The sequence below is a fragment of the Phodopus roborovskii genome, unplaced genomic scaffold, assembly GCF_943737965.1.
Source record: "Phodopus roborovskii unplaced genomic scaffold, PHOROB, whole genome shotgun sequence".
Lineage (NCBI taxonomy): Eukaryota > Metazoa > Chordata > Mammalia > Rodentia > Cricetidae > Phodopus > Phodopus roborovskii.
This window is the reverse complement of record NW_026126459.1, coordinates 20,429,583-20,501,671: the sequence shown is the minus strand read 5'-3', so window position 1 is coordinate 20,501,671 and position 72,089 is coordinate 20,429,583. Positions and strand designations below refer to the sequence as shown.

The window sequence follows — 72,089 nt, the reverse complement described above, 5'->3', positions numbered from 1 at the left end:
CTTAAAATTGTAACTGTACAGTTACAATGAATATAATTGTATTCTCCTATGATTTGGGAGAAAAAAAACATAGGTTAAAGGTTTTTTTGACCTTGGTCCTGGCAATGGCATCAGAAGCACAGGGAGGAAAAAAACCAAACCGGGACTACATTAGCCTAAGAAGCACCTCTGCACAGCAAAGGCAATGAGAGGATAGGGCAATGTAGAATGGGAGAAAATGTTTGCAAACTATGTGTCTCATACGTGTCAGTTTCCAGACTGCATAAAAGAAGTAATCCATCTGAAGATGGGCCAATGACTTGAGCAGACTATTCTGGAAGGGTGGCACACATCAGGCTAGCATCTCCATGAAGATGCTGACTTACCTACTCATCAAAAAAAAAAAAAAAAAAAAAAAAAAACGCACAGAAACACGGTGAAGTCTGCATCACACCTCTTAGACCAGCTAATTCAGAAGAAAAACCCAGAAGATGACAAGTACTGGCAAGGATATGAAGAAAGGGAGGCTTGATCATTGCTCTTACTGATGTGAAAGTTATGAAGGGCTTCCCCCATGTTTAAAATCAGCCTACTATTTTACTTACAAGCCCTACTTCTTGGTATTTATTCCAAAGAATTGAAATCATGACCTCAGACAGGTAGCTATATGCTCATTTTCACAGCAGCCATGTTCACACTAACCAAATTATGAGACAACCTGTTTGTCCATGGAAAGATGAATGGTGGGAGAAAATGTGTCTTTGTGTAAGATTAAATCTTACTCAGGGTGCCACTTTTGTCAGTGTAGAGAGTACTGTGCTAAATTAAACACTTCCAGGTGTTCAAGGCAAATCCTGCAGATTCCACTTGTATGAGGTACCAAAAATAATTCAAGACTTTAGCTGTAGAACATACCAGAGGGTTCCCAGGAGATACGGGGAGGAGAAGACGTGGGGGGGGGGGGGCTGATCCACAGATTGGAAGTTACAGCTCTGCAAGACTAAAGTTCAGCTGTTCTGCCTTGCACCTGTAGAACCCTGTAAGAATAATTAAGACGTTGTCAACCCTTGCTTAATAATAGCAAACATTCAGAGTGTTCAGATATCCCTGATAATCATTCTCCTCCATACCACTCTCCCCCTCCCCCACCCCACCCCATCCTACCCTGTTCAACCCTTAGTTCCTTTGAGTGAGAATCCAAGCAGTGCTCTTGATGGCGGTTGATGTACCTCTCAGGCTCTTTGAATGCACGGGATCAGCTACCTCAACCCCCACCCCCAGCAAGCAGTTTATTTGATAATGGACCTTAGTGATTTATCATATAACATTATCCACATTTTAAAGAAAAGGTAGAATCTGCTTTTCTTTAGACCTCTTACCCAGAGGACTGTTCAGCCTATAATTCTGTTTTACTCAACGTCTTTCCTACGTGATTCTTTTGACACTTCTTCCTCCAGAATGCAGCTGACCGGGAGTACACTTTGAATCAGGTTTCAAAATGTTCATCAGAGGTGTTTGTTCAACTTTCCCCAAATATTGCAAAACATAACCAGTAAATGCAAAGTGTTGTTTGGGCTTAAGACTTGTGCTATGTGGCCATGTTTTAAAAGCATTTTTTAAATAGTGATATGAACTGAAACATTTATCCTCAAAATAGAGAATGTATAATAACATGAGGGGGAATGGTGCTTTAAATGGAGTAAGAATGGCCATGGTTAATTGTACCATGGTAGGCCCTACATAAAAGCACAATATTTTATACTATCTATTTTTATATAAGTTTGAAAATGCTCACACTAAAAAAGTAAAGTGAAAAGCTGAGTCACACCACATAATCCAAATTAATGAGGCATTTTGGGAACCTATAGTCTTGCCAAGGATTATTTAAAAAAAAAAATCATGCCTTAGGAGCAATGTTCTTGATTTCTCACAATGCAAGCATGTTTTGCCTAAAAGCAAGTCAAATTTCAACGTTGAAATAGCATATAAATATATTGAGATGGAGAAATGGCCTGGAATGGGTGAGATTATGACTCACACATAGGTGACTCAGAGGTTTGGTTGAGGATCATCCTTCAGTTTGGGTGCTTTTGGATGAAGGTTTTGGAGGTGTATCAGTTGCCCAGGGGTAAGGCTTCAGGTTGGTGAGGAGGGAGCAGTCTGCATTGAGGTAGGGTTGGCCATCTGTGTCCTGGGATGACATTTTTTTACATTCAAAATAAAAGATCTGCCTGGAGAGGCAAAGGAACAAAATTCTACTTATCCAGGCCTAGTAAGTTAATTAAAAGTTTCCAGACATTTCTTCATATTAAGGACCAACTAAGTCCTGCTCCTGGGCTCATATCTGGAGGGAGGACAAGCAAGAGACAACAGCTTTAATCTATAAGATCAGTGTAGCACCAGGTGCCAAGGATGAAAGCTCAGCCACAGAGGGCTTGCCTAGGCTAGCAAGCCCTGGGCTCAACCTTATCATTAAAAGCAGACGGACAATGGATAACAAGTCCACAACCTAAAAGTGTCTCCCAGTGTAAGCTTGCCATTGTTAGAGCTCTTGGTGAGAGAAACTAGAAACTTTTTATCGAGCAAGAGATGGGAAAATAAATTACTTGTATTTATTATTGCCATATTGAAGTTGGTTACAAAAATAAACAAAACTAATTCTATAATTCTGTCTCTAATCTTTCAGGAATTTGAGGCTCAAATTCCTCTGCACTGTGACTTCTTACAAAGTCACTCAAAAAAAAAAAAAAAAAATCTCAAAATCAAAAAGAAACAACTCACCTGGTAACACATACACACAATTTCAGAGTTTTAATTTCCATCTTTGTGAAATTTTTTTTATTTGTAAACCATTAGAATAATAGTGAATGAGAATACATATAGTTTTTATTATTCCTGTATTCTTCACCAAAATAGACTTGCGGGGGTGGGGGGGGGGAGCCTGTAACAATAATATGCGAAACGGTCAGCTGTGGGAGGTGGTGGGCAGGCGGGGTGGGGGAGATGGGGGGTGCTGAGCTGCCTGACTTGACAATAATGTGGAAATGATTTTCCAATGGTAAACTAGAAGAAATGACCTGTATCTGTACTTGGAAATAAAATGAGGTTTTTGTTTGCTTGTTTTAAAAATCTCTTCAAGTTTTACCTTTGGCAAATAACAGAAAACATTAGGCAAAACAAGACATTCTGGGTGTGTACTCTTTAACAACATTCAGATATACGTAGCATTAAGATTCCATTTGCTTAATAAAAATGATAAATAGAATAAAGATTTAAAAATCATAGGAGCTGATAGTAAAATATTACTATACTATATACACGTTTCTATTTTGCAGAATACACCAGTTTATGCATATAAACTAAATCATATTTGTATGTTTAAAAATATAATTCTTAGAAATGCAGAGGTTTGAGTTGCTGATATTGCTATGACAAGTTCATATATATATTTTTAAATACCAGGCCAGAGTAAATAGATATAACAGCAACTAAAGCCATTAGATGGTTGTGCACGTAGCACTCCACTTACAAATATATATTTTTTCAAGCTCTAAAAGGTTAACTGTTCAAGATGTTAATCTAGCCAATGGCTGGGTGTTTTAAAGAGCTTATCGGGAAAGCCATTTGTCCCAAGGATCTGTTAACATTCTAAGTGTCAGAAGTTGGGGAATGATTCATGAAATGTTGGCCTGAAGGCCTGGGAGTTAAACTTGCCATCTGGATTTTAGCCAAGGATGTGGAATGAAATGTTTGAATTGGAATCCAGTCATTTCATGTTTAGTCAGTAATCTGAATCAAGAATCGCCACTATTTAGGAGTAGCTTGATTCTCTTTTAAAATATTCGGTTCAATGCCTGTTACTTTACATGGCTCATACAGAGTTAAGCTAAAGGGTCAACAATAACTGATAGGTATTTAGTTTTTACTATATCTGCCTCAGATGTCTTTCAATATTTTTACAGTACTTATCCCTAGTATACAAATGAACTTTGGGAGCCCATCCCACAGAGAGGGATACTCTCTCAGCCTAGACACATGGGGGAGGGTCTGGGCCATGCCCCAAATGATATGACAGACTTTGAAGACTCCACATGGAAGGCCTCACCCTCCCTGGGGAGCAGAAAGGGGGTGGGCTGGGGTTTGGTGGGGGTGATAGGGAGGATGAGAGGGTAAGGAACTGGGATTGACATGTAAAACAACTTAGTTTCAAATTTAAATTAAAAAAAGGGAAAAAAAAGTGTATGCTGAAAGGAGATTCCTCCACCCCTTAGCAAAAACCAGTACTTTTTGATGTGTGGGGAGAAAATAGCCCTACTTAAAGTATTCCAATTTAACCAGTAATAATATGGAGTTATTACTGGAGCTTGAAAGAGATAAACAGCACCTCTATTTTAATCAGTGCATCAGGAAGTCAAGGAACCTGACTTAAGGAGGTTACCCAGAAAGAGTCACTCCCCTTTCAACACACATTTCTCCAGAGCTTGCCAGGCAAGACCAGCCATAGGTCATCAGTCTTAGCTGAAATATAGATAGTGCTTTAGAAGTGATGAGCAGGACCTGGCCTTATGGCCTGACTTTCTGTATTGCTCAAGATTTTTAAGAATAATAAAATCTCACATCAAACCACCACCAAAAAAAAAAAAAATCATTTCATTACTGTAGACACACACAGCGTGGAAAGAGGGGAATATTTTCAGTGGCCACTTAGAATCCTTTACTAAGTCATTTTTTTGCTCTCCAATCTACTTAATTCACAATAGATGATTATTGTCAATAACATTAGCTCATGTAACATACTTGTTCATTAATGGATCTTGCACTGGGCTTGTCCCACTGGGACCACACCAAAAGTGGGGGGTTGGGAGGGATGGAGAAAGATGGCTTGCCATCCTTAAAGCTCAGCATGCAAGTGACATGCGTGTACTTTGGCATTTAGAAAATGTGTTTTCATTCATCTTTGGATCTTGAAGTTTTTGTCAGACGCAGTGAAAAGAATGTTAACCCAAGTTAGGCCAAACACACCCTCATCCCCAAATTTGCCAGGACACATGTGTGTTTAAACACTACTAAGGACAGGTTCCAGGGAGAGTTTGCACCATGGCACTGTTCTGTCTCACATGGTGGTTAATATTAAACAAACACACATTGCAGCCCATGTCTTATTACAAGGTTGTTTTCAGGGTTTCCATGGGTCAGGGCCAAAACCTGCCCTTCTCCAGCTTTTCAACAGTGCTGATCAATAGCTTAGCAAGTGACACAGAGTCCACTGAGCAGCAGCAGAACTTCCAAAGCAAAAGGTGCTACAGCCAATTTAATCCTACAATAAAATTTAAAAACATCTCTTAACTCGTATTAACACTAAAATGCCTGTTATCTCCTTTATTTAGCTCTCAAAATAAACTGGCATAAGCTTGTCAAATCCCATTATAAAGAGAAAACTGGGGTTTCAGAATATTTACAGCATTTTCTTTACTTCAGAAATGCCTTTTGTTATTTGTTTGTATTTTGATTTTTCTTTTTCTTTTCTTTTTTTAATGCAGTCTTGCTATGTAGCCAAGGCTGGCCTCAAATTTATGATATTCCTGCCTCCATCTAACCTTGGGATTACAGGTGTGTACCACCATGCCCAGATTATGGAAGCCCCATTAAGCATGTGTATAGGGCATCAGCAATGTGGACAGTTCTTTAAATGCACATACAAATATACAGTCTTACTCCCTTAACAGATGCCCATCTGAACACTGTACAGATGTTAGCTTGGGTAATACTTACAACAGAAGTGTGAGGTAGGCATCATCATTTCCTTTTAGAGGTGAGAGAACTCAGGCAAGGGAAAAGGCAAAGAGAAGTGACAAACACCTTGCCCAAAGCCAGATAGATCTCTAATACTCAATAGAGATTGGAGTTAAGTCTAGGCAGGAGTCTCTGGAAAACCCTGTGTGATCCATCCTCTTGTAGAAGGCAGACATGTACATGTGTGTAGCTCACTATGTGAGTCTGTCTCCATGTCTGCACAAGGCAGATAGATAGGTTTTAGACCCTATCTAAGTTCTTGGAGCCAGGAGGAGTTGAGCAGGGCACCCATTGGAGTCCTTCAATGGGGACTCCAGAGGCAAGGGCTCATTTCCTTTGGCAATCCATATTTGAGGCTTCTGGAAATACAATGAGACAATAGTACCTGCCCCACATACTCACGTGAGAGGCACAGGAGAGCCGAGCTTCTGTAGACAGGAAGTCCTACACTGCCTAATAGACAAATGCAAATACATGTCTAGATAGTTATATAGAGTCATACATATAATGCACACTTTCATAATTCATACATATGTCAGTATCGTGTACATCAGCTCAACTCTAAAACTCCCCCAGAATCCCAAGGCCTATGACCCATCGCTAAAACACAGCCACTCATTAGGCGTTAGAAAGAAAGCTAGCCAGGGCTGTGGAGAAAGGGTCACTGCTCAATACATGCTTATTGATGGAATGGTGGGTGGACTGACAGAAAGCAGGCAAAGTACTAAAGACAACTCTCCTTTTTCTCTTTGGTGAAAAGTTTGAGGAGAACTAAGTTGAAATATTTAAATATTTTTTGCCAACATATTTTGAACATGCTTGTATTCAAATTGTATTTTGAACATGTTTCTCATAAACAAACATTTTTGGCGATTCTGTTTTCTATGTAAGAACCGTTACCACTTATGTCACAGAGTTTTTAGTCTGAATGCGGGCAAAGGAGCTTTGTTGGAAGAAGGACATCAGTCAGGCTGAGCTGTAATTGTGTGTGCTGTATATTTTAGAACTATAAATTTTGATTTTTTTTTTTTTTTAGTTCTTCACATAATGAGCCCCACTCTGTACAAGAGTGTGTGGAATGCAGTTTCTACTCCCAGGGGTTATGTCTTGCCCTAGCGCTTACACACAATTTAAAAAATATTTCTTTGGGGATTTAATATAATTACATAATTTTTCCCTTTCCTCCCTCCAAATCCTCCTATACACCTCTCCTTGCTCTTTCCAATTCATGGCCTTTTTTTCATTAATTGTTTTATGCATGTATGTATATATCTGTATATATTCCTAAATATGTGAGTACAACCTTCTCAGTTTGTGTGTTACCTGTATGTATTGATGGTTTGATATTGGATAAACAGTTGATGTACTTTCCCTGAGGAGAGCTGTTTCTTTCTCCTGACCTCAGCATCCTTAGTTCTTTGTGGTTCTTTGTGTAGGGTCGAGGCATCACGGACTTTCCCCATCCACATTAGCATGTTTATTGTTGTCCTTGTTCAGCTCGTGTTTATAGGCAGTCATGCTGGCAACACTTTATGGGTGTGCAGCCTCTGATGTTCCTAGGAGAGATAGTCTCACAGCCAACTCCCAGGTCCTCTGGGTCTTACAATTTTTCTACCCTACTTCTTTCCAAAGTGATCCCTGGGCCTTAGGTGCAAGAATTGCATTGCAGATGTATCAGCTGGGATTGGGTGCCTTGACTCTGCAATTTCATGGGCTGTGGTTTCCTGTAATTGTCTCTGTCTGTTGCGAAGAGGCGTTTCCTTGATGAGCAGTGAAGACTACACTAATCTGTGGGCATAAGGACACAGATTTAGAATGTAGTTAGTGATTATACTGATTTGGTAAAGTAGCAGTTATAGGCTTTCCTACAAAATCCAAGATTTCACTGGATCTAGGTAGTTAGCTAGGTTTCCGTTATGGTTTCCCTTTTATTGAGTGGGTCTTAAGTCTAATTAGAGAACTGTTGGTTACAACCAAGATATGTGTGTCACTATTATACCTTCAAGGTTATTGTGCCATGTGTCTTGTTGTGGTTCGTAGGCATCATAGCTGGGTAGGACTGTTGGGGGCTTATCTCCTTTGGAAGCTTGTATACTATGAGAGCTAGTCCTCAGAGAGGGACATTTGGCTCAGTTCCAGCTCAGGGCCTCTGGGTCCTGTGTCTTTAGCAATAAGGACTTACCTTTCACCTCTGGAGGGCAACCAAAGGCAATAGCAACTGTCTGTAATGTTTTGGGGTTTCATGGATGACACTGACCAACAACTCAGAGGAGGGCTTCTCATGCCTGGTGTTTGGGTTTTTGTTAGATAGTTTATGAATCTAGACTAGTCAGCCCAGATAAGAAAATTTCATTTAAATTGTGTATGTATATTTATACACAGAGTTATGTATACTATAAGTACTTTAGGTCAATAGTTAATAGCATGATTCCTTATGACTGTTTCATACATCTTTACTGATATTTTACTTTCCTTCTGTATTTATCTACCTGCCTCTTCCTAATCAGAGCCTCAAGTTTTCCCCCATATACCCCTTTGGATCACGTGTAACCTCTGATGCTCTCCATCCCATCCCACCCTTACACATCATTTTATAAGCAAGGAAATGAAGGCACTGAGTGACTCTCTACAAGCTGATAACACAGCTAGTAATAGATGGAGACTTAGAACAAATTTCTTCTGAATCCATATCTGATACTTGAGATAGCTTAAGTTAGCACTAGAACTGAAGAACAATGCTTGGCCATTCTGCTCCTGGGCATGTCAGACACCATCTCCACTGCATTAAAAGTTTTAAACAGAAGTTCAAACAAAATCAGGGAACTTCCTGGGGGAAAAAGGTACATGGTGAAAAATAAAATGCTGTTAGCTTTTGAAGAAAAGTACATATGCTAGGCTATGTGGGTCTAGATGAGCATCTTCTGTACAGATAAAAATTAAATGACCCATCAGACAAAAGCGCAAGTCAGCATCCCATTTGTTACCAGTCTCCCTAGATGGCATCCTGTAAAAAAGAATCAAAGAGAAACCTACCAGTAGGTAGGTGTGCTTGCTAAGTAAGATATAACAGCTACTGAACACTTTATTTGTATGATTTACTCAAGCATCACCTTTTAGGTGAATTTTAAAATGATTAAGATAAATTAAAGTAAATGGAGAGATGGCTCAGGGGTTAAGAGCACTGGCTGCTCTTCCAGAAGACCTGAGTTCAATTCCCAGCAACTACATGGTGGCTTACAACTATCTACAGTGAGATCTGGTGTCATTTTCTGGACAGAACACTGTATACATAATAAATAATCTTTAAAAATTATTTCTATTTTAAAAACAAAACAAAGTAGAAAATAACATAAAAAAGCCTGATTCCTGAACACTTGTTATTAGCTCCTTATACACAGAGGGTTTATGGTAATATCAAAGTAGTAGGTGGTCAGCAGAAACCAGATATGAATGGAGTTTCTTTCCAGCCAGGTCCCACAGCTATTTAGTTCCAAATAAACACACCAAGGCTAATATTAATTATAAACTGGCCAATGGCTCAGGCTTCTTATTGACTAGCTCTCTCTTAATTATTAACCCATTTCTATTAATCTATGTATCATTACATGGTCTTGGCTTATTGGAGAATGCCCAGGCATCCTACCTTCTTGGTGGCTACATGGTGTCTCCCCAGGCAGCTCCTGTCTCCCTCTTCCCAGCATTCTCCTAATCTGGTAGCCCTGCCTATACCAGCTGCCTGGCTACTGGCCAATCAGCATTTATTCATCAACCAATAAGAAAAACAAATATTCACAGCATACAGGAGGACATCCCCCATCATCTCTTCTTTTCTGTCTAAATAAAAAGGAAGGTTTTAACTTTAACATAATAAAACCATATATAACAAAACAGTTATCAAGCAAGAACCATCGTTAACAATATTTAGTCCATTAACATATGGCAAAACTTAAAGAAAACATTCTATCATCTATCCTATTTTTGTGACCCTAAAGTTTTATGTGTAACTTATTATAACTAAGGAGAACCATAGTCATAACTGTCTTTAGCTCCATCAAAGACCTCAGAAGGATAATATATAAACTCTAGAATTAACAGAGACATTGTCTCATCTCTTGTCTTTGCCACCATCAAGCAGCTTGTAGTGCACTGCCCATAGAACATTTTTGTCTGTCTGAGTAAAAGCTAAATCTGTCATTGCAGTATGTTGTGCCACTTAGAGACTCAGCCTCTGTGTGCGGCGGGAATCCTCTATGCTGTGTTCAAGCCCTACTACCACAGCATCTCAGACTGCCAGACTAGGAAGCCCAGTGCAGCTCCGTTTCTGTGCATTCAGAACCCTTTTTAAGCTTTTGTCAGTTTTATGTGAAAAATCTTGTCCCACATTTGGAAGCCATTTGTGGATGGAATTTCTTTCCAGCTGTTTAGTCCCAAATAAACACTCAGAGGCTTATTATATTAGTTAGAGGCTTATTATATTATATTATATTATATTGAGCCAATGGCTCAAGCTTCTTTTTGGCTAATTCTCTCTGGCAGGTAAGACAGACTCATGTTGTGTCAGTGGTGTTTATAATCCAAGATCACTTGTATAAGCACAGCTTCTAACTGTACATTCTCTTGTCATATCTGAATTATTGGGCTCTGTGTGGTGTAGGTGGTTTAGATTTTTATATGTACTGATTCTAGTCGAATAACAACAATAAGACCTGGTATTCAAAGCCCTGTGTGATTTCCTCCAGTGACCTCCCATCTGTGTTTTAACACTGCAGATGCTTCTTGCAGCCAGTTGCATCTCTTGCCTCCTTAGAAGATGAATGCTGTGTGATTCCTTATGAGTGTTTCAGGCATCTTTACTGTTATTTTACTCTCCTTCTGTCTTTATCTACCTCCCTCTTTCCCAATCAGAGCCTGCTTGCAGCCTGCTGTCCATACAATTTCTCCTGCCAACTCTTGTTTATTTCCTCAGTTTTAGCTGATCTGTCATATCTTTTTAGAATGTTCATCCTGTCCCTTTCAAGTCAAACTAGGTACCTACTTCTTCTGCTCCAATGGGTATTTCTATACCATGTTATGTCATCATCTCCTACTTCAGCAACAGATTCTCTTAAGAGAACAGATCTCGAGGACAGACACTGGATGTTTTATAACTCCTTATCATCACATACCACAGAAACTGATTATCTTGAGCTATCACAAAAGTTATCTCCATTTTTGGACAGAATTTTGAGGCTTTCTGGAGTGCCACTTACAGATAGGAAGTCTAGCCTTTCAGAAAGAAGTTGAAGGAGTATAATTTTATCTAGCCTTGAATTTTCTTAGAGATGCTGTGTTGGTTGGTCTTTTTTTTTCTTTGTTACAGTAGCTATTTAAAAATTCATATATATATATAAATATATAAATATATAAAATTTATATAAATATATAAAAATATATAAATATATAAATATATATATATAATTTCTTTTTCTTATTTTTCCCTCTCCCTCCCATGCCCCCCAACTCCCATCCCATCCCATCCCCACCCCCACTCCATAGGGAGGGTGAGCCTGTAAAACACACCGACAGAGACACTAGGATACAAGAAAGAACCTAAGAGATTCACACAAGGTCCCTCGCAGAAGGGGAAAGGAACAAGAGCTCCTGATCATATAGGGAGGGGAGGCAGTGAGTGGAGAGCAAGTTAGGAGAAAGAGAAGGCGAGGAGAGGAGAACATGTGGGACCAGGAAGATTGAGTCAGGGAACAGATTGGTTGGTCTTTTGTCAACTAGAGTCATCTAGATAGAACGAATCTCAATTGAGAAATTACCTCATAAGACTGGCTGATAGACAAGTCTGTGAGGCATTTTCTTACTGGGTGATTAATATGGAATGGTCCAGTCCAGTGACTGTCATGCTACCTCTGGGCAGATGGTCCTGGGTTTTATAAAAATGTAGACTCAACAAGCCATGGGGAGCAGGCCAGTGAACAGCACTTTTCCATGGCTTCTGCTTCGGTTCCTGCCTGCAGGTTCTTGCTTTGAGTTTCTGACCTAGGTTCCTACCTTGCTTTCCTTAGTGATGGGCTGCAAGCTCTAAGTTGAAACCCATCCGTCTTCCAAGTTGGTTTTGATCACTTGTTTATCACAGCCACCGAAGTTTCAGCAGGACAGATGTTCATTCAGAAGTAAATATTTTCTTAAAGTCTGATAGCTAAGTACCTAAAATATTCTCATTACAAACAGAGTAAAATAGAGGGTTTCTGTTTGTTTGTTTGCTTTGTTTTGTTTTTGTGGTTGATGCCAGGTTGTGATGAGCAGGTTTTGAAAAATCTAAGAGATGGACTCTTTGATTTTGGTTATTTTCATTTATAATTATCTTTATTATTTTTCTAAAAACAAAAGTAGCCCATATTTTCTAAAGGTCGATCGAAGGTATAGATGAGACAAAAATGAATATTAACCGCCTTTACACATACTAGAAATAGCTACTAGATATGCATCATTTCTGACATGTTCTTCTTTGCATATATTTTATGTTACATTTATAAGGTTTTTGAAGAATTGTTATCATTGTGTGTGTATGTTCACACAGATGTGTTTGGGTGCCTGAAGACCCAGAAGAGGGCGTTGGATCCCTCATACCTGGACTTAAAGTTAAGGTATGAGCCACTCAATGTGGGTGCTGGGAACCAAACTCAAGTCCTCTGGGGGAGTAGCTAGTGCTCTTAACCACTGAGCCATCTCTCCAGCCCCTGCATTGATAAATTTTAAAATAATGTTAGGGACATAACATGGTATTTATTTACTAGGTTTTTATTCTTGCCTTCTATAAGTTATAATTTCCCCTTTTCCTGAACATGCAATTTGAATGGTGGCTTACATGCATTCTCCTGTGGAGCTCATCTGTCCTGTAGGCTGAACATTTACTTTAGCCTTCATGTGGGGGTTGGGGGGGTGTCTGATCTTAGGGAGTTGCTACATTTTAATGTATGGCAGGACCCATCAGTTAGAATTGTCATTGAATGTCTTATTGCAACCTTATAAATAAGTTCTAAAAGCAGTGGATGGACAGCGTGAATTGATACCTTTAATAACAACTTTTATTCATTCAACATTTATACAGTGCCACCTATAGCCAGGAATAATCTATTATTAATCAAAGTAAACAAGGCAGGTTGTTTATAGCTAATTTAAATTGGCTGTCTAGACAGACTGAAACCCATCCTCACATCTAAAGAATCTGTCTGGGTGACTCCCATCTGCCACTATCCCACTGAATAGGTCAAGACATTTACTTAAAGGAAGCTTCATTCTATTGATTTTACACCCAACCCTCCAAGATTATAATTCTTAGCTAAAGTAACCCATAAAACACAAAAAGCTGAGTTTATGTCACCAGCCTGGACACTGCCCGACTCGATGAGAAGAGAGCAGTGTGTCAGGTTGGCCCAGTGCAGGGCTCTGAGTGCTGTGTGACCACACCCTGGAGTTGCTTGGAACCCAGCAGGAGAAATGATCTTTGTACCAGAAACCTGTGCTCCCTCCCTTGAAGACGCTCACTTCAAGAAAACCCTTTGCAGTTTGCTAGTATGCACTTGCAGAGCTATCTAGGGCCTGCCCCTGTCCCCATTCACATTCCTTTGCACAGTGCTATCTGATAAGCATGCCTGTTAGTTTTCTGCTGCTATGAGTAAGTACCTGAGAAAATCAAGTTAAAGGACCAAAGGTCCCTTCTGACTCATGGTTTGAGATGTTTCTGTCTGTGGTTACTTGACTCAGTGGCTTCTGGGCCTGTGCATGGTGAGGTAGAGCATCATTAGGGGACCCTGTGGCAGAGTGAAGTGATTCACCTCACGGTGAGAGTCAGGGAGAAGAGGAGGCTGTAGGCAAGTGTGCTTTCATAGTTACGTCCCGTCACCCACTTCCTCCACTGAGGCCCCAGCTTCAACAGTTCCTACCATCTCCAGATAATTCATCCAACTACGATTTATTGTATCCAGAGGTTACAACACATGAGCCTCCAGTGGTTTGTGTCTGAACTACATCAAGGATTCCTTCCTTCCTTCAGCATTCTGGCTGGGATGCTAAAAAGGTCAGCCTGTGTACAGGTCTGACCAGCAGGGACAATGATTCTGCTACAGCTCAGATCCTCACGATCACCGAGTGTCATGGGCCATTCCCAGACTGGAGGTCCTGGTCCGCTCACTCAACAGCCTATTGTGCCACAGTTTGGAGAAATGCTGAGAGCCCAAGTTCAAGCTAAATAGCAGGTTTACTAAGTCCAGTAGGTAACAGAATCACAAAATTAAATTGTCCTTTTAGAAAATTTGTATTTATGAAGAAACACAAATAGGAATGTGAAATGAGGCAGTAAGAACCGATGTACTGCAACCTGGAAGAAATGAACTTTTCTTTAAGCACTAGTTATTACTAATTAGAAAGATAACCAACTCGATTCAGTTCTATCAGCATGAATAACAGAAATGGACAGGGAGATTAGTTGTTTAGGAGATATTCCTATAATTATGCATATTTTAGCCATGCCGTTTTATATAGTAGGGATTTTTGTGTATATCATATATGTATGAAGCGTGTGTGTGCGCGCTTGAGTGCACAGGTAGCGGTCAGAGGATACCCTTGGGTGTCAGTTCTCTCCTACCTTTCTTGAGACCATTTATTTGTTGCTGCAATTGCCAGGCCAGCTGGCCTGTGAACTCCTGAGCATTCTCCTTCTTCCACATCCCATCTGGTCAGAGGAAGACCAGAACTGCAGGAACGCAGGGCTTGCCGCAGGAACGCAGGGCGTGCCCATCTTCCTGAGATGTGAAGTGAGGTCCTCACACTTGTGTGGCACATGCTTTGCCCACTGAGCATCCCCAAAGCCCTCTAGTAGGAATTTTAAAGACTGAGACTCACCATTTAAGCAAGTTTTTAAGATGCACAATTTAGCTGGGCATTGGTGGTACACATTTTTAGTCCCAGAACTTGGTAGACAGAGGCAGGCAAATCTCTGTGAGTTCGGGGCCAGCCTGGTCTACAGAGTAAGTTTCAGAACAGTGAAATACCCCGTTTCAAAAAACTAAAATAAATAAATGAATAAATAAATAAATATACAATTTAATATTAATATTTAGAATTCCCATAGTTTGTCTAAACTCTCAAAGACCAGGTTGCTTTTATTCACCATATCTATTTGAGTAGAAGGCTAAAATGAATTTTTAACACTTTTTCCTGTGTCATTTCAATGTGAGATCAAGAAATGAGATGGACAAGAAAGATCCATTTTAAAGGGGAAAGCAGAAAATATCAAGGTCATATCCTGCCTTCTAATGAGTAGTTCTGCCAGCTGAGGCTAAATACAGTTTTCTACTTAGGTCGGTGGCAAAGTCAATAAATTTGTCAACCTTTACCAATCCTGTTTGCTAATTTTGCAATGTAGCTGTTGGTTATTCAAACATTTCCAGAATGGCCCATTGTATAACTATAGAGGTGGTGTAGGCCGGGTTGAAGAGAGGCGAATGCCATCAAGTTCACAGTTTCCACAGAAGTCTCATCAGGTTGGAGCAGTGCCCTTGGAGCATTTAGACTGGGAAATCAGCCCTCTCCCATCCTGGAACCTAGGCTGAGAAGACCTTTGTGTGTTTGTGTGTGTGTGTGTGGGGGGGGGTCTTATATTTAGGAAGATCAAAAATTTGAGCTTTTGAAGACTTTATCAAATGAAGCTATCCAGGCAGTAATTTACAACATTTGTGTGCTAAGGCATAAAAGGGGGGGGGGGGAGGGCAGGGCCCCAAGTTCTTTGCAGTCTTCCACTGGGCAGATACACGAGGAATCTGAAAGAACTGTAACAAAGCTGTAAAACATACGGGTGGTTACAGTTAAAAACAAAACAAAACAAAACAAAAACAAAAAACTGAAATTCTAAAACTTAAAATAGAAACATCTGCAATGTACTACAGTTTAGAAATCCTGTTTCAGATTTTGTTAGATTAAATGTATTTCCTTCTTTAAAACAAAACAAAACAAAACAAAACAAAAAAAAAAAAAAAAAAAAAACTAGGAGGCCGAGGCCAACATTCCATGGAGGATTTTGACATGTTTATGGAGGAGGGCTGGGGACAGAGTTGGAAGAGGGGTTCCATGGCAAGCAAAAAGCCCTGAGTTCCTCCCCTGTACTTAATAAACTGGGTATGGTGGCGCACTCTTGGAATGCCAGCATTCAGGAAGTAGATGCAGAAGAGTTAGAGGTTCTAGATCATCTTCAGCTGTACAGCAAGTTGGAGACTAGGATGCATGAGACCTTACTTGCCTCAAAAAGCAGAGAGGGAGAGGGAGAGGGAGAGGGAGAGACTGAAGAAAGTCAGAGTCAGGCAGACAAAGCAAAACCTTTTCTGCTTACAGTTGTGTGATGCATGTGGCTCTTTAAGGTAATATTCAATGTTGTGTTCTGTTACTTTTTTTTTTTTTAATATGTAAGTTGAGGCAAAGGATACAGAGCATGGGAAGATATCCACACGGCACACGTGCACTTTCACTACTGGCAAGTGGTGAGAAGAATGCGGGGCACGTGGGAATGCTTGGTTCACTCTTTTGATGACATGGAAAACAGGGGTCTGCGATTTGGATTTTGTAGGAACATTTTTATAGTATTTCTTTGTGGATTTTCCCCCCGCTTTTTTTGTAAGAGGCAGTACTTTACAAAGTAATAAAATGATGACTTTGGAATGCCATAGTTGTGGCATCAAAAAAAGATGAGTATTCTCTTCGGTTCTCTGAGTCTGGAAACCAAAAGGCACAGGGCAGATCCTAGGTCACAAGGAAGCCACAGAATGTATGTTGTGAGCTTCCACATCTGGGGCCAGGCTTGCCACTTACCTGCACCACTAAGAAAACACTTGGACAAAAGCAGTCACTGTGAAAACATACCACAAAACTTGGCATCTATGTCATTAGATTTTGAGTTTATGACCCTAAGGGCTAGCAACGACAGTGGCTCTTCCTGGAGACTTTTGCATCACGAATATACCATATGCTATAGAGAAGTTACATAAGTCAGGTATGCTGTCACAGACCCATAATGCCAGCACTTAAGAAGTAGGGACAGGAGGGTCCCAAGTTCAAGGTTACCCTAGACAATATTCCTAGGCTCTATAAATAAATAAGCAAATGCATCACATATAACATAAATGTTGGGGATGGGACAAAGAAAGGTCAGATAACAAAGAGAAGTTAAAATGGGAGCAAGGAAAACTAGAGTGTACTTGCAAGTAAAAGAATGCATTCGAATATTACAAAATTGTTAAAAGGTAAACTACTTAGCTTCTTAGTCACCGCTGGGGTTGTGTGTCTTCCTTGAACTTGGCTGTAACCAGACTCCATTTCCAAGTATTATTTTGATCCATGACTAAAATTAGAAATCAGATACAGTCAAGAAAAGAACAGAAGTTATCTTCTGTGTTGTTGCAAAAATGCTGAGGTGATCTAGCTAAGGTGGCTCTGGGTCTTTGTTTTTCATTGTTGATTGATTTTCTGAAGTCCCTTTGAGGACACTGTTGAAGCTGAAATTTCAAACAGGGTATGTTAGCTGTTTTAAATATGGGTGAGAAAAGTTCTGATTCAACATATTGATGTGTTCTAAGTCTCTTTTGACTCAATAGTTTGATGCTTACAAATTAATGACATCCGCTTGGGATGTACAACCTAGTATCTTCTCTGTTTGAGGCTAACAGCCAAATGTGAATGGAAACCCTTCACTATGTGAGGAAAAGATCTGAAGTTCCTGGTTTCCCCTAATGCAGTCATTCAAAATCCACAGCCTACATTGTGATCTAGAAAAAGTGGTACAAAAGTTTCTTTTTTTTTTTTTTTTTTTTTTTTTTTTTTTTTTGCTTTTTGTTGTTATTTTACAAGACAAGGGTTCTCTGTGAAACAGTTCTAGCTGTCCTGGAACTCACTCTGTAGACCAGGCTAACCTTGAACTCACAGAGATCTGCCTCCCTCTGGCTCCCAAGTGCTGGGATTAAAGGCATGTGCCACCACCATCTGGCTACAAAAGTTTTAAGGATGGAAGGAAGGAAGGAAGGAAGGAAGGAAGGAAGGAAGCCAAATTCCCATTGACTTCAATTTGAATTGTTTGTCTTCCTTCTGTCATTATTCTCAGACAGGCAGATTACATGAATCCCAAACCATTATGTCAGTCATCCTTGTCCCCACCTCCAGCTCCACCCATCCCTTCTGTGGCACTACCCTGTCAACTTTATTGTCTTCTTCTTGGGATGGTTGCATGGCCCTAGTCATCAGCATCTGAGTTCCCAGACTCAGTGTCCCTCCATCTGGATTACTTCAGCTCATTCTCCTATCCGGTCAGAAGGCTCCACTCTGGGCAGAAGGGTTCTCACGCTGTCAGAACATGGCCCATTTCACTCAGGATGCCTTTTGCCTTCTCTCTGCCCATTGGGATCTCAGATGGCCTTTCCTCTTAGCCAGAGGCCCCAAAGCTCCCAGAGAACTTCTGGGATGACCTTAGCCCCTAACAACTCTTCATTTGACAAGTCCCAGAGGACACTGTGCAGTTAATCTGCTATTAACTGTGACAGAACCCTGGGAAGCCAAGGATATCTTTATGGGAATGTGTGTCCTCAGTCCCAACCCTGTGCCCATGTAGACCAAAGCAACTGTCCCCATTTGTGAAATCATTTACTTATGAGTTCCTTTTAAAGGGGATCAGTTAAAGTCTGTCACCTCCTTATCCAGATATTTTCCATTTGTAGCCACCCTTATAACCTACATCACTTTCCTTCTTTATTTTTAATTTTCAAGAAAATGTCTCTCTCTATGCAGCCCCGGCTATCCTCTAACCTGGAACTTAATATGTAGATCAGGCTGGCCTTGAACTCAGAGATCTGCTTGCCTCTGCCTTTCAGATACTGGGATTAAAGGTGTGTGCCATCACGCCTACCCATCATTTTTTCACCATTAAAAGACCAAGTTTGTGATGTTTTACCTCCTTCTATAATGATAGGTCAACCATATTAGAACCTGACTGGGCATATTGTATTTACTGTGTTTTAAAAGTCAAAACAGCATAAATCTACCACCAGATGTATGTGAAATTACACTATGACATAACTGTAAGAAATGACCAGGATGTTCAGTTATCACAGATATGACTGGTTAAGTTATCACAGATATGACTCCACTTACAGAAGTGGAGTTTTTCTCCATTTTGTCAAGACCAGACCAATGTCTTTATAATATGGTCACATTTGAATGTGTGAAAATAGTCTATAAAAAAACCAAATGGTCTAACCACAGACCAGGGCCTTGGCCATTTGAGCTAGTTTCCATGTGTGTGGATTTGATTTGAAGTCAGTGGTAGGAATTTTGGGATTAGAACTTTGTTGCATAGAATGGGTTGGACATGGATGTATGTTTGTAATTTTAACCTAGCATATTAATTGCTATCATTCCTCATTACATCTAAAAGTAAGAATTATGAGGAAGCCGAAACATAAAATAGTAAGGAAAGTGAAATGTTTGAAGTATATATGTGTTTGTCAGCTCCCTGTTTATTGCAAGAACCCTGTGTAGTAAAGTCTCTCTCTTGGGAATATATCTATGCTGGCTCAATTGACCCACTAGGAAATGGAATTTTGCTAGAAGCATTTAATTTTCTAAAAATTACTGCAAATCTTTGCTCACTTTTCTCATTTGATAACTTTGCAAACAGGATAAAATCCTAAATTGGAAAGATTACAATTGAACAGTAGAAATGGTCATTTGAAAGGGATTTTTTTTTTCAAATTTCCCTGAAATTCATGAGTAGTATCGTTTCTCCCTAGATTATGATAGCTCTCATCCTGGGGCACCGGGGGTGGTGGTGGGGTGGTGGTGGGGTGGTGGTGGGGAGGTGGTAGTCCATAGAACTCTAGAAGTAAAGTACACTCCATTTCAGTAAGAATAAACTCAGCATCTTAGAGTTAATAGACCAAGTTGGCAGGCAAAAGGGGAAGAGAGGAGTGGATGGGCCTGTGACCCTCTAATGATTTGTGTGTTGCACCAACTTGGGAATTTCCTAACCAGAGGACAATGTTTGGTTTTTGTAGGAACAGGCGTTGACAGACTGTCAAGACAGATCAGAGCTTCTGATTGGCTATGAGGTTTATTTAAGCCATAAAGATTTAAAAGGCAAAGAGCCTGAATCTGGGTTGGTTTCCATGTCTTTCTCCTCTCCCTTTCAGACTATCTAGCTGATAAACTTTAATTGAAGATACATTATTTGTGAGCAGACCTAAGTAGGTTTGTTTCTTTTTAAAGAGAAAATATGCACATCTAGAAATTCTTTGACAACATCCCACAGCTTGCTTACCCAGCACTCAGCCTGCGGTGAGGCAGCAATGGTTGACAGTGGGCTGCAACCTCCAACTCACTGGCTCCTTTAGTAAGTCGTGCTGGAAGTTCTGTCAGTCTGTCAATTTTCTTCCAACAGGTCAACAATGCAAATGAAAGCAATGCTCCGGTGTAACCAGTATCGTCTGTACATTCTATGACATTCTGCAGTGTGATGGTTTAATCTCTGCTCTGTTTTCCTTTCCCTTGTTAGTTCTTACAACTTGAAAAATTAATGCCTCATGATCAATCTGCTGACCACACATTAGGACTTTGAATGCAGTGTGACACAAAAGTAAAACTTCCAATTAGAGCTTAATTGTACAAAAGCCACAATTCTAAAAGCAAATAGAAATTGGTGTGAGCAATGTTAAAGCCAAGTGTATGACTGCAAACCAAGTTAGCCTCTCTCTTCTAAGCTGACGCAAGCTGGACTGAGGGAGGTGTTGGGGCAAGAAGGTGTTGGTGTTGATTGGCTTGTGTCGTTCACTCCCACTGGCCTTTAAATCATTGTCTTGTTTTCCAAACGTTCAGATACGTCACCTCTGTGACTGGGGTCTGCCATCCCAAACAATTCATGAAAGACTGCACAGGACTGGATAAATAATTAAGGTACAGTTGGTTTTACATAAATGTTCACAGATGGCATTAGTGTTTGCTTTCTTCTTTATATTGTGTTGTTTGCTTATTCGTTACAAATTAAAATGTTTGAAAAGACTACATGGATAACTTTTAAAAGGCCAGTTGGATATATTATCAGACATTGAGATTATTTATCCAGATCCCAATTGCATTTTTCTTTTGCAAATGGTTTTATGTCTGATCAGAACATTGGACAGTGGTTAATAGAAAAAGGAAACCCTGCAAAACCAGCCGGCAGCGGCAGTTTCACAACTTACAGCTTCTGGCAAATCACTGACTATAATAAAAGTTATGAAAAGATACATAGTTGTAGAAGACCTGCCTTCAGGTGACACCATTCAACAAAACCCACAGAAATTTAGTCAAAAAAAAGAATGTCCCATGAGTGAAGGTGAGAATGGGTGTTTGCCCCGTCTACTAAAGAAGAAAAAAAAAAACAAAAAAAAAAATTTGTCTTCCCTATCTTTTTAACTTGACCATTGTCCAAAGAACATTAAAAAAAAAAGTAAAGACACAAGAAGTACCTGTGGGGTTGAATAGATATACATAGGACTTTTGGTTTTTGAAGGACTAGAATCACTGATGTAGAAACAGATGTTCTCAAAACTGCCAAGGGGGCAGGGGCTTTTCACATCTGTGCATCGAGCATCTGATAGAGGAGCTAGCTATGGTTTCCATTAAGCAGACTAAAGCAAAACCAAGAGCATTTTATAACCCAGTGGAAACATTCCAGACTCGAAATATTCCATATTCTTGGATAGTGGTTTACAATGAGCCTTCTTGACAAATTTAACAAAGTTAGCTGTGTTTTCTAAAGATTATAATTCTTTTGTAACCCAAGATCCTCCAGTCTAGATTTATACTTTAGCTATTTCTAGAATTCTCTTCATAGTGCTTAGGCTCTTAAAAATACAATGTCACCATTTAGGGTTGTGATGGTCAAACTTGATGGATTTCTTTAGGTGTGTTTTATAATATGTGACAAATGTTATTGGGATTGTTATTTTTTAATATATTGTTTTAATGGAAGTGAAACATCATTTATTTGGGGGGAGAAAAAGAAAAAGGTGTCCCCAGAGATGACAACCTTGAATCTGTAATGGAATGTAGACATTTGAGAATGTGCTGTATTCATAGTCATGGCATCACTAATTTAATTATATGGCACTAAGAGTTTCACTGACATGTCATATGTGCTGTGTGCCCCTGTGTGTTCCATAAGATGGCTGTTGTATGGGAAAATAAAAAATAAAGTGTATCTGTGGGTTTCTGCTTTTAAAGTGATTGCATCTTCACCTGAAAAAAAAAAAAAAAAAAAACTATAAGGAAGAAAGCATGTTCCAATTTCATGAATTGTCTTCTAGTCCTACTGTTAGCAAGCTTATCATACTTTTGTTTTCAGGCAGGGCTTCACACAGCAGCCCACACTGGCCTAGAATGCACTTTAGCCTAAGCTGGCCTCACTCTCAAAGCTGGATTTGTAGTCACAGGCCCATCCTTCACCTAGATAAGCAAGTAAGCTTTGTCGATGGCAAAGCCTCAGGTTAGGGGCTGTTTATTGGAAATGTTCTAGTTCTCCCTAGATGTTATTTCTAAACTGTGTTTCAGTATGGGACAGAGAAGCAACACTAAATACTGGAGTAAATGTGGAGGGTTCTTTTCTGAGAGCCCCCTGAGACTGTGTGTGTTTGCTTTCACATGTGTGCCTGCGTGCACAGTGCACATGTGTGGTGTGCACGTGTGTGTGTGTGTGTGTGTGTGTGTGTGTGTGTGTGTAGTGGACACATGTGGTGGCCACTGGTCAACACTAGATGTCTCCTTCATCCAATCTCCGCCTTATTTTTTAGGTAACATTTCTTACTGCCCCACAGCACCTGGATTTAGCTGGACTGGCTGGCCAGAAAGTCCCAAGAGCCCTTCTGTCTTTACCTCCTTGGTGCTAGATGGCAGACAGCCATCAGCATGTCTGGCTTTTTTATTTGGGGATCAAACTCAGGTCCCTAGGCTTTACAGCAAGCACTTATGAACTGGGTCATCTCCCTAGCCCTTCAAAATGTTTCCATGGAAGGCAATTTCTATGAGAAACAGTGAGTTAGATAACCAGATTGTCTTGCTATCCAAGTGTGAGTAGTACTCACTGGGGAAACTGAGGCACTTTAACATGAAGATAATGTTAGATTGATTTCCATGCAAACACTCCATTCATTTATCTGAGGCACACTTTAGATGAGACTTTAAATCAGTTCCTCAGATAGACGATAATTGCGTTTCAAGTTGCATGGGCAGCTGCTACTCACTTTCCCAACCCAGGGGTCACTGCCACGTTGGCCGTCTGCTGTCTGTGCCAGGCTTTTGGAGTAGACTTGTCAATACTGAGATGGTCTGAAGGACCAGACCAATGGCAGCAGTGGAAAGCCTGCCCTGACGTCACTAGCTCCCCTTCACTGTCCCTTATCAGGTAGGACAAATGTTTGCAGTCCCCACAGAAGGTCGTCACTCTAGCTTCTGACTCAGGACACTTTTGTTTACCGTTTTTTGATGTCTTGGTTTGGTGATGAGCCACAGCACTGGAGAAACTTCTCACTGAGATATCTTCCACCATGAGCCTCTTATCAGCAGTTCAAAGGAGAAACCCCTAGCATGGTTGATAACCAGGTTGGATGTGAGGAACTGGCTGCTTGAGACACCTACTAACAAACGTGCTGAACTGAAAGAAAGTCTGCTGACATGACAGTGTCACAGTACCACTTTAAGCTTTGACCTTGCATCTCCACAGACAGAGGATTGGTACCTGGGCTGCTGCGCTCTGTGCTGGATGGTCTAGCCCGTTTCTGTAAGACTCCTTTATGTCATAGAGAGACTGAGCTAGAATGGAAAGGAAAGCTGAAGGGCAAAACTCTATCCAAATTCTGACTTTTAGAGGTACTCAGAGCATTTTAGGGGCAATGAAGCTGTTCTTTCTCTTGGTGATCAGATAAACTTGCTGCCTGATTTCGAAAGATTAGCCATACACTCTCCTAAAACTAGCAAGTGTGTGTCCCCATGTCTGAATGAATATAATGTCGAGTTGCTTTGGTGTTCACAGACTGTAATAACAGCGGGCACTGTGCCGGGTGCTAGGTGTATGTAGTGTGCAAACCTGACCCCATACTCCATTCTTGTGAAGCTTCCTCACTAGTCAGATAGTCACACAAGTGCAAATGGGCACACAGCATGTGATGAGTCCTGCAGGGGAGGAGATGGATGTTTTGAAGGGGCTTTCCAGACACATGGCCTTTTACGTTTCCCTGGAGATGCTTCTGCTGTAGGGGTACAGGAAAGAGTTCCATCAGAGGACAACATGGAAGAGGTTCTGAGGTGGCAATGGAAAGCGCAAGATGCCTGGTGACTCTATGAATGTCAACTGTGATTGAATTTCGGTGCTAAAGAGTATGGAGTCCAGAAAGTTATGGGGACATCACTTCAGGTTAGTGATTTAGTGCAACTGTGGGGGTCGATATAGTCCATATTGAAAAAGGACTAATAGGACTTGGTTATGGGTAGACCTGAGCAGGGCATAAAGATCAGGGACAGGAAGTGTCAAGGTTGAAGAGCAGTTTTATCCAGTGAATACACAGGAAATAGAGTTGCCTGTCATGTGCTGAATCAGGGAGCAAAATTTAGACCCACAGGAAGGGGCTTGTTCAGCTGGGGTGTTTGTGAGCATTTTTCTTTTCTATCTTACTTATGCCCCGACACGATGACTACTTCAGTAAATATTTAGTCAGAGAAAAACAGTAACAATGCTCATTGTGCTATATGTAAAAGTTTTTTGTTTTCACTCCTTTCTTTAATTGGATGAGTTCCTTGAGTTCGGGGCTCTGTTTTAAGCCATTCTGTGTGACTTCCAAAGTTTCTGATTTGTATTTCATTCTGAACATTTATTGAATGAATGAATGAATGAATGAGTGAATGTCATCGTGAAACACTTTCACACTGAAATCTATTTATGTGATTAACATGAGGTTATTCTTTGGCAATGATAATGTGACCAGGATCCTTCTAGACACTTACTTTGTGCTATAGACAATTGATTTGAAGTATTCTGTGTGTCATGGTGTTCCAATACTGTTGAAATTGTGCTTGTCACTGCTAGTCCTTTAAACTAAATCCATAGTCAGGTATGCAGAAATAAAAATGGGCTACATATTTTGTGAATGCTCCTTGGAGATGGCCAAAATCAGGATCGGGAGCTGAGAACTCAAACTATTGTGTGGGGTATATCACTCTCCAAAGATAATAAAAAGGTGTCTTACATATAGTAAAAGCTCTATAAAAATAAGTTATTTCCCCACATTGCTTACAATGTCTGTGCTTACAATAAGAGTTCTGAGAAACTAAGGCCCTCTTTCAGGGTGTCTACATGTATCCATGTTAGTATGTATGTTCAAATGCAGAAAAAGACAGTGATGGGAATATGATTATTGGAAGGAAAGGGATTTGCATTTTATTGAGGCTCTCCTACAAGCTAACTTTGATGTAGATTATCAAACTGATATGGATCCCATTTTTCTGAAAATGGGAGGTCATCAGTTAGGTAATATGGCCAAGGTTTACACCTAGTTCTTTTTGCCACCACAGCTGGAGTTCCTGTTCTCCATCCAGGGCTTAGTTCTCTGTGGTAGAAGGAGCAATGGAGTGGAGGACACTCAACATGTATGTCCACTCCTCATCTGTCTATGCAAATAAAGCAAGATTGGTACCCACTTCAGAGGGTTGCTGTGAGGGTCACACAGAGCCTTAAAATAGACCCTGGCCTGCTAGACACACGGAGTAGGTGCCATGTGAGGTTTGGTGTCTTCTGGTTTATACTGGTGGCACATGCCTTTCATCCCAGCACTCTGGAGGCAGAGGCAAGTGGATCTCTATGAGTTCAAGGACAGTATGGTCTACAGAGCAATTTCCAGGACAGGCTCCAAAGCTACAGAGAAACCCTGTCTCAAAAAAAACAAAAAAAAAGGTAGCTTCTGATTTAGATCCCAAGATTAGCATGGTTTTAGGTGAATGATGTAATGAAGTGAGATGAACTTTAGCTGAAACTCCTGGGCTGTGGACAAAGGGCTCAGCCCTGAGCATCCACAGAGGCTCCTTTCCTGATTCTCAGACCAAGTTGGAGCCTATGATAGAACTTCTTGTAATTCTGTAGATGGGAAAGCTGAGTAATAGATGGAGTAGAGGAGGAAAAGGTGCAGCTGGCCTGAGGTAACAGAGAAGGCAGTGAATTCCCCAAACTATAGACTAGTGTAGCTATAACTACTAGATGAGGAGAATGGAGAATGAGATAAAAACCAGAGACTGGAAACACAGACCATATCGACAGATGGTAATGCTGTGTTAGGCTTGTGAAAATGTGGATGGCATTAAAGGGCATTCAGCAAAGGATAACATACATTCCAGTTCACTGTGCCTGTGTGTGTATGTGTGTGTGTGTGTGTGTGTGTGTGTGTGTGTGTGTGTGTGTGTGTGTGTGTGTAGAATAGATATGGGGTAGGGCCAGTCTGGGCAGGTTCAAATTCAGTTAAGACATGTGTACTTAGACAAATGATGGTGGGAGAGATGGAACACGTAGACCAGTTAGAGAAAAACCTGTGTTGCTTTTAAACTCATCTAGAGTTTGTGAAGGACTCGAGATTGGGGTAAGAAAGGATATTTGTGATAGGAGACTCCTGCTTCTGGTAAATAGCTGCACCAAGTGGCAACGTTCTTAGAGTAGCTTGCGGTGGAAGAGGAAGACAATTTTGGACATGTGAGGTTTAAATGTTGAGATATGTAGGTGTACCTGACACCACTGGTCACATGGAAGCACAATTTAGAGGCAAAGCCTGGGCAAAGATGTGGCTTGAAAATCTTCTGTGTATGTATTAAAAGTCAAGGAAACAGGACAAACGGGAGGTGAGCAGTAGGTAACTAGATAGTTGACAAATGTGGTTACAATATATTATGGGAATTGGCCCATGTGATAATGAGGCTGTAGAGGCCCCACAATCTGTCATCTGTAAATTAAGAACTAGTAAGCCTAGTTGAATAATTGATTCTGAAGCTTCAGGCCTCAGAACCAGGCAGCTATTTGCATAAGCCCCTGGATGTGAAGGCCTGTGAACTAGAAACATGATGGATGTCCTCCAGGTTAAGGGGGGAAAGTGAGTTTGCTCTCCCTCCACCATTTTGTTCTGTTCCCATTCTCAGGGCATTGGTTCAAGTTCACAGGCCTCACTGGCAGAATGTCTTCACTGGGTCCTATTGATTCAAATACTAATTTTCCCAGAAACATATTCATGGACACTCTCTTTGAAGGACAGCCTCTTAGGGGAGTTTTGCCTATCCCTTAGCTCCGTTAAATTTCAAAGCTGAAGTCTTAAAAGCAGATAGAAGGGGTATGGAGAAATCGAGCAGTGAGACTTAAGAAAAAACACTGTAAAAGGCAAAGTATGGAAAGCATGACAGGTGGTAACTAGTGATAACATCAACTCATGGTAACTTCAAAGAACTCAAAGAAACCAGAAAGCAGATAGAATTGGGAAATCTGAGAAAGGGGACAAGCCTCAGGGTAAGTGTGTTTCTTCTAGAGGGTGCTCTTGTTGCAACACCAAGTCATGTCAACATCTTCAAAGAGGAGCATAGGCAACAGGTGACCAGTGACGGTGTTTGCCAAGGAACCTCACTTTGGGACACTGTAGCCTGTTTGGAGAGCTGGTTTTTAAATTTACCTTTTTTTGGAGAATGTCACATATGAGTACTATATTTATATCAGTTCTACCCCCTCCAGCTCTCTGCTCTAACTTCTCCTGTGTCCCCATGACCTCTTTTTCTACAGTTATAACTGGTACACACAGATACAGACATTGACTAAAAAAGAAAACCTACTGAGCCCACTTAGTGTTGCTTGTATGTTTAGGGCCAACCACTTGGGACTGGATACCGTAGTAGGCACCTGTCCCTGGAGAAGACTGATTCTCCCTCAGCAGCCAGCAGTCGTCGATTGCCTGTGTAGCTCTTCATCTATGGGTAGACCTTGTGACATTCCCCCTCTCTGAGTTAATATGTTGGCTGATGTAGACATTATGTAGGTCTCGTTTAGGCAACCCTACTGTTGAGATTTCATGGGTGCACTTTCCCTGGTATGTCTAGAAGATACAGGAGTCCTTGACAACCAAGAAAGAATTGTAGCAAGTAGGAATGGAAGCCCCAGCCCCAGTGGCAGCAGGAGTGTGGGCCCTACAGGGCATTCTTCCCCACTCACACACACTGCAGAGGAGCCGCTATACAGGAAGACCAGCAAAGGAGCAGATGGCACTGACCCAAGCCTACAGTGCCTGAAAACCTGAATGTCCTCTATCGAATCAAGTTCTGAAGATGCCAACTCAATACCTTTAGAAAGAGTTTGAAAAACACTGTGTCCACACATGAAACAACAAAAAGAAGACCTGAAAAGTGAGGAAGAGGGGGGGGGAGAAAAAATTATCAGTGGGAATTAAAGGCATGTCTTGTCGGGTCCAAAAGAAACTGGAGACACATGGCTAACTGTGGTGCCTGTTAACATACTACAGTGCATGCTGGCCACCAGCTTCTCTCAGCATCACGCTTCCTAATAGTGCTACAGACTAAAAACCATGCCTTCAGCACATGAACTTTGGAGGGGCATTCAAGACCACACTGTTCAAGAACAGCAGTTCATCCACACAGCAAACTGGAGAAGTGGCAGTTTTTGTGTGCATTATAGCTGGCTGACAGGCACCTGGAGCTAACCGCCGCCTCCTAGTGTCTCAAAAGAGTCAAATGAGGCCCAAGATACACTTGTAACTTCTTAAGCTTCCCAGTTGTAAAGGGAGAAGTTGAGTGATGTTGTCCAACAGGTCCACAATGGCTTTGAATAAACACAGGGAAAGAGATAAGATAACCTTAGACAATGACAGAAAAAAAAAAAAAAGTTCTTTTGTCTTGAAGAAAACTACGTCTTTTGATTGAACTGGCCCTCTATATACTAAAAAGGGTAGATTTTAAAAGCTACCCTCATCTAATTTCTTCCTCATTGTTTTAGTTTGGTTTTTGTTACTATGGTAAAACACTGAAACAAAAGCAACTTGTAGGAAGAAAACTTTTATTTTAGCTTGCAGGAGCTGAAAACGAAGAGGAACCCAAGTTACTGGCTTGCTCAGCCACCCTCCTAATACAACCCAGGCTTCCTTGCCTAGGGGTTACACCACCCATGGTGGGCCGCTCCCCCCACATAGGTTAACAATGAAGAAAATCCCTCACAGATTTGCCTATAGGCTAATCTGATGGGGGCAATCTCTTAGATGAGGTTCCCTCCTCCCTGGTGTGTCCTAAGGCACTGGTGAAACTTAAGATCAGTGTAAGCAGAAAAAGCTTTCCATCATTCAGAAAATAATGTTAGCTACAACGAAATGAGAAATAAACCGATTAATAAAGGGCTGAGGTGGAGGGAGAAATGTCTTCAACACCCAGAGGGAAAAGAGTCCGAATCCGGAATTCACACAACGAAGTGTGAAAGCAAAACAAAGTCGTTCTTTCAGCATGGGAACGACTCAGAAGGTCTGATTATGAATAAACGAGCACAGTGAGAAAGGCATCTCCAGGTGATATTTCAGCACAATGCAACACGGATTGATGAAGCAAGAAGCTAAGTTCGAAGGAAGAATCTTGCTTTCAGGATTCTGGTAATGTCGGGTCATGTAGTCAAATACACCACTTGGTTTTCTCAGGTGTGCCTTTTACATGGTGGGAATGCTGTAAATAGAGACGATTGGCCCTGTGTGGAAGCAACCAGTAGATAAACTGGGACGAAATGAGTCTCAACATCATAAACCTATTTCTTTAACTGACACAAGTAAGAGTGTGGATAGAAGAAAGTATGCCACTATCTTCTCACAGCCACCTATGCATAGTTGACTTAAGGTCAGAACGGCAGCTTTGAGGACCAGAGAGCAGAAATGGCTGGGCAGCTCCTGTCTAGAGGTGAGACTGGGCAGGTGTGATGGGCAAGGGAACTACCTTGCTCTGTTCCTAGTTTTTTTTTTTTTTTTTTTTTTTTTTGGTGTTTTTTTCTTTTTCTTTTTAAGCATCTGCATTTCTTCCTTCTGCACCCCATACATGTCTTCTCTTGACTTTTTATTTTATGCACTTACTCTGTCTTGTATTAACAAAGGTTTCATTTTCATCTGTCTGACAAAATTCTGGGAGCTGCTGTTTTTCCATAATTCTGAAGCTGCTCTTTGTCAAGTTTTTCTTCCTATTCTTTCTCTGCTCTTGTGATTCTGTCATGTGAGGACAACTGGTAGACCCTGGGGCCAACCTCTTAACTCTCCCTTCACAGTTTTGTTTCTTTATCCCTTTGTGCTATAATTTGAGTGATTTCTACAGCTCTCTCTCCCACTTTCCTAACTCTTCCTTTAGCTGGCTTTTCCTGTTTCAATGGCTGCATTTTTTTTTTTTAATTTTTATTTTAGAATTTCTTTCGCATAAACCAAACTGCCCCTGTTTTACAACCTACTTAAAATAAATGGTATTTTCTCATTTGGACTTTTTATTGCCTATTTTAGCAGGGCAGTGGTGACCCATGGCTTTAATCCCATCACTTGGGAGGCAGAGACAGGCAGATATGAGTTTGAGGCCAACCTGGTCTACAAAGAGTTCCAGGATAGGCTCCAAAGCTACAGAAAGAAATCCTGTCTCGGGGGGGGGGGGGGTGCTATTCTATATTGCAATGTGACTTGGGAATCTTGTCCTTTCTTGTGCCTTACTGACATTCATATTAGTGAGTTTCCACATGTGTTTTGAACTTTATAATTTGGGGTTCTAAGCTTATATCCACAGATATGTTTCTGGGATTGGTGGGGATATTCTCATATGTGGGTTTCATGTTTCCAAGGATTTACGGCTTTTTGAGTTCTGGAGCAATTTCCATGGTTGTATCTCTGTTCAGTGTGTGCTCAGCAGGTGGTTAACTTCGTCTCAGAATTACTTCCTTCCAGTACAGTCGTATTTCTGTTAATATAAGGGCTTCACAGCAACCGAATGCATTTAGCTGTAAGCTTTTCAGAAAATTTCTATCAATGACATAGGATGATTTATGGTATTTTTAGATAAGGCAAACCCAGCCAGTCCCCCTCATCACTTTTCATTGAAGAGAACAAAGTCCAAACAAAGCTGTGTTTAGACCCGGTGACTTAAAGACAGAGCACAATGTAACAGGTGAATCTCTTTGTGGTTGATACACATTTGAATTTGATGTAGATGATGTCTGATGCCAATTGGAAGGTAAACCCGTGTGTTTATTTTGTTAGTAGTTTTGACTGTGGCTTGCATTCCAGATGCCTAGAATGTGGCTTTCTAACCTTGGATCTGCCCATTGTTGCATATTATCAACCACTTTGGTGACTTGAACTCCTTCATGCTCAGTTAAATTAAGGCATCAATGTTCTTTCTAGTTACAGTTCATAGAGATACTTGGCAGATTTTCCTTTGTCAATAATTTACTTTTGTTCTCACCCCTCTATTTAAAAAAAAAAAAAAAAAAAAGCATGCAATCTGCTTAAAAGAACTCAATCTTCGCTATGACTGCCTGCCACATCTTGAGATTTTTATTTATTTTTTTACTTACTCCCATGGTGAGTTGCAAAATATCTGCCATGCTTTTTTTCTTTTTCTTCCCTCCCTCCCTCCTTTCTTTCATTCTTTGTTTCTTTTTTCTTTTTTGTGTATTAGGTGAGGGAAACTTTCAGGGCATTTTTTTTTTTTTTTTTTTTTGTGAGATTTCCAAGAACTTCATCCCTTTTCTCATTTTACAGCAGGCATCCATACAGTAGGGGATTCAGATTCATGATCCAATTCAAAGCAAATGATACGGGTGTGTTTTGTGCTCTGTTTTCAGAACAGTGTGTTCTAAACGTCAACACGAAGGGCAAGAGCCTTAGGCTGAAGGGGCTGTGGATTATTTACTCTGAAGAAGCTCCTGTGTGGACAGGAAAGCGCTGACAGGTCAAATGGACCCCGTGGAACTGAGAAATGTCAATATCGAGCCTGAGGACGAGAGCAGCAGTGGAGAAAGTATTTCAGACAGCTACCTGAGGGTGGGAAACTCTGAAAAAGCCGCCATGAGCAGGTACGGGATGAAAAGTCGCCAAGCTCTGTGGAAAAACAAGGTGGGCCACGGGCTTGGAAAACCTGGATCTTGGTGCAGTGATTGGATTTATTGTGGATCAATGTGAGATAACAGTGTTAACACATCAATTCTCTGGTCCTTTGTGTGACTGATTGGAAATTGAAGTTGCAGTGTCCTTGTCTCCATTGCTAATGTAACCCGTGTTTCACTGACATTAGCCTGTTGTTCCATTTATCTTTCAGGGGACCCACCCAGATTCTTCTTTCTTTGACTATACTTTCAATGTTGTATCTCCAGAGGGTTTTTTTTTTTTTTTTTTTTTTTTTTTTCATTTGTTTGTTTGTTTGGTAGGCTTTCTTTCTTAAGTTTTAGGTTTTGCTTTTTTCTCTCCATAAGTAATATTATTCATGAATTATCATGGGGTCATCCATTAACTACATGGCATATTCTCAGCCTGTTAAACCTTGTATGGGGAGTTTCAGGTCATTCTGTTCTCCCATCGACTGCACTAACTGATACAACTCAGCCACCTCATTTCTGATAAGGACATTAGCTCCTTCCCACTGTAGGGGAAGGGCAGTCAGGAGGGAGGGGCAGTCTCTTCCTATAGATGGTCTGGTGCAGGGAGTTTTAGGATTGTTGGACTAAATTGGGGCCTTTTCTAAACTCAGTAGCTCCTGAATGCAGTGAAACACAGGACACCCGTGTCTGCAGAGTCGTTGCTTGGCTTAGGGGGATTTAACTTCGTTTGAGCTTCCGTGCAAAGTGTAGACTAGCAAACTAGCACCTGCTTTTCTGAGGAATAGGTAACTGTTTGGGATATAAGGTAATACTCAGCAACTCTGTGCTCCTTTCCTTCTCCAGCACTGCTCTTAGTATGCTGGCCCGAGTCTGAGGCTCTTAGAGTGTGAAGGAACACACAGGCTTGAGTGCTGGGGCAGTGGGTGAGCTGATGGGGATTCAGTCTCAAGAACGGCCCTCAAGTCCACAGTGGAGCCGCTGTTCAGCTTCACAACATCGTCTTAGCTACTCACATTGACATACTTTCTAAATGAGAACTCATGTCTAAGATGTCAGTTTTGTGATTTTACATTCACTTTAAATGGATGGATTTTGTTTGTATTTGGTTTAGAATGCATCTGTAGTTGAACTTTTTTTTTTTTAATCATATACTGTAGGCTTTGCTTGAGGTCATTTTCCTTGTTTTCAATACATGTTGCCTCTGACATTCAAATATGTAACATGCTGAGGACATTTCTTACATATTTTGTACAAGCTCAGTATGTTTCATGTCTACATCTCATCTCATGCCAATAAGAACATTGTAAATGCCTCAGAAATAAGTAATATGCTTACTTTCAAATTCTAAGTTTTAAAAACCACTCATGCAATGGAGATTTGAAATTGCTGAGTAAAATAAGAGCATTGGACACACTTTAGTTTAGATTGTACTGGAAGAAACACTTGTTTTTATAGTCCTTTGTCCCATTTTATCCTATCATCCCAGGTTCTAACTGTGAGCATTATGTAACAGCTCCTCTATAGCTAGTTTACAAAACACAGGCTGTTAAAGCACTTAAAGATGGTACACCGGAGAGAGCAGCAGCAGGGCACCATGTTTCATGTGAGAAAAATGGGGCAAAACTAGGGACTGTACACTCAGAACTATTATTGTGTGGTTCCAAGAAACATACTGAAAGCTTTGTGGGTGTTGTGTTCTAGCTGTACCTTGTATTGGACACTGTGTGAGTGTATCTGTTGTGTTCTAGCTGCACCTTCATATTGACACTACATGGGTATATCTGTTGTGTTCTAGCTGTACCTTGTATTGACACTGTGTGTGTGTGTTTTGTTCTAGCTGTACCTTGTATTGACACTGTGTGAGTGTGTCTGTTGTGTTCTAGCTGTACCTTGTATTGATACCAGATGTACCTTATATCGACACTATGTGAGTGTGTCTATTGTGTTCTAGGTGTACCTTGTATTGACACTGTGTGAGTATGTCTGTTGTGTTCTAGGTGTCCTGTGCATTGTACTCCAGTATCCAAGTCACCTTGCAGTACCTCTGTCCTGTCAGAGCATTTTCAGGATTAGCACCTATTTAAAAGGCAGTTTGAAAGGATTTCCTGAAGCAATTCATTTTTCAATTTTATATCTAAGGGCTATCTTTCTAACCATTCTCCAACTGTTTGGTTTTACTCTAGAATTTAAAAAAAAAAATGCCTTAAACAAGCTAGTAAGTCCTTTCCAGAAACAGGCAGAATTGAGCATGTACTGGAGCAGCCAAGACTTGTGTTATATTTTTATATATAAAACTATAATGGTGGCAGCTGGCCTTGGTGGTCAGGCCTCTCGGAAGTGAGGCTGGCCCCATGGCCATAGCATCCACACTCCTGGTATGTGACTGCTGGAGCTGAGCAGCACGGGAAGGGAATGGCATCAGCGAACTTGTGCAGCCTCCAGACTGCATCCAGGCAGATCATAATCACAGTGAGCCTTGTGGCTCATGCATTAGTTAGTGACTTTTTCAAGATAAGGTTTCTCTGTGTGTAGCTCTGGCTATCCTGGAACTCGATCTGTAGACCAGGGTCACCCAGAACTCACAGAGATCCACCTGCCTCTGCCTCCTGTGTGCTGGGACTAAAGGCATGCACCATCACTGCCCCATCACTGCCCCATGGTTCATGCCTCTTCAAAGTCTACTTTCTCAACTGTTCTGCCAGTTCATTGGGTTTCATTAATAACTTTCTCAGTTTTATCTATTATCTATGAATAACCAACATACATTTTCAGAGTAAAGGCATGAGTGCGTGTGCACACATACATGCGTACACACACACACACACACACACACACACACAAACACACACACACACACACACACACACACACACACACACGGAACCAAATACACCCCTCCCCCCACAACCAGATGTAACCCAGAGTTACTGTGTAACTGTTTTCCAAGAAGCAATATAGGCATAAGAAGATGCACCTGCAAAGGAGGAAATAGCTATGGAGTCCTGCTGGGACTTGCATGACGCTAGGAAGGGCAAGGTGGCAGATGGACATTCTTCTTCTCTTTCTTGACTACAGTTGCCTTGCCTTTGAGTAGGACCAAGGAAACTTCTCCCCCCAGGGATATTTGGAGCATCAAATGAGAGGATTTTCTTCAGAGTATGTTTGTTACATCTATAGAATTAGAGCAGCATGTGGCTCTGTAGAGTCCTGACTTTGCAGAGGGTTCATTTTTAGCGCCATAAAAAAAAATCAACAAACAATAATAAAAGCATCATCTCATCATGGCATCAAAACAGTTTTTAAAAACAAAGCTGTGACTCTGCACCCTCCTTGAAAGGGTTCACAAGGGGAGCAAAACTAAGTTCAGTTAGGCTCTTTCTTGCACAGTGTGGGGAGAAAGAGAAAGCATATACAGTATTTCCTTCCTTATAACATCCCACAACTGTTCAGTGGTTGGTCTAGCAGGAACACTAGTGTGAAGAAGAGAAAACAGACATTTGGACATTGTCTTCCCTGGTACAGTTCATTAGATTGCCCTGCACTCAAATGCAAGTCAGAACATTTACTGATGTTTTCCTGGGTTTTTGTTTTGTTGTTTTTTTTTTGGGGGGGATTGTTGTTTGTTTTTGGTTTTGTTTTTTTCTTTTTTGACTTTCCTGTCTTCTTCAGTCAATTTGCTAATGAAGATGCCGAAAGTCAGAGGTTCCTAACGAATGGATTTCTGGGGAAGAAAAAGTTGGCCGATTACGGGGATGAACACGTAAGTGGCACTCTGCTTTCAGGAGGTAAACATGCAGAAAGAGTCTGATCTACCGCTGTCTCAGTGGGAAAACAGTGTGATTGAAATTTTCCAGGCCTTCATCAGCACATTCTCTGTTTATTCAGCCCTTACTGGAATAAAGGCTTGTTTTTCCCGTTTGCCATATGGCCACATGAATCATTTATGCAATTTACTTGTTTTTTCAAGAAATCAATTCTCACCCAAATGTAACCTACAGCCATACATTATTTTCCCTCCTTCTTATTGCTCCTCTGTATTTTTAATTTTTCCTGTGACCTATGCTAAAGCTAAGACTTGCATTCTATTCAAAATGAAATGTTCTTTTTGATGCTCTGAGTAATTAATGGCTTTTACTCACTGTGGTTTTCTCTTCCTCTTCCATTTGGGGATGAGTGTTTTCCAGGAGATATAATATGAGATGACTAGCAAAGGCAGGACTAGTCCCTTAGCAAATGTTTGTTCATACTGAACTTCTTTTCTTCAAGCACCCTGGAACGACTTCCTTTGGAATGTCCTCCTTCAACCTGAGTAACGCCATCATGGGCAGTGGGATCTTGGGCTTGTCCTATGCCATGGCCAACACAGGGATCATCCTTTTTATGTGAGTGAACATATATGTCTGTATTTAGTGCCACGCTTGCATATAACCTGACAACCTGATGCAAGTTCTTTGTGAATGAGAGTAATCTGAGAAAGTATTAGTAAAACACTCTTGCTTTTATGTAGACCTGCCACTCAAGGGATATAGCCAGTGCTGTCTAATCATGGTGTTTCCTCATTTGACCGTCTTTAATCGAGTGGTAGAATGTTTATATATTCATCAACAAATATGTTCTGGCAGTCCACAGGAAGAAGAAACCATTTCGCAAAGTAGCTCATCACTTGATGCTCAAAATGATACTGTGTTCAGTAATCAGAACTATTCCTCCCCAAAGCAGATCAAATTCTTGAATAATCTTAGGAAAACAAACTAGTCTAAGAGCCCACATGCCCCAATCCTACTCCCTGTGCCTCTGGACACCAGACACAATGCACTGGCCTTCCTTTGCACTGGCCCCAGAGCCCTCTTTTCCTCTCTTCATTTAGTTCATGTCCCATCTCTCTGTTCAGCCTAGCTTTAGAGCTGCCTTCTGTGACCTCTGTGACAGGAACCAGTGTTATACTGTGTCTCCATTGTAACACCCTTGTGTGCTTGTCTGAGTTCCTTAGTGTCCAGCTCCCTTGCCAGACTACAAGACCAAGAGAACTGGCCACATGTCTCACCACAGAGCCTTTCCTAAATCCTCACACAGTGCCTAGTATGGAGGATATTTGTGGATGACTGAAGCGTATTTCCAAACCTCTGTGCTTTCCCCACACTGGTCCAAGGCTGCCTGAAAGCAGCAGTGTTCTACGGCTGACCTATAGCTGGATAGGGGCCTTGCCTGTGATGGACAACCACAGGCGTCTGCATGGTTGCACACAGTTTGGTATTTTCCAGGACACGCTTCTCAGTATCTTCAGAAGCATAAAGCTGCACATTAGGTGTCATATGAAAGTGGAGCCTTGAGAGCTAACTGTCTAAGAATGCAGCACATACACTTTCAATGTGTGCTATTTGTGTTCTGCCATTGCATACGATTAGCTAATCACACAGCTATGTAAGGACTGAACATCAGAACTATAAATATTTACCTTGTGCCAAAGGAACTATTTCATGTATAATAGGCTTTAGCTGAATGGGTTTTTATACCAACTTCAACATACTATTTGAAATCAATTAGCTGTTTCCCACCTGAATAATTGGCTCATAATATATTTGCATATCTATGTTTTTGTAGTGAACACAACCTTTGAACCAAAAAGAATGCCTTCTCATTAATTATTTATGCTATAGAAATAATTAAGAAGTTATCACAGATCATTGATGAGCAGAAACAGGAAACATTTTTCCTCAACCATGAAGCCATAGACCGCCTTCTAGAGAACACTGTGGTCCACATTTAAAACAAAGGTTTTGTTTCAGTTAGCTGGTTAACTTGGTCAGAGCCATCACATCTCAACACCATGGATGTGCTTTGTGCATCTCAGAAACATTCGGCTGTTCCTCCTTAGTTTGCAGCAAGTAGTATAGTATTCCACTGATTTCACTTTTAGAATGTCTCATAGCAAGCACGTGTTTAAGCTATAGTCATGCTCGTTATTCTCCCATGGAACAAAACTACAGAAACTGAACTACATAATTCTTTGAAAACAGGTATATTCATACTACATGGGTGAGTAAGCCACTGATTAGATGGTCCAAGAAGACTTGTTTCTGGACACATATGACTAGAGTAGCTAGCTATAAGTGTGTAACCTGTGGTCTGAATGTACACATCCAACAGTGATCTCGCTGGAATTACCAGATAAACTGTGGGAAGAGTATGTTCTCAAGTAAATAAAGGGAAAGGTTGCTCTTTGAAATTTCAGACATTAGTACTGTCCACTTATTACCTGGATGATGCTAATCACAATTTTTTGTTGTTGTTGTTTGTTTGAGACAAGGTGTCATTATGTAGCTCAGGATGACCTTGTGCTAATAATCCTCCTGCCTCAGCTTTCCAAGTGTTGGGATTACAGGTGTGTGCCATCATGCCTGGCTCTATCCATGTTCTTCTTTTTATTGTAGAGACATGTTGATTGGTGTTAACACCTAGAAGCCATTCAAATATGCAGTTGTGTAGCCCATCCTGATATCAATGGATTCACTTTGAATAAACGCAGGGAATTGTTCTGCCGGCTGCACTCACCGTCCTCTGCTTTCTTTATTGCACATGACCCTCCAGTTAGCAAAGCACTATCTCTTCTTACTCAGTCAAAAAAATTGGAGTGTGTAAGCTCAGGTTTAGTCATGTTCTCAAACAGCCTTCCACTGCTGCCTGTTGATGCAAATACACCATGCACACACCTGGATGCTGGGCGAGTGGATGGGATGTGTTAGTTTCATGCCCATTAGCATCTCACCTGTGAGATATATTACATCATGATGTAAGAAGCTTCATGTAGTGGCTGAAGCATGTACAGTACAGAAAGTCCTAGTTGGGTGGCATTTAAGAATTTCCTGGAACCCTCCAAATCCATCTACTTTGCAAAGTTGATGGTTGAAAAGGCAAAAGTATTACTGTAATTTATTGCAATGTTTAGCATAACAGTGTCTCACCTTTGATAAAACTTGTCTACTTTCTGTTCCCTTACAGAATCATGTTGCTTACTGTGGCAATATTATCACTTTATTCGGTTCACCTTCTCTTAAAGACAGCCAAGGAAGGAGGTATGTTCTCTTTAAGCCCACATCTTCAGCCAAAGGGCTATCTTCCTTGATTCTCATGAGAGAACCTCTCAATTACACAGCATTATAAGCTAAGGAGGATGTTAGTCTCGTTCTTTTTCCCCCTGACCCCTGCAATATGTTCTCTCAAGGTTATTAGTTAAGTGGGCAAGTGAGAATAAAGAATGAAAGCCGATTGGCCCAAGTTCAAGCCAAATAGGGGAAAGAAAAGACTTTTGGCAAATGGTAGGTATAGCTGCTGCTACTAATGACACACAGTTTAAGCAAGTGGAGCCATTGCTTCTGTTTGGAGAACATCGACATTGCTCATTGGTTTCTGAGGTCCGGTCCTTTGGCTTTATCGTTTCTGTCTACTACTCAGGTATATGCTGAATATTCCAGTGTAGAGTTATGTAAAGAAATGGTAGTGGCATGAGAATGATCCTCTAACACAGCAATTCTCTTTCCTTATAGGGTCTTTAATTTATGAAAAATTAGGGGAAAAGGCATTTGGATGGCCCGGGAAAATTGGAGCCTTTATCTCTATTACAATGCAGAATATTGGAGGTAAGGGGGGAGCTTGCAATAGACCACTTGAACTTTCTGTATGATGGTCAATAAAATGAACAACAGAACTTCTGGCAACAAACAAACAACGGCATAAATCTCACCAAACCCTCTGCAGCAGCACTGAACCCACGGGGGTCTTGAATATGCATAAGTTCTAACACTGAGCCACACCCACAGCTCCCAGTGTGTGTTTATTTGGCTTTATGTTGTTAAAAATCTTGTGTAGCCATCTCTAGAATCGCTAGGGTTGTCTTTGTTTTGTTGTTGTTTGCTTTTGTTTTGTTTTGTTTTGCTTTTCTTGGCTTGAAGCCATAAATATCTAAGATCATTAAAGAATCTGTTTTACATTTAGTTAAATTCTCCAGCTTTATGGAGATTTAAATCATCGAGCATTTCACAAGATCACCTCATGCTTGCTCCAGCTTGGGACAACTGAAATAAGGAGCCCTGAATGTGTTTAGCCCTTAACTCCACAAGCTGAGCCACCATTACACTTCCAGGTGTGGATCAAAGCAGGCTCCATGGCAAGCCAAACACAAGCAGCATGGCTGTAAGACAGAGATAGCTGCCTATCCCCACCCCAGAAAATGCACCCACTTTGGCTATTTTGTGTGATTAGTGATTTGGCATAAGGGAAGCCACTTGCGCATCTTAAATTAGCAGCTCCACATTTAGAACACTTTAATTTTTCTGCCCCCTAAAAACTTGGCGTTTGCCACTGATGTTTTAACATTAGCAGGATGATGTTGACATTACCTGAACAGGCCTGTAGCGCCCTGAATTTTCAAAGGCCAAACACATTAACAGCGGTGACATCACCGAGAATCAGCAGTTAAGAGCTCTAAAATCGAACGGTCCCTCGGTGAGCCAGCTCATCAGAAACACCTCCTGTTTACGAACTGTAAGGTTCGGCTGTGGCCAAGAGCACTGTAAAGATTAACCAAGCCATGTGGACAGGAGACAGACACAGCAGCTATCGGAGAAACCATCTCACTTTGACAGTTGGAAAGAGATGGTGATCCAGAGTGAGGGGGTCTTGTGCTTTTCACATAGTCTACCCTTTGCAAGAGTGTGATCTTGGATGTGTCATTGAGTTCCTGATGTCCTGAACTGCAGGATAGGGTATGATGTACACCTGTCTCTCCAAGATTTTTCAGATGACCAAATGATGGAGCTCTGTAAGTGTCAGAAATAATTGGTACCATTCTCACCTTGGAAGCTCAGGGACTAATTTGAAACTGGTCAGAATTCAGTGTACAACTTAGATGCCTGTCCATACAACCACACCAGAAGGGTGTCTCTCACACTTAACACTGTATAAAAGGCCTTTCCCTGTTGTTGTAGTGTGGGAACTAGAAACCAGATCCCTGAGCATGCTAGGCAATCATTATACCCCCTGAACTACAACCTGTGGGTCAAATAACAAATTAGAATCAACTTGTACCAAATGGTGGACTTGGGAATGGAATGCTGCACAAATCCCTCTGATTAGAGTCAAAACTGCCAGATTTAATGTAATTATACAGGAATGTATACAGGGAGAGGTTTTATAGTTTTGTTTTGTTTTGTTTTTTGTTGTTGTTGTTTGTTTTTTTGAGACAGGGTTTCTCTATAGCTTTGGAGCCTGTCCTGGCACTCACCCTGTAGACCAGGCTGGCCTCAAACTCATTAGATCTGCCTGTTTCTGCCTCTGAGTGCTGGGATTAAAGGTGTGCACCACCACTGCCTGGTTTTATAATTTTTATGATGTTTTCAAAATAGTGTAGGTGAAATTTGATCCTTTCTGTAATTTTTCTTGACCAATGGGAAAGTGGAATAAGAGGGAAAAAAACCCAAATCCTTAACAGACAAAACGGGGGAGAAGCTGTTGCCTCTTTGTTATCAGCCTAGAAGACTTGCAGTGGTCATGGGTCTGACATTTTCTATGTGGCTCTGGGAGACTGTAGAGGACCCAAGAGATATCACTTGGGGAAAGCCAGAGTGACTGGAGTGCCCAGAGACCTGCCTTACAATTCTGCAACCTTGGTTTTGGCCTCTGCCACCTTTTGTCAGGCCACCACCTGTAGGCACAGGCAACATGGGCCTTGACAATCTCTAAAATGGGGAACCCAAAGTTCCCCTAGAAGCTCAAGTTAGATTTAACCAAGAAAATCAACAGGAACACTGTTAGCAGCAGCCCTTGTGAATGAGCTGGAAGGACAGGCATGTGCTTTTGAAGAGAACCTGATGGCCTTATAGAGTGTGTGGGGCCTTCACAGCCTGTTTTAGGGGTGAGATGCTCATCTTTCCCAGAAGAATGGATGTCCTGAGTGTCCTGACTTCTTACAGTTTGTGTGGGATGACAGTGAATGTGCACCACCACTAAGCTGCCCCTTTGTCCTTTTCAGCAATGTCAAGCTACCTCTTCATCATTAAATATGAGCTACCTGAAGTAATCAGAGCATTCATGGGACTCGAAGAAAACACTGGGTATGTCTTAGGTTCTCTCCATGATACCAACTGGCTCGTTCTGTTACCTTTGCTGTTCCCAACATCCTCTCTCTTTCTCTTCTAGGGAGTGGTACCTCAATGGCAACTACCTCGTGATATTTGTGTCTGTAGGAGTTATCCTTCCACTCTCTCTCCTTAAAAATTTAGGTATTAATTCACTAACTAAAAGTATGTGTATCTTTACTTCATATTCTAATAGGCAAGCTTTGTTAGACACTCTAGTCACCTTCCAAAATATTTCTGCTAATTCCTAGGTTACCTTGGCTATACCAGTGGATTTTCCCTGACGTGCATGGTGTTTTTTGTCAGTGTGGTAAGTGCTTTGTTGACATGACCCTTGCAGCTTGGCAAGCATGCCATGTTTCATTAGTGTCCTCATTTTTGTCCAAGCACTTCACTAGCATGAAATAGTTCTTGCTTCACAAGCAATTTTATTGTATTCTAATTTGGAATGAGAAAGGGACAGTCATGGGTTTAAAAATAGTTGAATTAGAATGCCAAGGTCCTAGCACATGGTATGATCCAGGCTCTCTGGGTGAACATTTAGACAAGAGTACCATGGAAGTGGCCCAGTGTTTAAGAAGGTAGAAATAGCAGACCTACATAGGCTGGGGCCATGTCTGCATGTGTCAGCCATTCTCTTCCACTTTCTACCCATTAAGAGGCATTGACCATAGCAGAATTAAAGAAGAAATCAGTTCAAACAAAGAAGAATTTTTTTTGAAATGTCATAGATGTGAAATCTTATGTAAAACTTTCCCCCCAAAGAGGTAAAGGAAGAAGAAAGAATTTTTGATGACTTATGTCATGAATATTTTGATGTAATGAAGAAATTATCTTTGTCATAGAAGAGCCAGAAAGGCCTGGAGTGTCTCACCAAAGCCTGGTACTTTTGACTACAAAATAGCATTGCCAATCAGTTCCAGCTCTTTCTTTAAAACGGAGGCTAGGAGTCCCCACAGCCCAGTAGTCTAAGGACATCTCCACTGAGTTCTCTTCACCTGCACCCCAGAGCCACATGGATGGATTTTTATTTCACTGTTTCCCCCCTCAAAATTTGACTTCTCTTGTTTTTGTTGTTTCAATTTTTAATGACTGGCTGTAGGTGATTTACAAAAAATTTCAAATACCCTGCCCACTGCCTGTGCTGGATCACAGTGTTGGAAACGTGACGTTCAACAGCACACTTCCAATGCACGTGATTATGTTGCCCAATAACTCAGAGAGCATGGGTGTGAACTTCATGATGGACTATACTCACCGAAACCCTGCAGGGCAGGATGAGAACCAGGCCACAGGCCCTCTTCACAGCAGTGGAGTGGAGTACGAAGTCCACACTGGTGACAAGTGTCAACCCAAATACTTTGTATTCAATTCCCGGGTAAGTGACAGATCCACACCCCTAACAGGCTGAGCACTATGGTCTCTGAGTTTTATTTCATACACTGAGATGCTCTGGAGTCACCATCTATGCTGGACCTCTAAACATACGGTGTTTGTTTTACAGACCGCCTATGCGATCCCAATCCTAGCATTTGCTTTTGTCTGCCATCCTGAGGTCCTTCCCATCTACAGTGAACTTAAAGAGTAAGGCAGCCATCATTTTAGCATTCTCATTTGATTTGCAAATATGCTCATCTATTCAAAGATGCCTTATGGGGAGGCATTTCCTATGGTTTTCTGAGCAGAGATGGTTTGTGCTACAATTCACTTGTGATGTGTTTTAAGCAAGGTTTGAGTGAACCCACATGTCCTCTCCTGTCCTGCCATAATGGTTCTGGGAAGGATTTCCCATAGGCAGAGGAGGAGCTAGTGAGTGTATTGATTTTTGGCAGGTGTATGGATTTGAATGTGAATTTTGTTGAAACTGAAAATCACAATACTCATGATAACCAAAACTTAAAGTTTAGGGCAGCCTTGCTAAGCAACTGATGCTACTAGTGGTTAGTTCCTTGCCTTAAAGGTGTTCACTGGAACAGATGGCCTTGTGTGTGCAATGGGGACACTGGCTAGTTCCAACCAGTGCAGGGATCTGTGATTCATTAGTAATCATCTCCTTTGAGGTTGTTTGGCATCTCATTTGGTCTGAACCCATTCTAACAGCTGCTGTGTTGGACAATGATTCTTAACTTTTTAAACCTGAACAGTGGTGATACCTTCTCCTTTAAATTCTGATTTACCTCATACAGTTCTGGAAGCTATTGGGGGATCTTAGACTTACTTTGTGAATCACATACAATATGAACTCCATAAGCCTTAAGATTGAGTGAGTGCAATCTATACTTGTTTCTAGAAACTTCTGTGTAGTCTGATCTCTTGGTAGTGGGGTTTTGCTGATTCCCTAGCTTGTTTTCTTTATTGAACTCATCTCAGTGTGAAATGGAAAAGCTTTGTCATAGGGACCAGTTTGATCCTGGCCATTTAGTGCAATCAAGTTAATTAATTACATTAATTTTCTGTGGATAAGCTTACTTGACATTAAAGGGACTAGTAAATTAAAAGAATATTGTTTAAGAGAAATGAAAAAATAAGTCTTCCTTAGCTCTTGCGACAAATTTAAGTAAGTTGTAAGCTTTATGTCTAAAGTCTGGTTTCATAATTTTTATTTTGTTATACTTAACAAGGGTTTTAAAATGAAGTTTGGTGTTCTTTTTCTTTCCAGTCGGTCCCGAAGAAAGATGCAGACAGTGTCCAATATTTCCATCACAGGAATGCTTGTCATGTATCTGCTTGCTGCTCTTTTTGGCTACCTAACTTTCTATGGTAGGTCACACTGTCCCAGGCATTATCTTTGTGCTTAATCTGGTAATTCACCTGGATACATAAAATTCTTTTTCATTCCTTCTGTGAGTAGCGTGATGCTCTATTTAGCCTTGCCACTTTCCAATGGAAACCAGCTGTGGATTCACTTGTCTATAGATTCCAGCAATTGGTGAAGTCATGTGTGATATTTTTTTTAACCTCTCAAATTGCAGCTAGGATGATGACTCAGTAGGTAAAGTACTTGACATCCAAGTGTGAGAACCCAAGTTTGGATTCCCCGATGCCCATATACAAATCCAGGCATGGTAGTATTTTATTGCAACCCCAGCACTGGAGACAGGAAAATGCCAGAGACTCATAAGCTAACAAAATCTGTGATCTATGAAAGACCCTGCCTCAAAAACTAAGGTAGAAAGCAACTGAGGAAGATCCCCAACATCAACCTCTGCATGTGCATGTGCACGCACATGTATGTTCACCTTCACGCACACGCATCATACATCCCTCAAATAAGTTAATTTCCTTCACACATAAGTGATGTTTGCCTAGTTTCCCAGTGCAGCTCAGGCTAGAAACAATGAGAATGAATCCAAATATATACAGAGAAATTCTTTCCACGGAAAAGTGGCTGCCAAACAATTGACAAAACCCCATAGTCCTCAAGTTTGACCCTGCTACTTCTTTACAAGTCAGTTAAAGCTGGCATCTTAGAGCATCAAGTAAAATGCCTGCTTTATTTCATTCAGTTCCGTTAGAGTAATAATTCCGAAGAAAAAAGATTCAGAAGAATTCCCTTCAATCTGGAACTATTCTAAATTGTGTGTGTGTGTGTGTGTGTGTGTGTGTGTGTGTGTGTGTGTGTGTGTGTGTAAGTGGCATTGCAACATTCACATTCCATCCAGCATCTTAACTGTACAAATAATGCTAACAAAGGGGTAAGTTAGCATTATTTACTCATACCAGAAAGTGTAGCCCAACAGAGAAATTATTGCAATCAGACATAACTGTGTTACCATATTTTCACACTAGACAAGGTGTCAATACAAATAGATATTTTTAATAACACCTTCAACTTTTTTGAGTTGTTAGTGTTTGTTGCAAGACATAGAACACTTTGGAAAACATTTTAGTAACATTTTAGTTATTTTAAAATAGAAAAAGAAATGTGCATAGAATACATACACATGGAATTTCAAAACTTGACTGCAATGTTGTAAGTAAAAATAGTTCTCCTGGAACCTCCAACCTTTTTTTTTTTTTTTTTTCTGATTTGGCAAATTAAACTGAGTGCATGGCAAATTAAACTGAATGCATGACAAATTGGGGAGGAAATGACTCAGGAGGAGGTCATCATTTGCTTAGGTGTCTTTTCCATTTGACTGATATTTGACTGTTAACCAAGCACTTGCTCTCAATTTGGCATTAGCTTCTCACCGGTTACAGGTTTGTGAAAATCAACATCAGTCCTACTGAGTGTATTTGTACCCCTTGTCACATCTTGAGAAAAATAGCGGGGAAACCAGGCTACATATGACTTCATATGCTTCTATGTGCACTTGTGTCTGGCATTGAGAATGGCTGTCTTCAAAGAAGGCATCAGATAAATCTTAGAATAAAATGACTGGGAGATCCACTAAGAACGTGCTTGTATCCTTCCATGCTTTTCTAGTGAATTTTGTTAAGACAACCTTTCAAAACCCCAAGAGGACCTGAGTTTGTATCGCCAACATGAAAAGCTGGCTATGGAGGCATGTGTTGGTAACCCCGAAGCTAGTGACCAAAGAGATATATCCCAGGGTCTTGCTGGCTGGCCAGTCTAGCCAAAATGGCAAGATCCAGGTTCAGTGAGACCCTGTCTCAAAAAGGAAGTCAAAGAAGTGATTGAGGAAAATGTTTCAACATCAACCTCTGCCCCCGACATGTGACCACACAAGTGAATGCACACATGTATACACACAGAGTTAGAGCTCATCAGTCCTGGAGTTCCCACATTGGGTGCAAAAAAGCTTCTTCACAGTTAGCTGGACTGACAGGTCAGAGGATGGAGATGGCGCAGAAGGCATGACAAGCTGGTAGGGCTTAGGCTTATCCTTCCTTTTAATGGAAGCACATCATCCTGGTTTGGGATGCTCTTTGTAGCAGCCATAGATTTATTATGATACAAATCATGTCAAAAAGGTTAGCATCCTTCATGCTCTAGCTTTGCAAGCTTCAGGACTGTCTGAATCCCCAGACCTGGGTCTCTTCCATTGTCCAGTTTCCTCCTCCATCATCACACGTTTCTGTGAGTAGCCGGTGCCGACTTATCAACCCAACTCTTCATCTTGCAGGGGAAGTTGAAGATGAGTTACTCCATGCTTACAGCAAAGTCTACACATTTGATACCCCTCTGCTCATGGTACGCGTGGCAGTCCTAGTGGCAGTGACACTAACTGTGCCCATTGTCCTCTTCCCAGTAAGTAACATCAAGTTCTAAAGAATTAGTACATTGTTCTGATTCAGTGTAAATTTGTGTATCTGTGTTTGCAGTTGTGTGTCCCAGACAATTATTATTTTCTCATAGAATTTGAGCCACTTAAAATTGACCACTTAATATAGACTCAGCAAGTGATGTTAGATAGTGTGAGAACTTTATTTTTTAAATTCAAATAAAAACTATAGACTAATAAAATTACAAGCAGTTCTTCTGCCTCTGAAAACTTGCATCTTGCAGGTTTGAAAGTGCTTCAGCTTGTTCGCAGTCTATTGTATGAGGTCAGGTTATTGAATCTGATGTTTTAATGGCTCATGGGAAGGACACTCATTAAGTAAATGACATACCAGAAAGGAGGAGGAGGTTTATTGTTTGGTTTGGAGTTTGAGGTTTTTTGTTTGGTTTTTCAAGACAGGATTTCTCTGTGTAATACCCTTGGCTGTCCTGGAACTAGCTCAGTTGAGCAGGCTGGCCTCAAACTCAGAGATCCTGTTGCCTCTGCCTCCCAAGTGCTGAGATTAAAGGTGTGTGCTACCCACCGTGTTTGATCCCTTCCACCAAAACTGGCACATACCTTCTGGAATTTGAGATACCTGCTCCTTGACACTAGCAGGGTCTCAGTTTGTTATGGACTCACAGCACTGGGCTGGGGGTGAGGACTGGGCTACAAATTAAAACACCACCTATGAACAAATACAGGTGCTCTCCCACTTGCCAACTCTGTCCCTTTTGCAAATACTCAGTTTATCCATCCACATCTTTGCTGTGGACAAAATGTTCCACACAAGACTTAGCATGAGAGAGCAACTTAAATAATGTGGTGTGGTCACTTTAAGTACGGCTTGTGTGCTGAACATATTTTGTCACATTCCTTTTTCATGAGTGCATGAAATCAAATCCTCATTGCTGTTGTAGCTAATACTTCCCTCTTAAATAACGCCTGGCCTCTAACATATCCAAGAGCATTCTGAATGCTATACAAGGACCTTTAGCCTAAAATGAGCACAGGCTTGAGCAGAATGTTCTATAGGATGAAATTTCTAGTTACTCTGGGAAAAACTGGAGTCCTTGTGGCTTTTGGCATATCAGAAACACTTGCATTGTTGTTTAATTATTTTATGCAAGGAATCTGTTACAATCTTTTACTGTGGTATACTCCCAACCTTGATAAGGTGTTTTTAAACCATAGTCTCGAGAGGTTAAAGGATGTGGTGGTGGCAGTCACATGGCTAGTAGGTAACTGTTGAGCTAATGCAAGGCTCTCTGCTAGAATGGGAAGTAAAAACTAGCTTCAACAAATATTATGTCTCACCATTGACAATCAAAACCTCTCTTAGAAATCCTCGTCCTGTGTAAGAGCAATTGCCCTGGACTGAATCTGATCCATCAGGATCAAGATGGGCTATAAGAACCAACGTCCAGGAAAATAACCACTGTCTACCATTTCCTGTGCATGGCATGCATGACCTTTCACTGCCACAGTTACAGAAGAATAGTGGCTGGCAGAGAGGATGAGCAGCAGTGTTGAGTGAATCATGACTTTCCTGAAATGTATAAACTACCTTTTCAAGTTTATTCACGAAAGTAAGGATGTGGGCAATCAAATGGGGACGAATGTGATGGGGACAAGGAAGTGGCCAGTCATGTTCTAAACTGCCGAATTCTGATGTGATTTTGACTAAGTGTAGATAGTGTAGGTAGTATTTTTATTCACTTCTTGTAACACAGGGCAAGGGACTTCAGTGGATCAAGGGCAGGGCATGAATCTCCTGGAGGACATGGTTCTCCCCAACAGCTTTCTTTGCATTCACAAACACTTGAGGACTGGAGAGATGGCTCAGAGGTTAAGGGTACTGGTTGCTCTTCCAGAAGACCTGGGTTCAGTTCCCTGTAGTCAAATGGTGGCTCACAACCATCTGTAATGAGATCTGGTGCCCTCTTCTGGCCCACAGACAAACATGCAGGCAGAACACTGTATATATAAGTAAATAAATTTTTAAAAGAAGAAAGAAAGACACTTGACTGCCAAGAAACTTCTTTATATGCCGTAATATTCTCACATACAAGCAAACCTAGTCTGGGTTCAAATCTAGCAGTTTTATTTTGCATTCTTCTTCTTGCAGGACTTGATAACCTGGCTCTTTCTTAGATGAGAGGATAAGAGTTGCATGCTCAGTTTTCTCTTATCCTCTCTGTCATCTCCTTAGGTTGGTTTTTTCCTTAGTACTAGCGTGATGTCTGTCGGACAGATGCAGAAATGAAGTGAATCGAGGCTAGCTCTCCATTACCATTAATCTCCTTAGGTATACAGTAGGTGGTCCACTATAGGATGTACCTCCTTCCAGAGGATGGATAGTGACATTTGCAAGTGTGCTTTCCCTTTACACAACAAGGTTCATGTGTCACCACCAAGGACAGAAAGAAAAGCAAGTAACCTTTATGATTTCTCCTAAGTGAACACACTCATTCTCTACCTGTAGTATTTATGAGAACCACTATAATGTGTACACACACACACACACACACACACACACACACACACACACACAATTTATTAAAGGATGCTATGGGGAAAACAGACTCATGGATACAGAATAAAGTATAACCAGTTGGAAAGTCCTTCTGCCCAAGGGAGATGGGAACCAACCACATGATGCTGCACACCACCTGACCTGGTGCTCTCAACCTAATAGAGAGTGTTACCTCTGTTTCTCTCCTTTTAAAAGGTCACATCTGCAGACAAAAAGCCATACCCTAAGGCTGGTACCCCAAAGCTATTGGCAGAATGAATTCCCCAACAGCAGGACTTTCCAGCCCCTGCTATTTTATCTTCTGACAGAAAAATCATCCCTTTTACATGTAGTTTCCACAGGTCCTCTGTTCTGAAGCTTGCATATACTGTAGGAATACTTCACATTCTTCCCATGGAAACTTCCTAATATTATATTCTGCATCAGGAGCCCTCGCTGGTGCTGGGAACTTCCTAAATCAGTAGATAAAGGGCACACAGATAAGTGGAAGAGCACTGGAGCTTTGTAGGTAATAAGGCTGAGTTGCCGCTTGTCCTGGCATGGGTAAACAGCTGCCCTGGCCTTTTTGGGATGCAGTCTCGAGAGGTGTAACACTGAGTAACCCGTTTTCTTCCAAGGGCACTATCAGCCTGCCTCCTTGGCATTGTTGTCCTCTTCTAGGGGTGGGGGGTATTGACACTCCATGTTCCTTCAGTCCTGTGAGGGATTTTCTTCAGCACACTCACCATGAGAACAAAACTTTTGCATTCACTCCAACCACCTGCATTTATTCCTGCACATTGTCTGTCCTCTCTTTCGGTAGGCCGTATCTTCATCTGCCATATGACCTTAGGAAACTGTGTGTCTCAGAGGCCCTGAACATACAGGGTTGCCCTTGACTTAGCTTTTTATTTGTTTTAACCTGAGTGCTGCTTTCATAACTACAGCAAAGCATGTAAGCATGGCACCTTCATGGAACATGTATCTGTATTCAGCTTGCTTTTTTGTAAGTTTCCCAGTCAATCATAACCTTGAGCAACACACACCACTGTAGAAAACTTACTGCAAGTCCACGAATGCCTGCCTCTGTGTACAATATGGGACAGGCATTCATCACAGGTCATAATGTCCCAGTTCCTGGGAAAGTGGCATCAGCCTGCTTGCCTTCCTTGAAGTGCATTTCACAGCAAGCTTCATATTTTTCACTAATCCAATTTTTTAAAATCTTTCACAAAGTCACTCTTAAACCATTTGTGGGACTGTGCAGTTTGCCATTCTAGACCTACACAGATGGCTTTCATTTCCCACGAATGGTATGAAAGGAATGCCACAGGAGAAACTGCAGGCAATTTGCTTGTTTTTTTTTTTTTTTTTTTTTTTTTCAGGTTGTCTGTACATGTTTCAAACTGGAGCTCACATTTGCTGTTTCTGCAATGAGTTCCAAAGACTGAAATTTTTAAGTGAAAATTGACCCCATCACTTCTGACCATGGGAAGCCCCAAATTAACTGAAGGGCTTACTCACTGAAAGGCCATTAGAGTAATCTTACTAAGTCCAAAGAGTGTCCTCATAAGAAATTCCAAAAGTGAGCATGTTTCTGTGTTGGGCCATCCAAACCCAAATGCTCGCTGTCCCTCTCTCATGGTGACCTCTTTGTCTGACACCATGGTTACTTGAGCTCTCTTGAGCCTTGGCTGGTGCACTTTTTCAGCTGCTGGAATCTGTCGAGACCCCGAAGGGAGTGGGAACATTCCTGCTGTCAGTTTAATTCAGCATTCATTGTATGCCTGCTACGTGTAAATGGCCATGCAGGATCTCTGAGGAATGTTGGGGTTATTGATTTGCACTGTTTGCCTTTTGTGGATCTGTAATCTATTAATTAGGGATGGGGAGTGGGGAAGGAGGAAGTGCAAAAAGTATCACTTCTTTTTTTAATACCAGTGGGAAACGTTGAATGAGATGGGAAATTAAGAGAAAGATGTGTTTGCAGAAATTGCCTTACAGTCTGTTAAGTTATCTCAGTGTCTGTGTTCAAAGCCTAGGCTGGTCAAATGAGAACAAGACATGGTTAGCCATCAACAAGGGCTTCCCTGCCTCCAACCTGTATGGGGCTGTCATTTCATCTTTCTGCCCAAGATTATTTTTGAACAAATATTTTAAGATCCAAGAAAGTGGATGCATGATATGCAACCAAGGAAAGATCTCATTCTCAGACATCACAAATCAGAGTGAAGTTGACAGAGCAACACACATAGACTTAATTCCACTGAACTGTGCAAACTTAAAGCACTTAAGATGGTAAATGCTACTCTGTGTGTTTCAACACAATGAAATGTGAGAATAAACATCAAAAGTTTTTTTTCGGGGGGCAGTTAAAACAAAACACTTTAGAATACTTATAACAAAGATTAAAAAGACCCTGGCGGTGGTAGTACTTGCCTTTAATCTCAACACTTGAGAAGCAGAGGCATGTGGATCTCAGGGAGCTCAAGACCAGCCTGGTCTACAGAATGAGTTCCAGAACAGCCAGACCTACACAGAGAAACCGTGTCTCAAGAAACAAAAAACAAAAAGTTAAATGCTCATACCTTTGAACATCCTTGTTGCAGATTCGGACCTCAGTGATCACGCTGCTGTTTCCCAAAAGACCCTTCAGCTGGGTAAAGCACTTCCTGATCGCTGCCGTGATCATTGCACTCAACAATGTCCTGGTCATCCTTGTACCCACCATCAAATACATCTTTGGATTCATAGGTAAGATTCAGAAAGACTTCTTCTGTATCCATTCACTTATGGTCTCACATTTGAGGTGTCACATTTGAGGTGTCAAATGGCAGATATGAAAGCAGTGCTGTGTGGGCAGGGATCCTTCCTTGTCCTTCTCAGGCTAATAAGAATCCCATGAGCCCCTGCTTGGGTTCAGTGACTGCTCTTGCTGTGTTCTCTGCCTCTCACCTGATGCTGGCATTCAGGTATAGCAAGTGCTCTTTCAACAGGTGAGGAACAGTCTTAGAGAAATCAAATCACATACCTTTTGGTGGACACAGGATTGGACATGGGTGGTAGCTCTGTCTTCAAGGGGAGAGTAAGGATTGGTTACCATAAGTCTGTGAGTGCCAGCTGGGGTGTTGAAGATGTATTTATAGAGGCATAGAGGCCCCAAACATCTCATTTCCTTTAACCACATGGTCTGCTGGTGTGTTGAAGTTCTCCATCCATGCAAAGGGTTTACTAGATTTTCAGGGCTGAATGGATGTTTTGCTTGTTTTTTTTTTTGTTTGTTTGTTTGTTTGTTTTGTTTTGAGACAGGGTTTCTCTGTGTAACACTGGCCGTCCTGGAACTCACTCTGTAGACGAGGCTGGTCTCGAACTCACAGAGATCTGCCTCCAGGGTGTTAGGATTAAAGGTGTGCACCACACCACCTGAGTAGAATGACTTTTTAATAGAATCAGGTGTGGACAGGAAGCTTGAGTGTTATGTTCAGCTGTCTGAGTGTGAGGTTATCTAAGTCTTTGTCAACTTTTATTGTTTGGCCTTATACTGTTTATTATAGTTACATTTAACATGGCTAAAACATGAGGCATATTTTAATATTCTTTAGAGAGAAACATTCTAGAAATATGTAAGCAAGATGAATGACTTAAATGTTCTTGTAGTGCTGAGAAAAACAAAATAGCATTCTATTTGTTTGTCCTGAAGCATGTGCTTGCAGATACCCGCTTTTCTGAGGCAACCAGCTATGTGAAACATTAACTGCCCTGCATCTCTTTCCTCAGGGGCTTCATCTGCCACCATGCTGATTTTCATCCTTCCAGCAGCCTTTTATCTCAAACTTGTCAAGAAGGAACCTCTTAGGTCACCCCAAAAGGTTGGGGTGAGTAAGACTTGTAATGAATGTCCCCTACTGTAAGTAGCTCAGCAACTTAGAGGGAGTCAGAAGGCACACATGGTTTAGAAAAATGAAACAAGCAAGACCCACAGGCTGAAAATGGGCAGACAACAATTGGAGAGGACAGGATTTCTGACTCTCAGAGGATTCTTGTATTTCAAGTAGCAAATATCTAAATATTCTGAAATGTTCTGTTGAGTTCTATGTGGCAAGTGCTGCCTTACTGTATTTCCCTTGGTGCCAGACTGGATATGATGTGACATTAGAGGAAGGTAATGGGCTCCCTCCCAGTGTGGGCAATGGTGCAATTTAGTCCCGTTTTTCTAGATTCACAAGGGCAAAGTAGGCTTTTGTTTCCCTTCTATCAAACCCTGTATGTTCTATAAAAAGTCGAATTGATCATTTTTCAATTAATCTTTTATGGTATAAAATATCATCTTATTAAAGTATAGCATGTACATTTCCTTCCCATAACAAACACTAAAGAGACATACATCGCAAAAGATCTCTTACCTATAATTAAGTACTGGTGAGCAGCTAAAAGGGTCTTCTGCTAAGGCTCGGAAAGAATGCTTCTAATCCAAGTCTTGAAGTCTCTCACCTCTTGGGGTGCCCAGGAATGGAAGGACAGCTTGATAGCACAAGCCCCTCCTGTCATCTTTCCCCCAAATTTGGACTCTGTGTACTCCCTCTTGCTTGGGTGTCTATAGCAGTGTGTCCTGGGGAAAGTACTCATCTTGGCCAGATATAAAGTGGGCAAAATCGTCTCTTAGGCCCCTGCTAATGACAGTTTTTATCTGCTGCTCTCCAATGGGAAAATTAGAAGACTGATCTGTGTGGAATATTTAAGGACTCTTCCAGTTAAGATTTTGAATTACAGATGTTCTCAATATTCCTACTTAAACTTTTGTCTTTCTTCAGAAATATTCAGCATACACGAGGCTTTTTTTCCCTTTATTCATGGATTTATCAGTTGTATCATGCATGCTACTTCCACTGTGTCTGACTCTTTCCACCCAAGAGGTTATGAGTATTTCCTACACCACTAATTTTTGGTAGTCTCCGTATTTTCATGTACCAAATCAACCAACTATTACTCTCTTCTTGACCCTGACGCTATGTGTTTTCACTATGCTTTCACTCCTTTCCAAACAACAGTCCTAAGTTGACCTGACATTTGTCAGTAAGAATATACAAGGTGCATTACCACCCCGTGACAATGTCCTCAAGCAAACTGTGTGGTTCCCAGTCTCTGTTCCCTAATGTGCTCCTTCTGAATCACAGGCATTGGTCTTCCTTGTGACTGGAATCATCTTCATGATGGGAAGCATGGCGCTCATTATAATCGACTGGATTTACAACCCTCCAAATCCCAAGCACCACTAACCTGAGGGAAAGCTTTCCATTGGAAATGGCTGAAATTATGCTTCAGAGGACTTTTATCTTCCTTGATTGGGATGGCCTTCATAGGAAATAACGAGAAGATTCCAGAGACAATTCCTAGTTCCATTGCCTGACACCTGTGGAAGAGAAAATTATGGGTTTGGTCGGGAATGGTGAATGATGCATTAAAAATCTGTGGCGCACATTTCAAACCAGGCGTGTTTTGCAGTTGTGCAAGCAGAATCTCATTGGCTGCATGTCTTGGTCAGCAGAAAATATATAGTGCCCCTGTTGTTTACTCTCTACACTTCACCACCCCAGATTAACAAACCAGTGTGTTCTCAGAACATCAAGCAAAAATGCTCCAGTGGTAAAGCCATTGTCACTTATGGCCATCTCCCATCCTGCAGCAACACTAAGGGTCTACTGACTGAGGCAGGCATGTATCATGGGAATTATTCCTGTAAGATACATGAATGACAGATACTAGTCTAGAGTACTTCATTTCAATACTAAAAGTGTAGTCTGCTCAACTTGCTTATTACACTGAATTAGTGTCAATTTTTTTTATGGTAAATGCTAAAACATCTCACTAAACAGGGGTGGTATGGTATTTAATTATCAAGAAACAACAACAGAATAATGCTTTTAGCTAAACTGCCTAATGAGACAGCGCCTGTTTTTCCATGTTGTTCCTGGCATTTTTGTCACACGTTTGTCTTTGAACAAGGCTTTCCCCTCTTGTCTTCCATTCTCATGGATAATTTTCAGAAGACCATAATTCATGTGGAGACACTACCCAGTATTGTTTGGCACAATTTTATTTGATTAAACCTTCAGTGTAAGAAACTGTGATTGTGCTATATATTTGTGTATATAATTTCATTCTGTAGTTGCCAGAATGTTGACATATGGTACATTGGATTTTCATTTTATACATATGTAGTTTTCTTCCTTCACAGTCAAAACATTTATATTATCAGGTTGGGACACGGAATTAAGCTGGTGGGCTCAAAAATCCATGTGTATGTATGTATCTGTCCACTGGAGACATCTAAAAATTAAACCCAAAGTTGTACATAGTTCAGATATGCTCTTCACTGTTTACAACACTGTAATCATCTATAGGAAGGTAGCAAAAAGAGGGGCTCCCCATTTGTAAATAATTTTCAATACTAGCACCGACCTTTGAGTTTAGCATGTCTAGAATGGACTCTGCTACTTTTAGCTCGCATGGGAATTTGCTGACATCCATCTGTCATTAATGTCAAGTGGTTAGAAATAACTCACAAACATGACAATGAAACACAGTGTACCATTCCTGTTCACATTCATAGATACTTACATGGGATGAAGTTCAGCTGCTACTCACTGCCTAGAATGTTCAGCATTCACTACTATTTTTTTTTTTCAATTATTTGTTGTGTACTCTACATTTCAGTATAACTAAGTATGAAATAATGTATCATGCAGATAATAAGTATGAAATAATGTATCATGCAGATAATGACCATATTGTCATACTACAACAGTTTTTCTGAGGTGTGCCTAAAAGTATATATTGGTTTTATGTATCATTATGGTATGCCTTGTGATAGAAATTGAGCATTACTAGAAATTATCATAACTTTTTAGTTATTATGATTTGCAAGAAAAAAAAATCACCAACAGCATCTTTAAGATGCCTTTCCATTTTCATTCACCCAACAAATACACCAAGATAGAAAGTGGAAAAGGGATGTTGCAAATACTAAATATGTTTAGTCTGAACATATTTCAATGTAAATATAAAAGATTAATCCAAAACTATTGGAAAACTGTAAAATCTGTACATATTTGAGTATTTTACATTGAATGACTAACTTGAAAGTATCCACATTTGTAATTATACAAATAGTCAATAGCAATAGAACAGTGCCAAAGACGACACATCGCACCGTTCTTTCGCGTGGCCATTTTCAGGGTTAGGGTTTGCACAAGCTGCAGGGCAGATTTGCAGAGTACCTTGTTCTGGCAAATTTAACCCATTTGTAAACAGATACAAATTTTATTTTCTTATATCATTTATAAGGTGGTTCAATGTAATGGGAAGATTTTTTTTTATTATAGAGACTGTATATTGGTATATAATAAATGAACTTTTCAAATGACCTGGCTGTGATTTTCCTTCTCAATAAAGAAGGCTGTGGGTTATTTGTGCATGAAGTGAAACTGAAAAAGTCCAAATATCACCCAAATAAACTCATGCATGTTCAGTGTGCAGATGCAGAAGTGTAAGTCCTTTATCCCATGAAGACACATGTCAGTGCCTTCATCTCACATATATATACATACTATTGCTGTTGAGACAAATTAGCACACATTTAGTGGCGTGAACCCAGAAAATTTAAAGCCAGGTGTGGGGTTGTGTGCCTGTCTGTCATCACTCACTGAGAAGCAGAATTGTTGATGTGAGGCCAACCTGGGCTACACAGTAAGACATGATCTCAAGAGATTCAGGGGATAGCAATAACATTTTATGGTTGTGGAAGTCAGCAGTCCTAAAATCAAGGACCGGTGGCTCAGCCTCTCGAAGTTCTAGGGTTGGATCTAATCTATTCTCTTGCCTTTTCCAACTTCTAGAAGCCACCTATTCCTTGACTCCTTACCTCTTCTTTCATCTTCAAAGTTCACAACACATGCTCTTCCAGTTCAGCTATCCCCCCAACTCCCCTGTATTCCCTTTAAGGATTTTTGTAGCTGCATGGAGTCCATCACATAATAAATATACTATCCCTTCATAAATATCTCACATTGTGAAGTTCCCTTGCCTAAACTGCAAGGGTTAAGACATGAACTTTGGGGGTGGGAGGAGTCATTCTTCCTACCACCACCCCACATACATCTCCCAGCCTATACCACAGACCATACTTATGTTTACTTGTGTGCCTGATGTGTATACGGTTACTCCAGACACTGCAGATGGCTTTGAAGGATATAAACGGAGGTGAAAGATACATATTTACCTAGCTACTGGCTGGAGAATGGAATGGAATAAATAAAGAAATTATAGGCCTGTTGTGGGCCACTGAGAACAGTGATCTTGGTTAAGAGTCTTGCAGATACATATTTCTCTGGTCTGTTTCTTTACACTGGAATAATCATTTTTAAAAATTTTCACTAAAAGAAAATCAGAGGAAGGAATGTAGGATGACTAATATAGTGGCATATATTGATATATATGATTCTTGCACAACTTAGAGCTCAGAGGCACTTGAGGTGCTCGCCTACATCCTTAGAGTTCTCCAAATGTCAGTCTGATATTAGAAGAGATAGTAGCAGCATGAAGGGACATCCCAGGGAGAAGATCCCAGGGAGAGCAGTGGCCTTTTCACTAAATACTTCTGCATCAAGACACACTTATGGCAGAAAGATAATTCTGTGGAAAATATAAACATCTATGATTTTTAAGCAGAAATTAGACACTGACCCATAAGAGAGTTCTATTTTACATATGAAAATAAGAATACTTTAACCAATGTTATTTATATTTTCATGTGAACAATGTTATACATTATATTTTGTTATAAAATGTTACATATTTTCCTTTTACATATACATAGGAGTTTTAAATTAAAACCTTTGTCTCAAATTCTAAAAGTCCTCTTTTCAGTAGATTTTTTTAAAATTCCAAATCTAAAGAACATTGCTGTAGCACAAGTTCTAATAGGTCTTAATAATAAAGCCTGAACTTAGTTATAGGGGAAAATACTGAAAGATCAGAGAGAGAAGGAGCAAGCCACAGCCATACCCTGCCTTCATAACTTCCCATCTCCCTTCCTGTCTGTCTGTACAGACCTCCAGACCTCTATGGTTAACTAGTGGCTAGCCCTGCCCTCTAATCTTTAGGGCATGCTTTATCTGTTAGAGTATAAACAATATATCACTACACATTGTAGCCTAGTGTGAGAAGATGTCTCTATTCTCCCACAAGCAACCAGAGAAATTAGCTCCTCTAGGCTGGAGCTTCTTCCACTAAGCCTCTGGGACTAAGCCTCAGTTACTACAAACTTCTCAGAGACTTAGTGCCTGCTCAAGACACTTAGATCTACTCAGAGACACTGAGGTATCTGGGGTCTATTTGCTGTGGGATCCCGTCACACTGAGATCCCAGATAGCAAAATCTCTGTATTCTTTCCAAGCTGTAGACACCCTTCACCAGCAGAGACACCCACAACCTGGCTTGGGGAAACATTTCTATGTCCCAAGCATCATTGGCAAGAATCAGTAGGCAGAAGAGAATCGTGAAAACCAAGCAAAACAAATATAACAAAGATTCTTACAAATAAACTGTAATTAGTACTACTGTTAAAAGATAGGCCAAAAAACAGAATGTCCAGACTGTAAGTGAAAATCACCTATCACACCTAAAGCCAATAAAACTACAACTTGAATGAAAAAAAAAAAAAAAAGACAACTAATGCTAACATTACAATAAATCAAATGGCAAGGGCTTTGAAGATGCCCATCCTAAACATTCAATAGTGAATTACAAATTCTTTTTGAAAAACAAATTCCAACAAGGAAAGTGAGTCTTAAGAACCAAACAAATGTAAAATGTAGCACTGAAAAAACACAGGAGCAGAAAGTAAAACTTGTTGAATGTACTAATGGCAGGTGGAGACAAAGGAAGATAATCAATGAATTCGAGTGAATTTAGTGTCTGGAAGAGTAGGAAGAACGAAGGTAAAGACAAAGGATAAATCCCCTAAAGTATAATAAGGCTGTGCTGCTATATGACAAAATACAAAAATAGAATAGAAAAGCTAGGCAAACAATCAAGATGCTTACATCTGTATGCTAAACAACCGAATACAAGAGATGGAAGAGAGAATCTCAGGCATTGAAGATACACTAGGAAAAATAGATTCATTGACCAAAGAAAATCCTAATTCCAACAAACCCCTGACACAAAATATCCAGGAAATATGGGATACTGTGAAAAAGCCAAACCTAAGAATAATAGGTATAGAAGAAAGTGAAGAAACCCAACTCAAAGGGAAAAAAATATATTCAACAAAAATCATAGATGAAAACTTTCCCAACTTAATGAAAGTACAAGAAACTTACAGAACACCAAATAGAGTGGACCACAAAAAAAAAAAAGTCCCCTCAACACATTAACAATCAAAACACCAAACATACAAAGTAAAGAAAGAATATTAAGAGCAGCAAAGGAAAAAGGCCAAGTAACATATAAAGGCAAACCTATCAGAATTACACCTGACTTCTCCTTGGAAACTCTGAAGGGCAGAAGATCCTGGATAGATATTCTACCAACACTAAGAGACCACAGATGTCAGCCCAGACTACTATACCTAGCAAAGCTTTCAGTCATTATAGATGGCGAAAACAAGATATTCCATGAAACCAGATTTAAACAATACATGTCCACTAATCCAGCCCTACAGAAAGTTCTGGAAGGAAAACTCCAACCCAAGCAAGTCAACTACACCCATAAAAACATAGGCAATAGATAATCCCACTTTATCAACAGCCAAAAGAAAAATGGGGGGGGGATCAACACACAATACCAACAACAACAACAAATCCACAACAAATAAGAATTAACAATGGTCATTAATAACCTCCAATATTAATGGTCTTAACTTGCCTATAAAAAGACACAGGCTAACAGAATGAATACGAAGACAGAATCCATCTTTCTGCTACATACAAGAAACAAACCTCAACTCCAAAGACAGAAGTTGCCTCAGAGTTAAAGGTTGGGAAAAGATTTTCCAATCAAATGGGCCCAAGAAACAAGTGGGTGTAGCAATCCTAATATCTACCCAATTAGACTTTAAACAAAAATCAAAAGAGATGAAGAATGTCATTTCTTATTCATCACAGGAGAAATCCATCAAGATGAAGTCACAGTTTTGAACATCTATGCCCTAAATACAAAGGTACCCACATTAGTAAAAGAAACATTACTAAAACTCAAATTGTACATAAAACCTCACACACTTAGAGTGGGAGATTTCAACACCCCACTCTCAACCCTAGATAGTTCCTTTGTTAAGTTTCTGTCTGGTGGACCTAACAGAAGTTATGACTCAATTGGGTTTAACAGACATTTATAGAACATTCCATCCAAACATGTAAGAGTATACCTTTTTCTCGGCAGCACATGAAACCTTCTTTAAAATCAACCACATGCTTGGCAATATAGCAAACCTTAATAGGTACAAAAAAAAAAAAAAAAATTGGAATAGCCTCTGTATCTTATCAGACCACCATGCTTTAAAGTTAGAATTCAACAACACCACAAATTGCAGAAACCCTACAAACTCATGGAAATTGAACAATGTGCAATTGCACCATTCCTGGGTCAGGGAAGAAAGAAAGAAATTAAAGACTTCCCAGAATTCAATGAGAATGAAGACACAACATACCCAAATTTATGGGCCATGTTGAAAACAGTGCTAAGAGGAAAGTTCATAGCACTAACTGCCTATATGAAGAAACTGGAGAATGGTCACACCAGAGAATTAACAGCACAACTGAAAGCTCTAGAACAAACAGAAGAAACTCACCCAGGAGGAGTAGACACAAAGAAATAATCAAATTGAGGGATGAAATCAATAAAGTAGAAACGAGGAAAACAATACAAAGAAATAAATGTAACAGAGTTGGTTCTTCATGAAAAATCAACAAGATAAACAAACCTTTACCCAAACTAACCAAAAGACACAGAGAGAGAACATGCAAATTAACAAAATCAGAAATGAAAAGGGAGACATAACAATGGACACTGAGGAAATCCAGAGAATCTTCAGGTCATACTGTGTAAACCTGTACTCCACAAAATTCAAAAATTTAACAGAAATGGACAATTTTCTGGATAGATATCATTTACCAAAATTAAATCAAGGACAAATAAGCAACTTAAATAGACCTATAGCCTCTAATGAAATAGAAGCAGTCATCAAAAGTCTCCCAACCAAAAAAAGTCCATGGCCAGATGGCTTCAGTGCAGAATTATACCAGAAATTCAAAGAACAGCTAATATTCCTTAAAGTGTTCCACACAATAGAAGCAGAAGGGTCATTGCCAAATTCTTTTTACAAGGCTACAATTACTTTGGTACCCAAGCCACACAAAGACACAACTAAGAAAGAAAACTACAGACCAATATCCTTTATGAACACTGATGCAAAAATACTCAATAAAATACTGGCAAATCAAATCCAAGAACACATCAGAGAAATCATCCTTCATGACCAAGTAGGCTTCATCCCAGGGATGCAGGGATGGTTAAACATATGAAAATCCATCAATGTAATCCACCATATAAACAAACTAAAAAAAAAAAAAAAAAAAAAAAAAAAAAAAAACCCAAACCCCACATGATCATCTCACTAGATGCAGAAAAGGCCTTTGAAAAAATCCAACACCCCTTCATGATAAAGGTCTTGGAGAGATCAGGGATAACAGGAACATACCTAAACATAATAAAAGCAATATACAGCAAATCAAAGCCAACAACAAACTAAATGAAGAGAAACTCAATGTTATTCCTCTAAAATAAGGAACGAGATGAAGCTGACCACTCTCTCCATATGTCTTCAAAATTGTACTTGAAGTTCTAGCTAGAGCAATAAGAAAACAAAAGGAGATCAAGGGGATACAAATTGGAAAGGAAGAAGTCAAAGTTTTGCTATTTGCAGATGATATGATAGTTTACATAAGTGACCTGAAAAACTCTACCAGGGAACTCCTATAGCTGATAAACACCTTCAGCAAACTAGCAGGATACAAGATCAACTCAAAAAAGTCAGTAGCCCTACTATATACAGACGATAAAGGGGCTGAGAAAGAAATCAAAGAAACATCACACTTTACAATAGCCGCAAAGAACATAAAATATCTTGGGGTAATGCTAACCAAAGAAGTGAAAGACCTATATAGCAAGAACTTTGTGTCGTTAAAGAAAGAAATTAAAGAAGATACCAGAAAATGGAAATATCTCCCATGTTCTTGGATAGGTAGGATCAACATAGTAAAAGTGGCAATCTTGCCAAAAGCAATCTACAAAGTTAACACAATCCCCATCAAAATCCCAGCACAATTCTTCACAGACCCTGAAAGAACAATCCTCATTTGCACATGGAAAAACAAAAGACCCAGGATAGCCAAAACAATCCTGTACAATAAAGAAACTTCAGGAGGCATCGCCATCCCTGACTTCAAGCTCTATTATAGAACTACAGTAATGGAAACAGCTTTGTATTGGCACAAAAACAGATAGGTAGACCAATGGAATCAAATTGAAGATCCAGATATTAACTCACACACCTACAAACATCTGATTTTTGACAAAGAAGCTAAAATTTTACAATGGAAAAAAGAAAGCATCTTCAACAAATGGTGCTGGCATAATGGATGCTGGCATGTAGAAGACTGCAGATAGATCCATATCTATCACCATGCATAAAACTTAAGTCCAAATGGTTAAAGACCTCAACATAAATCCAGTCACACTGAACGTCTTAGAAGAGAAAGTAGGAGGTACCCTTGAACAAATTGGTACAGGAGACCATTTCCTGAACATAACTCCAGTAGCACAGACACTGAGATCAACAATTAATAAATGGGACCTCCTGAAACTGAGATGCTTCTATAAGGCAAAGGACACAGTCAACAGGACAAAATGCAGCCCACAGAATGGGAAAAGATCTTCACCAACCCCACATCTGACAGAGGGCTGATTTCCAAAATGTATAAAGAACTCAAGAAGCTAATTACCAAAACACCAGATAATCCAATCAAAAAGTGGGGTACAGAACTAAGTAGAGAATTCTCAGTAGAGGAATCTAAAATGGCTGAAAGACACTTAAGAAAGTGCTCAACATCCTTAGCCATCAGAGAAATGCAAATCAAAACAACTCTGAGATACCATCTTACTCCTGTCAGAATGGCTAAAATAAAAAATCACCAAAGATGGTTTATGCTAGAGAGGATGTGGAGAAAGGGGAACAGTCCTCCACTAATGGTGGGAGTGCAAACTTATACAGCCACTTTGGAAATCCATATGGTGGTTCCTCAGGAAAATGGGAAATCAGTCTACCACAAGATCCAGCAATTCCACTCTTAGGCATATACCCAAAAGATACACATTCATACATCAAGGACATTTGTTCAACTGTGTTCATAGCAGCATTATTTGTAATAGCAAGAACCTGGAAGCAACCTAGATGCCCCTCAACTGAAGAATGGTTCAAGAAAATGTGATACATTTACACAATGGAGTACTACTCAGTGGAAAAAAACAATGGAATCTTGAAATTCACGAGCAAATGGATAGAATTGGAAGAAACCATCCTAAGTGAGGTAACCCAGTCACAAAAAGTCAAACACGGTATATACTCAATCATATATGGATTTTAGACATAGAGCAAAGGATTACCAGCCTACAATCCACACCACCAGAAAAGCTAGGATATAAGGAGGACCTTAAGAGAGACATACATTGTCCCCCAGAGAAGGGGAAAGGGACAAGATATACCTAGCAAATTGAGAGCATGGAGGAAGGGGAGAGAGAGTTATGAGAAAAAGAAGGGGAGAAGAGGAGGGGAGAAGTGGGCATGAGGGAGCAGGAAGATTGAGTAGGAAAAGAATAGAGGAGAGCAAGAAAAGAGATACTATAATAGAGGGAGCCATTATAGGTTTTAAGAGAAATCTGGCACTAGAGAAATGTCCAGAGACCACAAGGATGACCCCAAGTAACAATCTAAGAAATACTTGAGAAGCTACCTTAAATGACCTTCCCTGATAAGATTGATAACTACCCTATATGCCATCCTAGAGCCTTCATATAGTTAGTAGCTGATTGAAGCAGAAGCAGACACCCATAGCTAAACACTGACCTGAACTCCTAGAATCCAGTTGCAGACAGGGAAGAACGATGAGCAAAGGGGTCAAGATCAGGCTGGAGAAACACACAGAAACTGATGACCTGAACCAGGAGGAGCTCGTGGACCCCAGTCTGATAGCTAGAAAACCAGCATAGGACTGACCCAGATCCCCTGAATGTGGGTGTTAGTTAGGAGGAGTGGGCAGTCTATGGGGCCTCTGGCAGTGGTTCAATATTTATTCCTAGTATATTAATGAACTTTGGGAACATACTCTCTCAGCCTAGACTCATGGGGGAGGGTCTAGGCCCTGCTCCAAATGATATGACAGACTTTGAAGACTCCCCATGGAAGGCTTCACCTTCTCTGGGGAGCAGAGAGGGGATGGGATGGGGATTGGTGGGGGGGGACACAGGAGAGGACACGAGGGTGCAAGAACTGGGATTAACATGTAAAACAAGCTTTTTCAAATTTAAATTTTAAAAAAGTATCAAAATGTCAGTAATATGTAATAAAATCAACTTATTGAAAAATACACATAAACAGAGAAAGTCGTTACTTTAAAACAACAATGCAAAGACATATTCAACAACATAAATAGATAAATTCAGAGAATTACAAAACTAAGTTTAGATAACTCACTAGAATCCAAGACAGTAGAAGGAGAAAATAAACAAAAAAGAATGAATAATAAAATAGCAGACTTAGGCATTGACACATTAATAGCTACTTTATTGGGAAGTGTGATCTAAATAGTTCAATAAATAGTGATTGGAAGAGCACATAAATCCACGACTTAATAACTATGTGCTGTTTGTAAGAAATTTACTTCAAATTCAGTGACTTGTAAGAAGAAAGATTTTAAAGAAAGGATACACTTATAAACATCAATGATAAAGAAAGGAATGTCTGTGTTAATTAGATGACCGAAGAGCCAAGGAGTATCATTTTGCCTCTATCATGTACATAATGATAAAAGATCACCTCAGTAGAAAGAGAGGACCATCCTAACATATTCTAGCATGTCCTACCACATTCTAACAAGAGAACTCAAGACCCTTCAGGCAAAAATTGATAGACATGAAAAGATATAAATAATTCCACAATTATAACTGAGGACTTCCACAACCACCTCTCAGAAGCTGATAGAACCTCTAGACAGAGTAATCAGAGGGGCTGGGGAAATGGCTTAGTGGGTAAAATACTTACTGTGCAAGTGTGAGGACCCAACATCTGCATAAATGTCAGGTGGTCACAACTAGAACACCATTGCTGATATTCCCAGGACACCTTGTTGATGGGAGATGTCATTCTGTAAATATGTTTCTCATACTGGTTAATGAATAAAGCACTGTTGGCCAATAGGAAAGCAAGATAGGCAGGACTAGGAGACAAGAAGGATTAGAGGAAGTAGTAAGGAGGAGTCAAGATGGAAGACGGAGAGAGTGGAACGCCGGCAGGTTCTCTCTCCAGTAAGATAAGACCACGTGGAGATGAACAGAAATGGGTTAATAATTAAGACAGAGCTAGATGATAAGAAACTAGTACCTGACCAACAGATTTATATCAAATACAGCGTCTCTGTGTTAATTGGGGCTGGCACTGCGGTGGGGGGGGGGGAGCCTACTCCTTAATACAGCGCCCACGTGGCTAATAAGAACATCCACTTAAAATTTAACAAAAACTTAAAAAAGGGTTTTACAAACAGAAGAACAGAAAAAAACAATAATAAAAAAGCCACAGGTGGAGAGAATCTGGATACTATATGGTATTATATTGTCTTTGTATTGTTTGACTGCTGAGGAAACAACAACTGTTAAAGGAAATGCTGCTGGATTAATTCAATATATATATTTTAAAAATGCTTTGACTTCAAATTTTAAGTCTAAGGACAAGTTACTGGGGAAAAGGATTTCTATTTTTGTTTCCACAAAAAATGAAAAGCTGTGGATTCCTTCCAGACTAACATGGTTTGATCAAGCAAGACCCCCTGAAGCAATGTCCATGGGACAATGCAGCCTTGCAGACCACTACAGCCAGGATTTCTGCATCTTCTTAGGATCCCCATGACAGCGCCCCTACCAGCAGGAAGCAGTTTGGAAGGAATGACACCCAAATTCCCAAATATCATTTATAAATGTTTGTTTTCATTTAAATGGGGTTGGTTATAAATGGTTAATGATCACAGCCATTTATTTTTAAAAGTAAAAAGAAAATTATGGTATAGATTGTTTTGGAGTGGATTTTCAATTATTGATACAAATTTAAGTTAAATTTTGTGATATGTATATTTCTCTTATTTAGGTATTGTGATTATATAGCTCATTTAAAAATATATAACAGTACAGATTATAGATATGTCTTTAACAAGAGAACTCAAGACCCTTCAGGCAAAAATTGATAGACATGAAAAGATATAAATAATTCCACAATTATAACTGCCAAAACTTATAGTTAAGTTACTTAGGATTTCTAGATATATAGAGATGTATTTGAGATAAATAGGCATTCTTCAAACCTTTCAAAGACCTAAAGAATATGGCATTTAAAATGGTTTAGGGATTTTCTTGACAGTGAGACATAACTGCTCCTGGCAACACCACCTGCGTCAGAAAGGAAGATGGACATTGAAGAAATGCGTTATGAAGTTTACTTTCAATATGGCAAGACTAGCCATTTGGGCAAGATACTGCTCTTGTCTGGACTGTTTGACTTTATGCTGTATAAACTGGACATGCAGGACCCACAAAAAAGTGACTGCTGATTCAAGATGGACATTGCTACAGAGTTCCTGTTTCATGGAAGAGTCTGCCAGACAGTCTGCAGGACACAGAGAAAAATGACTGACAAACTGCCAATACAAGAAGACAGTTTAAAGTTTCCTGCTTTGCTGAAGAGTCTGCCTGACACACTATGGCCTATCAGCTGAAGATGGAAGGTTACAGAAGAACTTTGGGTGACTGACCAGGCAGTGAATTGTCTCTGTCATTTCTAGAGTTTATATACTATCCTTCTGTGGTCTTTCAAGGAATTGAAGATAGATAGTTATGGTTATAGTTTTCCTTAGTTAGGCTTAAAGATAAGTTACATATAGGACTTTAGACTCACAAATATAGGATAGATGATAGAATAGTTTCTTTTAATCTTACTAAATGTTAATGGACTAAATATTGTTAACTGTGATTCTTACTTGATAACTGTTGTGTTATATATTTTGCTTTGTTAAGGTTAAAACCCTTCTTTTTATTTAGACAGAAAAGAGGAGATGATGGGAGATGTCATTCTGTAAATATGTTTCTCATACTGGTTAATGAATAAAGCACTGTTGACCAATAGGAAAGCAAGATAGGCAGGATTAGGAGACAAGGAGGATTCAAGGAAGTAGTAAGGAAGAGTCAAGATGGAAGATGGAGAGAGTGGAACGCCGGCAGGTTCTCTCTCCAGTAAGATAAGACCACGTGGAGATGAATAGAAATGGGTTAATAATTAAGACAGAGCTACATGATAAGAAACTAGTATCTGGCTAGATACTAGATGCTGTATCAAATACAGCATCTCTGTGTTAATTGGGGCTAGCGCAGCGACAGGACCAGACCAGCGGCAGGGAAAAATCTACTCTTGCACCTTGTGATTTCTGTTTCTTTTTACTTGACACATACCACACTGACTCATTCCTTGTTCAAATACCCCTCCATGCTGTAAGTTCTGTGAGGGTATACTCTGACTGTCTTGCTCACTAGCCACTTGTACAATACTATGTTCTACTGGCTACAACGCACATTACTGATGGGTAACTAGATGATTTCTAGTGGCTCCTCTCCTGTTTGGTATCAGACACAGCCAATCTCTTCTTCTCAAAAGGCCATGAGAATATAGTTACAGGTGACTTCTGTTCTACACAGTAGAGAACACCTCATCAGAGCTCAAAGGCAAGCCCGGGGAACATCTCTGAAGGCAGAGTGCAGGGCCACTGAGGAGAAGTATGTAAAACCAGGAATAAGATCTGGAAAGATGCCTCAGTGGTTAAGAGCATTTATTGCTGTTTCAGCTCACAATCACCTGTAACTCCAGCTCCAAGGATTTGATACCTCTGACCTCCACTGATGCAACAATGGTACCCATATTTTGGGGTAACCAACAGCTATCTAGTTGAATTTAAAGCCCACTCAGCCAAGAGTCTAAGACTAAAGAGGTTCTGGAGGGGAACCTAGAAATGCCCCTTTGAGGCTGGGGATCCCACAGTCCCAACTGTGACATGTATAACAAAACCTATGGCTTAGAAAACTTCTCAAAGAGTGGCCAGAAAGACAGTAAGAACCTGAGGACCAGGATAACTGCTTTGTGATAGTGTGTATCACTTAGACAAGACAGGGATGCTATAGCCATAAACTCTCAACAAGACCCACAAAGACGACACAAGGTGACAGCCAACATTTTAAGTGGAGGAAAAGTTAACAAGGTCAATCCTAGATGAAGAGCAATCAATGGATAGTGATAGAAAAAGAGCCAGCCTTTCCCCCCAAGGATGGGACTCCTCCATTCTTAAGTGATCTGTCCTCAACATATGCGTAGATTTTGTGTGTGTGTGTGTGTGTGTGTGTGTGTGTGTGTGTACATACATATAGATAGATGATAGATAGAAGAGAGATAAATAAATAATAGATGATAGACAGGCAGATGATAGATGTTAGGTAGATGATATCTATATCTATATAGATATAGGTATATGTATATAAAAATGAAAATGAATATAGGAGAGATCAGTTTGAGAGAGGGTAGTTAGGGGTGGTATCAGGAATTGAGAATTATATAATTAAAGCATATTTATATATGAAATTAGCCTGAGCTTTAATTTCCTTCCTTCTTAAGGCTGAATGGTATTCTTCATGTGCACACTGTGTTTTCCTTATCAATTCTTTCTTTAGTCATTTTTTTCTTTCTTTTTTATTCAATTATTTTTTTATTTTACATGTTGATCCCAGTCCCCCCTCCCTCCTATTTACCCTCTTTCCCCCCTCACATGCACCCTGACCACCCTCCCCTCCCATCCCCACACCTCCATTCCACATGTAGGGCTATGCTATCCAGGTGGGGTCAAGTCATTTGGAGTAGGGACTAGGACTTCTCTCCTGTCTCTAGGTTAAGGGGGTATCCCTCCATGAGGGATGTGTCCACAAGATCCTTTTGTGCACCAGGAATACATTCTGGTACCACTGTCTGAGGTCCCTTAGACTGCTCAGGCCTTCTAGCTGAGACCCATATTCAGGGGGTCTGAGTCAGTCCCATGCTGGATTCCCAGCTATCAGCCTGGGGGGGCATTAGCTTCTCCTTGTGCAGGTCAGCTGTCTCTATCTGTTTCTGCAACTTGGTCTTGTCTTCTCTCTCTGCGTCTGGATTCTAGTTCGACTCAGTGTTTAGTTATGGGTGTTTGCTTCTATTTCCAACAGGTACTAGATGAGAGCTCCATGATGGTGGATAAGTTAGTTGTTGATCTCACCATCAGGGAAGGGCATTTATGGTAGCCTTTCCACAGTTGCTCAAATTGTTAGTTGGAATCAGTCTTGTAGGTCTCTAGACCTTTCTTTAGGTTCAGTTTTCTCTTCAAACCAATAATGGCTCCCTCTTTTATGTTTTCTCTCTCTCTGTCTCTCTGTCTCTCTCCCTCTTGTCTTCTATTCCTACCCTGACTCAATCTTCCTAGTCACATGTGCTTTCCTCTCCTCCCCCTCGCTTTCTCCCACTTCTCTCTCCATTCACTACCCCCCCCCCACTTCCCCCTGAGCTCTGGGGGACTTGTCCCTTCCCCCTTTTGTGAGGGATCTTATATTAATCTCTTGGAATACACCTTGTATCCTAGTTCCTCTGGTGGTGTGAATTATAGGCTGGTGATCCTTTGCTCTAGGTCTAATATCCATATATGAGCGAGTACATACCATGTTCCTCTTTTTGTGACTGGGTTACCTCATTCAGGATGGTTTCTTCAAGTGCCATCCACTTGCCTGTGAATTTCAAGATTCCATTATTTTTTTTTCTGCAGAGAAGTATTCCATTGTGTAGATGTGCCATATCTTCTTTATCCATTCTTCAGTTGAGGGGCATCTAGGTTGCTTCCAGGTTCTTGCTATTACAAATAATGCTGCTCTGAACATAGTTGAGCATATGTCTGTTGCATGGATGTGGATCATTTGGGTACATGCCTAAGAGGGGGATTGCCAGGTCCTGTGGTAAACTAATTCTCATTTTCCTGAGGAACTGACCTCCAAAATGGCTGTATGAGTTTGCACTCCCACCAGCAGTGGAGGAGTGTTCCCCTTTCTCCACATCTTTTCCAGCATAAGTTGTCATTGGTGTTTCTAATTTTAGCCATTCTGGCAGGAGTAAGATGATATCTCAAAGTTGTTTTGATTTGCATTTCCCTGATAGCTAAGGATGTTGAACACTTTCTTAAGTGTCTTTCAGCCTTTTTTATTTCCTCTATTGAGAATTCTTTCTTCAATGCTGTACCCCATTTTTTAATAGGGTTATTTGGTGTTTTGTTGACTAGTTTCTTGAGTTCTTTGTATATTTTGGAGATCAGCCCTTTGTCAGATGTAGGATTGTTAAAAATCTTTTCCCAGTCTGTGGGCTGCCATTTGGTCTTGTCCACTGTGTCCTTTACCTTACAGAAGCTTCTAAGTTTGAGGAGGTCCCATTTATTAATTTTTGATCTCAGTGTTTGTGCTACTGGAGTTATGTTCAGGATGTGGTCTCCTATACCAATTTGTTCAAGGGTACCTCCTACTTTCTCTTCTAAGAGTTTCTGTGTGGCTGGATTTACGTTGAAGTCTTTGATCCATTTGGACTTGAGTTTTGTGCATGGCGATAGACATGGGTCTATCTGCAGTCTTCTACACACCATCAACCAGTTGTGCCATCACCATTTGTTGAAGATGCTTTCCTCCCCCATTGTATTCTTTTAGCTGTTTTGTTGAAATCATGTGTTCATAGGTGTGTGGGTTAATATCAGGATTTTTTATTTGATTCCATTGGTCTACCTGTCTATTTTTGTGCCAATACCAGGTTGTTTTCAGAACGATAGCTC

General features: G+C 40.4%; 1 protein-coding gene across 1 annotated transcript; it reads left to right on the top strand.

The window, feature by feature from the left end:
• Positions 1-20,656: 20,656 nt before the first annotated feature.
• Positions 20,657-57,262, top strand: Slc38a4 (solute carrier family 38 member 4). The gene is made up of 16 exons (XM_051189749.1): positions 20,657-20,751; positions 31,712-31,942; positions 35,633-35,723; positions 36,230-36,345; positions 38,963-39,036; positions 39,508-39,600; positions 41,991-42,072; positions 42,158-42,240; positions 42,348-42,406; positions 43,199-43,474; positions 43,601-43,680; positions 44,756-44,856; positions 47,187-47,311; positions 52,449-52,593; positions 53,617-53,714; positions 55,014-57,262. The coding sequence occupies exons 2-16, from the start codon at positions 31,824-31,826 to the stop codon at positions 55,113-55,115; spliced, it is 1,644 nt and encodes a 547-aa protein (XP_051045706.1). The 5' UTR covers positions 20,657-20,751; positions 31,712-31,823; the 3' UTR covers positions 55,116-57,262.
• The last annotated feature ends 14,827 nt before the right edge of the window (positions 57,263-72,089 follow it).

Excerpts from the sequence above, each read along its gene's own strand:
- Slc38a4 (XM_051189749.1), top strand. The coding sequence starts at position 31,824 with ATGGACCCCGTGGAACTGAGAAATGTCAATATCGAGCCTGAGGACGAG. Across the intron at positions 36,346-38,962 it reads ACAGGGATCATCCTTTTTAT|AATCATGTTGCTTACTGTGG; the intron begins GTGAGTGAACAT and ends GTTCCCTTACAG. Across the intron at positions 44,857-47,186 it reads TGGCTACCTAACTTTCTATG|GGGAAGTTGAAGATGAGTTA; the intron begins GTAGGTCACACT and ends TTCATCTTGCAG.